Raw genomic sequence first — 60,948 nt, 5'->3', positions numbered from 1 at the left:
TATAATTCGAGGACTTTTCTGTTTGGATGAATGGGCTCTCTATGGGAAGTGTCACGTAGGTATCACATTGCTGGCAAGATGGCTGCAGTCTGAATATAGAGAATTCTGCTTTCCCGATTGGCTGAGCATCCCATAATGGGTGTGCCACAGGGGGACACCTGTTATAGTGGCACATATGGGGGGGGGGGGGGGGGGGGAGCTGTGTGTGTGTGTGTGTGTGTGTGTGAGGGGTAGGGATTGGGTATATTCTATCCCCGAAGGGGTATGCACTACTAGTGTAAGATAATTCTGATTATCTCAAATAATTGCAATAATTGTGACACCAGCAGGTGAATCTGGAGCAGCATGGAGCCCCACCGGGCGATGGCACCTTCCCGTTCCTCCGGCTCCCCATGTTCCGACACGTCCTCAAGCCGGTGGTTCCGCCTGGCCTGTTCCGTCCGGCCCCTGGTAAGGCGCCATTTCCAGACGCCTTGACCAGCCTGCTGTTCCCGCCAGAGGCACTGCCCCCTCCGCCACCTGCGAGAAAACCTCGGCAGCCCACCGTGGAGGTTTGGTGCGGCGACGATAAGACGGTGTCGGTGCGCGTGGACCGGTTCAGGTTGGGATCGTGGGCCTCACCGGCCCTGTTCCGGCTGGGCTCGTGCTCGTGCAGTGAAGTCACCCCTCAGTTCCTTTACTTCCACTACAAACTGTCCGAGTGCCAGGGAACGTTCACGGTAGGTCATTCATTATTGTTTATTTACTGTGCATCATCAATGGTGCTCAAACCTTTACATTTCAAGGACACCTTGTATGTGCATTAGACCACAGTACAAATGAAACCAAATTAGTTACAGACACGCAAGGGTTCATTTGGTTACAACCTATTATTTATTTAGCTGGGGACCCCCTGGAAACCCTTCCAAGGACCCCTGGGAGGTCGCAGGACCCCACTTCCGCCTCTGACGAGACGGAATCCCAGTCTGCCCCCTCTACCTCCTGACCCACTGCCACTCAATGTTTGAAAATGCAATACACTGGTTGGCAATAAACACAGATTTTGTTTAATTAATTATTAGATATTTTTGGGTGATTTTTGCCTTTTATTGATGTATATACATTAGGTTGACAGGAAACGGGGAGAGAATTTGGTGGGGGTGCCTAGGTGCCCATACCGCTTACCAGCCTAGGTGCCCGGACCGCTAGGCCGGCCCGGGCGAATTTATTCATGCATCATCATTCATCTTGCTTCTCTCCCTCTCCCATATTCTGTGTCTCTCTCTCTCAGACCGTTAATGGTCCGTTGGAATATAGAAACTCTCTGGTCTTCACCCCTCCTCCTCAAGGCCGCGTAGTCAGAGCTGTCCCCCTTGACCTGCCAATCTACTGTCACTACAACAGGTAGGCCTACTGTCCTCTACGTCTAAAGGTACAGTATTGTCCCATGCATAGCCCTACTGATCCAAACGTGTACAGGTGTTTCATATATCTATGTGTATGTATGGATGTACCTGTATGCTCCTTTTTCTGTCATGTGTCTCTTGCATTTCAGGTTCTACTACTCGTACAAAGTGGGTTACAGACCTCAGTCCAACCCCAAAGCCTATCTGAAGAGCATCAGGACCAAACGTAGCTTCAGCCTCACTGTCTGCGATGGTAAAACACACGCACACACACACGCACCACATGTACTGTACTGTATGTAGTATGCATGTGCAGAATTTTAACGTCCAGTCTTATATTCAGCTCAGTGGCGTCCGCTGCTTCCAGACCAGAGTTTCACTCTGGGGGAGACAGTGAACTTTGTGGCCCGGACTGGATCTCTCTTAGTCGGCGAGAGGTTGTACGTGGACTCCTGCTTCATCACAGCCTCCAAAAACCCAAAGAACATTCCTAGCCTGCAAGTCATTACTCAATTTGGGTGGGTTGTTACACACACGCATACACGCACACGTGACGGAGGAACAGACCGACAAATGGTTCTCACAAAAATAAAAGCATCATTTGTCATTCATTGGTCATTGAATATTTATGGGGATGTTATTTTTATTTTTTTCTGGGATTGGCACATTTGAACTTGTTTCGTTTTTACATGAATTTGCCATTCTTATGATTCTATGTACTGTGCTCTCTAGCTGCATTGCTGACAGTAAGAGACAGGGCAGTAATTCCCGCTTTTGGCCAGCGGAGTGCAGTGCTGCGGTGTTCTCAGTGGATGCCTTTATGTTCCCTGGATTCACTCAGCAGGTAAGAGTTGATCTATTTCAGCAAAGACACGTTGGAGTTGCCCCTCGTGACTGTATTTCAGTATAAAAGAATGGCAGTGGTGTAAAGTAACTAAGTACATTTATTCAAGTACTGTACTTAAGTACAATTTTGAGGTACTTTTACTTCTACTCCACTACATCTCAGAGGCAAATATTGTACTTTTACTCCACTCTCCACTACATTTATTTGAAAACTTGAGTTACAACCTTAATTTGTAGATTTGGATTATTATTACAAAACATACACTGAGCACTTGTGAATTGCGAATCGGTTTTACACATAATTTTAAGTGTGTGTGTGTGTGTGCAGCTCCTCTACGTCCACTGCTCCATGTCGGTAGGCTCCGCGCCCTCCAACAGCTCAAAGTCGTGTACTTTCAACACGTCTGCCAGCAGGTAAACAATCCGTTTTCCTGTACAGAGAAATTATTATTATAAAACATAAAAACAAGCAGACTCACCTCCCAATCTTCCGCTGTAGTCTGAAAACTCACCTTCAGCCTCCATCTTAGCCTGTAGGACTTACCGTAGCACTTGCCCTAGCCTCGACGACTTTACAAAGGCTCAATTTATTTTATTGTCATTTAGATTTGTCATTTAGATTTTATGTAGACATAGCACTTATAGTGTATACTCATAGTTTAATTGTACAGATATTCTACTGTTAGATGGATGTTAGGTTCTTAGCTTGCTTATGATGAGTTAACAATGGAATCTTGTGTTTTTCGTCACTCAAAATCCCCATACATGGGGCGTTTTTCGTCACTCAAGATCCCCATACATGGGGCGTTTTTCGTCACTCAAAATCCCTGTCTCCCTTTTGACTGAAACCTGTCCATTTAAACTCTAGACGGGCCTGCCCCAAAGCTCTATGCTTACTAGGGGTAGGTGGGTGGTGGGGAGGACATAACAAACCGGGCCTGTATATGTGTATCGGCTAAATTAGTGAAATGTAAATTTACTGTAATCGTAATTGATTAAAGCTGCTGATTGGCCAAATAATCTGATAAGCCGACTCTGATTGGCTTGTGTTTAGGTGGGAAGAGCTGGAGGCCCCTCCCTCTGTGTGTTCCTGCTGCGACTCAGTGTGTAGAGAGAAGAAATCCTGTAAGTCCAAAACACACTCAAACTAGCCCAAAGTACACGCAACCTAACAATTGTATATTGGTGACAACAATGTTTTTTTTAATGTATTTTATATAATGTGTTAAATGTCATCTTTCTGTGTATGCTAAATCTACTGGGAATAATGATTTGGATACAATGACTGTCTGTATCTCTTTCTTTCGGACACTCCCCTCCTCTCCTCTCAGGGCCATCCTCTGTCTCTCCAGCTGTGAGGAGTCTAATCAGCAGTGTGGGTTGGACAGTCAGGGAGGAGACGCCAGACGGACAGCAGATCGGAGACACAATCTGGACGAAGACGCCGTCTCACCAGGCAGACCATCCCTGGACAGCAGAGACGACAGGAGAGCCCTGGACAGCAGACGTGACAGGAGAGGAGGACGTGAGGAGATACGAAGGTCTGAATATTCCCCGGGAGTCGAAGCTCATCCCCAAAGAGGAGGTGATGTCTGGGGAGAGTTCTCAGCTTTATTCTGCTGGGGAGGAGGAGTGGAAGAGGTGGAAGAACATTAGAGGAGGTGCAGAGGAGGAGACGACCACCAGACGGCTTGAAGTCGAGAACGCTGCCAATGTCAAAATGGCCACGATGTCTCAGGACAACCGACGAAGAGACGGACACCCATCACGGATGGAACATCATGCAAGGGCTACTGGTAGGAGTGCTGGTCTGTCCAGTCATACCAGCGATGACACTCCAGTTCGATATGCACCTACTTTTAAGGCTACTGAGTTAGTGTACCGCTTTGACACTAGCAGTGTTACTAGCACACCTGGTTTGATTTCTAGCAGCACATCTAGTGTAATTCCTACCAGTGCACCTAGTTTTGCCACGACTGCTATTGCTGGACCTAGTTCTACTAGCCACAGCACTCCTACAAGTAAAATTAATTCCAGTACCAGTGATGGGACAACAGGTTCTAGTAGCGGGGATAGTAATGGTACCAGGTTTGATAGTGGAGTTGGCATTGGTACTGTTAATGTTGGAAAGACTACCCGTGATACCACTACTGCTAGTGCAGTTCAATATGCACCTGATTATAAGGCCACTGAGTTAGTATACCTCTTTAACACTAGCAGTGTTAGTAGCTCACCTGGTTTGATTTCTACCAGCACATCTAGTGTAATTCCTACCAGTGCACCTAGTTTTGCCAACCGTAATGTCTCTACAGCCATGACTGCTATTGCTGGACCTAGTTCTACTAGCCACAGCACTCCTACAAGTAAAACTAGTTCCCGTACCGGTGATGAGACAAAGGGTTCTAGTAGCGGGGATAGTGATGGTACCAGGTTTTATAGTGGAGTTAGCAATGGTACTGTTGATGTTGGAAAGACTTTGGTTCCTAATGTCACTCACCAGAGTGACCCGGGTACCACTGTCCTAGATTCTGATCAGGGCTCAGAGGACCATATGAGTGAGGCAGTCGGTGGACTGGAGCTGTTGGCTTCTAGTACGGGCTCCAAAGCCATTAAAACTGGTGGGGTAGATGCAGTTGACATCAGAGAATCAGCAGGGACCAGGGAGAGTTCAGGATCTGAGGATTTGGACTGGGCCAGCTTGTTGGAACAGAGTCTATCCGGACCAGACAATGCACCAGGGATACAACTGGGCAGGTCTGGTTCCAGAGCAGGTCCAGATGGTTTTGATTTGTTTGATAGTCTGTGGAAATCGGAATTGTCTACTGATCCAACAGGGACCAGTTCTGATCCCAGTAGATTTGAAGTTGCCAGTTCCGATGGTTCAGTATGGACCAGGTGGCCAGAATCGGATAAGTTCTCTGAACCGGCGAGCAGTGAAGATAAGTTATCTGAACCGGCGAGCAGTGAAGAAGCTGTATCAGAGGTTCTAGTGTCCAGTAAAGGACCAGTTCACTCATCTGCCACTGTCATAGTTACCACCAAGGTTTCTGAGACCCAGCAGTCGGCTCGTGGGGAGCGGGCAGCATTTGAGTCAGAGCAGGAATTGCAGTGGGAGGGGTCTGCGGAGGAGAACCCACTGCTCTGGTTGGACGGGGAGTTGTTATGGAACCAATTGAATATGGAGCCATTGGCGGAGGAAAAGATTGGGATAATTGGAGATGTTAGGTTTTCTGATGAGGAAGTTGTGGCCAAGAGAAGGGAAGAATTAGGTGAGCTAATGGACAGTGTTGAGAGGGGAAAAAATGAGTTGGGCAAGGAAGAGAGCAAAGCGACGGAGAAGGAAGACAGGACAGACAGAGGTTTGTGGTTCAAGGGCATGAGGAGAGGAAGAGCAGAGGTTTTAGAGCAGGAGAGGTTTAGGAGCTCTTCGGAGTCACAGTGGGGAGGCCACAGCAGACCAGAGCAACAGGAGGAGGTGAGACGGTTCCTCCTGGGAAGCAAGGAGCCAGGAGGAATGCCAGAAAACCAAGACCAAGTGATCTCCGGAGTCGTCCTGGAACACACAGACGACCAAACGGACAAATCCTGGAACCTGGAATGAAGAAAGTAAGAACTCTGAAAGCATTCACATGGAAAGTCTGCTGTAGAACTGAAGACTCCTTGCCCCCGGGGAACACCTTGACAGTCAGACCACAAGGAGTTGTTATGGAAGAACCTGGTGAGTACAGATGAAAATGTTCAATTATGTTACTTAATTTGGTTTTGCTACAAACGTGCCAAGCTTTCATTTCTGAATAAACAAAGTATCTGCATCTGTCTAGCCTAGCAACACGGCGTATATGAAAAAGGTCTTGACTCTAAAATATACTTTTGATTCTTCTGGAATCCAGAGAAAAGGATTTTGTTCTAATGAACATCAAAAGACTTGCAACAAGAAAAAAATACAGGGAGTGTTGCATGCTTTGTTAAAGTTACGTTTATTTGCTACATTATACTGAAATTTGAAAGCAGAAAATAAAGTGTGACCATGACCAGACTTCATGCTTGCTGTTGTATTTAGCTCATGTAGTGGGTTGATTTGTAGCTCTGTCAGGGGTCATAGTAAGGGATTATTTTCAGGTGTATGTAATCTAAGATTAACCCCATATATTGATGTATGTGACTGTTGTAATTTGGATAATGTGACTGATCCTGGATCTGTTCTTCTCTAGGACAAGCCTGTGGTATGGACCAATGTTTCCTCGTAGAATTTGGAGATTTAAATGAAACATTTTGAATGTGGCTATTTCAATAAATTATTTTGATATTTAAACTAGTGAAGTGCATCCTGTTTTACTTACGTACATAATTTCAGGCAGTGACCCGCCCCCTCAATATCCAATACCTAGTGCTGGTCAGTTCAAATATGGAGTATTGAGGCATTACATTTTGTTTAACTCTGTTTCATTTCAAATAGCCGCTATTTTCACAATTCCCACCTCCTAATATTTGACAATTTGGCCAATGTGTAATTTCAAGGTATTAAAAAGATCCTACCATACCATGTATACACCTACCAGATACCATCTATACACCTGTACTGTCTATTTTCATTGTAACACAACAAACCACCCGATATCCCAATTAATTGTCATGCGTCTACAGTCTACACTAGCCCCGTTTGGAACCTCACCCTCCGGCCTCGGAGCCAATAGCAGAGGGTAAGGTTCCAAATGGGGCTAATATTGCAACAAAAAATCCTACAGTCCAAAGTTCATATAGAATTCTATTGGAACTTTTTTTAATCCTACAGAATTTTACTAGAGGTCATTCAGGGCTAGCTGCACTCAATGTTGTATGGGCGGATTCATACTCTTATTTTAGAGCCGAATAAAAGTCGGTTCGGCTCTGTAGAGCCTACAATGTGACATCATTTGAGGTTCGGGGGGTGGGGCGGGTACCGTCCTAAAGTCGGCTCTTCGGTGCTACTGAAAATTTCGCTCGAGCCGAAATCATTTCGGCAGTGCCGAAACAGCAGTAATATAGGAGTTGTATGAATCGGCCCTTAGTCTGTGGCAAAAAATTGACAAAAATATCCACCACAAGCCAGCATGGTGCCTGTGTAACCACTTAACAGTTACTGATCATCCTGACAACACACACATGACAAAGAGTTCCGGGGAGAAAAGTAAATTAACTTCCAAGCACAAAACGAACCCCAGCCAGCACAGTCGGGACCTGGACGAGTGACGTCTCAAATGGGGCCAGATCGAGTCAAACCAAGACTAGTCAGATCTGGCCCAGAATAACCTGATTTCAACCAGCATAAATTCTGCCAAACTAAGACGGACGTCTTCAGTGGACGTCCATCTTATATGATTATATGATCATTGTGAAAAGAGGAACTTTTTGAGGGGAATCATTGTTATATCTTGTCATTATTACATATCAATTGCAATACATACAAGGTTTGATACGGAGAGATAAAAATAATTAATACAATTAACCAGACCATGAATAGGAAACTAAATGACTGCACAGGTATCTATTTCAGAGGATAATTTCTCTTGTGCCGTGTGTCGTGAGATATTCAAAGATCCCGTGCTATCGTGTAGCCTTAGCTTTTGCAAAGCCTGTCTGCAGGAATAGTGGACGCACGAGAGAAAAACGAATGTCCACTTTGCAAGACTGTCTTTTTGTGGATAGTCCATTTAAACCCTAGACGGGGCTGCCCCAAAGTTATTAGTGCAGCTGCCTCAACGGGCCCGGAAATTAAGGCCCGGCCCTACCTGGGCCCTCATCAAACCCTGTGCAGTGTACACTCAAAACACTGCCCCCGCTGCCACCCATAAATGTCCATATATGGAGCTGACCTGTTCTTACATTCCATATGTTGATCTGACCTCATAAAACCCTGTACACTCAAGACACGCTCCATATATGGCCACGTACATGTTGATCTGACCCCCCCCCCATGCCAAAGCGCCAGCTGTCTGTCATTTTCTCCAATGTATCGCATTCTGGTGGATTATATTCAGTCAACATTTAAAATATGAAAAAGAAAACTTCAAATATTCTACCGAGACCTCCATCACACAAGCTCTCTCTCTTCCACAATTCAACACTAATAACCATGTATTTCATTATTAAATTATCACATTTTTTTAAATCATCTATTCTATTGATTAGTCTACACCTGTATATTATAAATGATTTGCAGTTGGCCCTATCAAGAACAACGAGACTGAGGACTTTGTTTTGACCTTTTTAACTTGGTAATTGTCCTTTCTGGGTCGCAAGTTAACCTTTATCTAGTTATGAATAATAAGCTCTCAGTGGACTGGCTTGGTTTCCATTTGTCAGTCAACACTAGCATTTACTATATTTACATGAATAGTTCCTCATACAAGAACCCGTAAGCCAGTTCAGTTGCATTCAGATGACCTCAAAGAAAACAAAAACATCTGAATTAGACATTTAATGGCGCAAAGAAAACCACTATTACAAAACAAATCATGTACAAATAAACGCAGAATATAGAGTATCGTTGCTGTCAGGCAGAAAACAGCCATCTCCCTTTTTTACTTTAATTAATCAGTGTGGGTTTTAAAAAGCACATTCAAACCCAAAGCATTGGGGTAAAGTGATGACAAGCACACATTCAGCAATATCTGACAATGTATAAAGTCACCATACCAACTTTGATGAGGCAGTAAGTATCGCATTGTTTTTCCTTAATAGTTTGGACGTAGCTGGTTTCTGCCCGACAGAAGAGATATGAAAGAAAAACCTCTGATAGAGTATCAACAAAGAAATCATCTATCAGTTTTTCAACTTTTTCATGCCAAGGACCTCCAAACATTTGCTGTATTTGGCCGTGGACCCCATCTGAAAACGTTTTGTGCTAAGGACCCCCCAGATGAGAAAACACAATTTAAAAGTTTTCTGAAAAACGTATGTCAGTTTTAATGGGTTAATGTTATATACATAGCACCCGGGGCTATACTTTGCTCCTTTTCCCCCTCTAAACCAAATCTCACCCCCAAAAATAGGGTAGCTATGATTCATGTGACGAGAAAACAGTAGCCTATATATACTTATTGAAAAAAATAAAAACAGTATTTACAAATACCATACAAATAAAAGAGATTAAGAAAAGAAACATTTAACAGCACTTGAAAAATGTTATGTGGATCTCGGGATGCAATGATCCTTCATTGTGGTAACTAGAGCTATCATTTCTTGCACGTGTCATTGTTTTACTCTTATTTTTTTTTGTTTAGATGTGTATGCAGTGAAACTGGGGCAGGTATGTTCCTTTTCGTCATACCTCCTTTTGGTCGTGGGCATATAATGTCTTTTACCTCGTCAGAACAGAATTTTCGGATCTTGCCAAAAAGATAGTGCTGCCTGATCAAACTCACTCCCGGTGGAGTTTGGACAGGAATATCTGCTGAAGGGCGGACATCAGGGTTGTACAGCAGCTGAAAGTCCAATGGCTCTGCGTCACTGTGTTCTTTGGCCACAACCATACCAGGTCTCTGGGCATCAAAGCTGTAACAGAATAGAATCAAGATAGTTCATTTAAGAATTTGTATTACTGTAGTATGTTACGTCTTTTTAATGTAGTGTTTTTGTTGGTATTGTTTTTTTGTGTGCAAGTGTCTGTTGGGGGCATGTGGGAGAGGTATGTTGGAGCGGCAGAGCATATGTATGAGAGTTTAGTTGTCATTGTACGTAAAATTATAACAACAAACATAGTTGACAAAAAACATATCTAGTAAATTGAACACCTTTTGCGCTAAGGACGTGTATACATATTTTCTAATGAATCCACGGGGTGTCTTGAGGTCCTTTTTAATTATATCAAACTATATTACATTTTTTTTGCCCATGCCTTCTTCAGTGATCTACCGCCTCAGCCAGCGGTGGCTCAGGGGTAGAGTGGCTGGATGGTAGCCGCAAGATTGCCAGCTCGAACCCGGGCTCCCCCAGAGCTAGTGTCGAAGTGTCCTTGAGCAAGACACTGAACCCCTAATTGCTCCTGGTATTGCTGGTTGGTGCCTTGCATGGTTCCCGTCGCCATCGGTGTATGAATGTGCATGTGAATGGATGCACAATCTATGTAAAGCGCCTTGGATCTAGGCGCTATATAAATGCACCATTTAGACATGTTTCGCGCATGCGCACTACTGTTCACTTCCTTGTTTGCAGGCCGACAAATGTTGCTCATATCTCTGAATCTACGGAGCTCTCCATGGTTTTGATCATAACGCCCATGTTCTGTCCTCGTTTGGAATATAAACGCTTCTGGAGAGACATCACATCACAGCGCGAGGAATTAACTGAAGATTATGCCTCACAGTTTTGGGGGGGGGGGGAATGGAATTAAGGCAGGGCTTTTCAGAGTAAATTCTGCCCAATCTGCTTGGCACTATGGTGCCTTTTATGAAAAATTCCCCGGCCTAATACGTGTTCTTAATATATGAACTACTGTCACCAAGTGTGATTTTCACTAATGTTTACTAAATAGAATAGTGTACAATGATAATTACCTGAAGTGCCGGTATCTCTCAAAGTGAGGGAAAGGTCTGAAGTATCTAGTACATAGATGCTGGTCCCAGTCATGTGTTTCAACAAGCACGGTTCCATCCTCCAGCCCTACAAGCTGGGGAATGTTCAGTTGCTTATCAGGAGTGCTGTCCCTCACAACCCCAGCAATGTCTGACAAAGTCTGCACTCTGGTCTTCCTTAAGGCCTGCTTGACCAGTCCAAAGAGCAAGTCGGGGCCAGACAAGTCATGGCCTGGAATCCGGAAGTGGAGGTCCAGCTTCAGGTGAAGTCTGTGCATCGTCCGCCAGGCACAGTACCATAGCAAACAATTGTTCCTGTTTTGCGCACTGCTATTAAGGTTCGCACACGTTTCTCCAACTCCATAGTTGTTGAAAAAATTATGCATTAAGTTTATGACCGACTTCCTTGGTAGCATTCCTTCGTCGATTATATAACTCACTTGCCTCGGCATCCCTCCACAGCAGACACCAAAAAGTTGGCACTTGCGTGGAATAAAAAAATACATGGGCCCAGGATGTTGAGGGTCAGAAGGGTAGTGCACCTGAGAGAGAAAGATAGACAGAAAGAAAGAAAAACAATAATCAGATACATTCAAATCAACATCTTCATAGTATTGTGCTTATTATACCAAATCAATGGTATGATAATTAATATTTGTTTTCACCTCTTGTGCAAAATCGAAACTGTAGCTCATGGTGATCTTCCTGCTGGCAGGTCTGGAGGGGCCCAGCGACAGATGTGAATCCTCACAGATCATGCCACATTTAGCATTCATCGCCTGGTACAAGAAGTTCTCTTTTTTGACAAGGTTGGCATGCTCATGCTGCTCCCGTATTATTTTGCATAATTCCAACCCATCCGTCAGGTTGGCACGAAACTTCTGCTTGCTATGGTGGCACTGAATGCACAGATCTGTCTGGGGTCCCTTGCTTACTATCTGAGGGAGGAAATACTCCCACATGCTTTGGAAGTGGATCAGCCCAACAACAGGCTCTCCTGCAAAGACAGAAATGTTATGAATACCTTACAGCATTTAACCACATGAATCCCAGCATCCTGGGCATTCTTATATATATATATATATATATATATATATATATATATATATATATATATATATATATATATATATATATATATATATATATATATATATAATAGGTGGGACCTTAGGACCTGGGAGCTCAGAGCAGGCGGCAACAGCCTTTATATGGCAAGAGAAGCTCTGTGAGAGCAGAGAGAGTCGCGTTTGTTCTCATCTGTCGGGTGTGGTTCAGTCCTGGGTTGGCGTCGCTCACCGGTGGCCAGCACAATGCGGGTTATGTTTAATTTGTTTGTTTCATGAGTTGTTTTATTTGTACTTATTACTGTCACTGCACTCCACAGTTTCTGGTGGTGCTGTGCAGCAGGACTGCTGGGAACCGTATAGCTTACTGTTTATGCACTTTAGCAAGAGTTGGAGGTAGGAGTTAACTTATATGTTGTGTAATAGCAACCAGAGACATAATACATAATAGAGTTTATTGCATTCACCCAGCATGGGTTATGACTAAACCTACATTGTTGTGATGTGTAAATAATATGATTTTGTAGCGCCTCCCGATGTGCGGTTGGCTTGTGCCGGCTACGTCCCTGCCTCTGATCTGCTCTGTCATAGCTATAGCGCCACTAGCTAGCCAGATAGGCGGTACAATGAGGTGTCAATAAACAAGGAAGGAAAAGAAGAATCAAAGCGACCAAATCGGTCAAACAAAGATTCAAAATACTTAACGGCTTCCGCGCCACAGGAGATATTCGCAGCGGTATTTATAGGTACTTATAGTTCACAGATTCAGAAGCCCTCAAAGGAAAAAAAGTCGTCAAAGAGCGCAGACAGGCGTTATCCACGGTGTTTGTTTTATTTATGTCCGCGTACCAGGTGGCAGGGTAGAGCTGGAACAGGACCCCATGGTCTGGGTCTAAAAAATGTCAGAAACTTCAGTACCATTGGGTTCTGCTTGTAGGGCTAGGTCAGCCCATGCTCTATGGGCCTATAGGTAGGAAGATGGGCGTGCCAGTATATTGTATGTATTGTTTGTAATGATGATGGTGCTCAAGGAGTAATTATATTTTTGTATATTGTTGTAGGCTGACACTGGTGACGCACAGGATCGTGGTCAGCAGGCAGCCGCTGCTCTTTTCCTTTAGTTTATTTTATTGATAGTTGCTACTCAAGTGCCTCACCGTATGACCAGTTGATATTAAGAGTCAGATCAGTGTACCTTCACAAGGATGACCGTACTGTTCCCTTCCCCCCCCCCCCTTTTCTAAGTGTGCAGTGTTTTAACAGAGTGTAATTTCATTGGTGTGTGCGCATATTAAGTCGATGATTTTAACCTTTTGCAGTGGTCTATTAGTCTTATCAGTGTGCTGTGTTATCATTCTTATTAAAGTCTTATTGTCCCCGGTCAATGAATGTGTTGGTTGTACACCCAGTATTCTTGCTAAACCTTATGCTGATATTTAAATAAAGTGTTCAATGGTTGTACACACAAAAGCCTCTGGGGGGGGGGGGGGGGGGGGGGTAGGGCCCGGGCTGTCAATCTCGCCTCGGGGCCCGTGGGACCTTCCAACCGCCACTGGTCTCTCCCCTTAAAGAGAGTGGCGTAGTCAAATTGATTTATCCCAAAGTATTATAATTTATCAGTGTCCATCTGGTCACATATATATATATATGTCATGGCCACGCAAGTGCCATCTAGCATACAACATTGTTGCATGGTAGATGATCTACCATGCAACAATGTTGTATGCGAGTGGGGCCTAAGAGTTTTCAGAATTACAGTAGGCTACATTTCAAGCACAGCTCAATACAAAGACTGTTAACTGTGAGTGGACGACCCAATAAAACATTAGGCCTACACTTGTTTACAAGAGGGTCCACCTTGTTCAAATCATAAAGTATGTGGTCAATGCATGGACAACAGCGTTGACCTCCGGAGTCCGAAACACGTACAAATGCAAAATATAAAGGTGCTTACCCTCTTGCCCCAAATGTTAAATAGGCCTGCGGAGTGCTTGTGCAATGTATTAGTCCGTAGTTTAAAATAAAAAGGCAATTTAATCCCGTCTGTGGCGGAACGCCATTTCCCCCTCCTCGTTTACATTGAGCGAATTTCATGTATTCACCGGACACGCCCCCTCACTGCCGCCATTGGCCACAGACGGGATGAAAACACTTCTCGTGTGTGTGTCAAAAACTCAAAATCGATCTACGAACGAGAGTACTATTCATTAATCTATACGAATATATCTGACGTAGAATGAAATGCATGGTTACGTTTCGAATCAAAAGTAAACAACATTGAACTCTTCTACATACCAAGCTTTTTCACTGCATCTTTGTATAAACCCCACACTGTGGCTTTGTTCGTACTCGATGGCAGCTTCCACGTGGATACATCATCAAAGGGTGGACGGGCAGGGTGAAGTCCACGCAGGATAATGGAGTGGTCCTCTGCATAGTTCAGCATGAACCGCACAGCTCTCATCGCATCCTCCTCGGGCACGCGACTGAAACCGTATGACTCAAACTCAAATAAGCCAAGTGCCACTTCGCTGCAGCAGTCCGAGCTACAGCAGTCCATGATTCTACAGCCTTAAAGAATGTGCACAGGGATAAATGGTGGTGGTGGCAGTCTCAGTCTGCACTCTGAATGTTCTTTCTCTGCCTCTGGTCAAAACAGCTCCTTTATTTATGCTTTGAATGTCGAGTCAGGGACAGTAGCCTGGGTAAACCCCTCCCCCTAGGGGGGGGGGGGGGGGGGGTTAAGGCAGGGAGTTGGGGGTTAACTTCTGGCGGGCTCGGCATGAGAAATGAGCTAATCAATCAAACCCCTCCCCAAACCCAGTGGAAAACACTAGCCCTTGGTTATTTACATTATAATCCCACTTCATTATCATCATTGTGGCTGTGGGTCTATTCTCTTCACACCAACATTAAGTGATTTGCATTTTAACAGACTGAGAAAAGAAGACCCCTTTTAACTAGCACTTTAAAGTGGGCCCAGGATTCCAGGAATGTAACATAGGATACTTGTGTTCACTTCACCTACCAACTGTCATTAAGTCATGTGAATCCCTTGACTCATTCAATCAAAACCGCTCTCAAAGGGCACCTACGGACAGCTGCAATTCGAAACTGGCCCCTGTAAAATCTGATTGATTGATTGAAATATTTATTAACAGTTTGCAGAATTACAGTAGCCTACATTTCAAGCACAAACTCAATACAAAGACTGTTAACTTTGAGTGGACGACTCAATTAAGCATTACACTTGTTTACAAGAGGGTCCACCATGTTCAATTCATCAAAACATTTAGAGACGTACAAATAGACACTTCTATATAGTCAAAGAACAGAACAGGAATTCATCATAAGGGAAGCAAAAGGGGAAAAGAAACATACAGTGAAAGTTTTGCGAATTGCAGCCATCCGTAGGTGCCCTTTGAGAGCGGTGTCGAAGGAGTCAAGGGATTCCCATGTCTTAATGACTGTTAGGGCGTTCCATATTTTGGTGGCATAGGAGCGAAAATAATTTAGTCCCTTGTTTGTGCCGAATATTGTACATGGTTTGTTGCACTCCCTCTGGTGTTGTGGGTGTGGACTTCGTTAACATTAAGGAAGTATTTAGACAGGTACATGGGTATCTTTGTGGTGTATCGAATCTTGTAGACCAGACCCATTGCAAGATGCTGTACTCTGTCGTCGACCCTAAGCCATTCCAGCCTGTCAAAGTGGGCAGGGGTGAGGTGGGTTCGGGGGGTGAGGCCAGGTAGTAGCCTGACCAGTTTGTTTTAGGAAGTCTGGAGCCTTGTTTTAACTGCCTTTGAGGTGCTGTGGTACCAAGAGGTGCATGCATAGTCAAAGAAACCTTGTACGAGGGCTCCTGTTAAGGTCTTCAAGGTGTTTTTGATGACCAGTGAGGAGATCCTGTAAAGGAATCTTGTTCTTTGATTGACTTTTTTGATTACGTTGGTGGCCAAGGTAGGATTGCATCCAGCTCACTGATGTGCTATCAAAACCAATAGCTTTTAGCTTGTTAACCAGTACGGAGTGGTTCACAGTGTCAAAAACCTTTTGGAGGTCCAGCATGACCATGCCGCAGTATTTGCCAGCATCCACCTCGTGTTTGATGTGGTCGCTCAAATAGAGGAGGCATGTGTCAGTGGAGTGGGATGTTCTGAAACCAGATTGGAACTCGTATATTAATTTATTAGTGGCAAGATACTTTTCAACCTGTTCATAGACTATTTTTTCCATCACTTTCGAGATGGAGCTTAGAATAGAAATAGCGCGTTGCCGGGTTCTAATTTACTCCCTTTCTTGTGCAGGGGGGTTACTTTGGCCAGTTTAAAATATTGGGGGACCTGTCCCTGTATGATGGAGAGGTTTACTATGTGGGTAATGATTGGAGCTATGGAAATGGCTGAGTCTCTGATAATTTGGAGGGAATATTGTCATGGCCAGTGCCAGTGGCATTGTGGGGTTGGAGGCACTCTGTTTTTTAAGTACCTCGATCCTCAGTTGTTACCATTGCCATTTTAAAATCATCTTTACAAACACCTATAGGTTTTTGTAGAAGGCTTTGATGTGCTCTACACCGAAACGCCCAGAGTGGGAGGGCAGTTTGTTAACCAGCGTTGTTGCAATGTTTGTAAAGAAGATGTTTAAGTAGTTGGCTACATCAAGCTTGTCAGTGATGAGGGTGTCATTCAATTTGATGTATGTTTGTAAACCTGGTTTTTAGTTTCTGACCACAGCCTAGTTGGTTGTTTAGTAGCTTCCAGAGCTCCCAAGGATTGTTTTTGTTTCCCTCTGCTTTATCATTGATAAAGTTTATTTTGGCTGATTTGGTCATGGCAGTTAAACTGTTTCTTAGCTTGTTACGTTGGGTTTTTAGGATGCCCAGTTGGGTTTGGAGATCACTGTCACCATGCTGCAAGTCAGTACGAGTAATGTATTCAGTATGATGGTGAATGTGCATGCACACACCACCACCGTGTTTGTTTCTGTCATTTCTAATGACTGAGTAATTTTCTATTTCAATCTCAATAGAAAATCTCTGGGTCATCAAGTTTAGTTTCAAAGAAACACAGTATGTTTGCCTTACCGTTTTGAAACAATTGTCTGATTTCAGCCATTTTGGGACTGAGGTTGTTCACATTCAAATGAAACAGGTGAAGACCGTTAGAGGCGACAATAGTGTCGGTGTTGAAGTAGGCTGATGTGTGAATGGGGGAGGGCGGTGGAATGTGGGGGGTGCTTGATTGTACTGTAATTCTGCAAAATAATTCAATCAATCTTTTCCTCATATTGTACAATTGATTGATTGATTGATTGATTGGAAAAAAAACTGTAAACAGTTTGTAGAATGGGTACATTTCAAAGAAAATAGGCCTACATGGGTCAATACAAAAACTGCTACGAGGATAAAACTAGAAAAAGCAAGACTTGTTTACACCAGGGTCCTCCATTTTCACATTTAAAGACATACAAATATACACATTATTGAAAATAGGAAGAAAAAAACATCAAATACATGCACAGTTAGAAAAAAAGGAATAGAACAATATAGACAAATAGAAGGGAGGGGGGGATTTTTCACAGGGGCTAAACTAAAAACTAAATATAGCCTACTGACAATTTCACCAGACAATAAATAAAATAGAGACTACTAAGCTAAAATGCTACAGAGCTAGGACTAGTGGACAAGAGATCCAGAAATCTACAAACTCAGAAGTTGTGACACATGTAAATTGGCTATTTTGGCATGCCTTCTGAACGGGCACAGGGGTGCGTCTGTCGCCTCAGAGAGGAAAGATATCCTCTAGCTCCCAATGGTTGTGTATTCGTGGTCGTCTGTCGACTTGGCTGGGTCCTCGCTCAGACTTGCAAATGTACACGAGAAAACATACGTTTACATTGCCAATGCAAAATGTACAATTGAAAGTCAGAATTTCCACTAAATCAATTTCTATGTACCAAGATCACACAATTTACAATGACAATTTAGGCATTTAGCAGACGCTCTTAATCCAGAAAGATTTACAGAACAAAAACATGATAATACATCATATACATAAAAATAGTCATTATGACAGTGATATCTATATAATGAAACTATGCATATATACTATAGTGCTATGTCTACATAAAATGCTATCTGAGTTACATAAGTTGCGCCTTTGCATACGGTCATCGGGGCTAGCTAGGTGCAGGGAGTGAGTCTGTAGTACTGATTGCAATGGGAAGTGCATTCCACATCATGCAGATAGTGCAGGAATACACAATGATTAGTCTTTAGGGTGGTTGTAACCAAGGCCCTAAATCAAGGGCCTGATCTGGTCTGATAATTACTGCCGAGAGATCCCAACCTTAGTTCAGTAGTAAGGGATAGAAATGGGATATCTTGAGGCAGGCTTATAAGTCAATAGTCGAAGTCACAACTGTAGTTCCCTCCTAACCCGCTAGGCAGCCTATATTCATAATGTTGAGATGTCAGAGGTGACGTCACCTAGCTGTGTTACATTTGATATCCTTTTCCTATCACAGAAGCTTCTATTAGTTTATGATAATTTCACGGTATACGAACAAAACCTCCAATCACAATCACAAAGAAAACATTGTATAAACTGAGGGAGAAAAGTATTTAACAATCTTCACTTAAACCCTTAATTTACTTATAGTTGACAGGGGCCAACCAGGGCTCTATTAGCCTGGATCCAGCCCAAAGACCCCGCCCACTCTTTGAGTGGACTGCTTCTCTTCAAGAAAGCTACAGTCTATGGTCCTCTCCCTCCCCCCACCCCCCTCTAGTCTACAACTGCTTGTTTACTGTTGACTGAGAACACAATGTTCCACATTGAAAGCTAATCATCTGGGGACCCACAGGCCGAGAACCTCTGTCCTGTTTGCTGCACAAGCAATCTGCATGGTTTCCAGGGTTAATGAATTTGATCAGGTCATTCCATGAGATGTGTGTGTGCAATGTTATTTCTGTTTTAAATAAAGTATAACCTATTGCACAACTTTAAAAAACTGTTCAATTCTGACAGGAGACTTCAAGTCCACCATAGTATATTTTTCACAAGGCTGAATCTCACTTTCTCCAATTAAAGTTTCATGTAGCATACCTATCTTTCACAGTCACATTTCTGCATTTGAAAATAGAATATTGCAATTCAGAAATGAATCCTCATAGCATAGCATCTGCCAGCTAAATACCCTCTCTACATCTCATGTCTTTGTTCCAAAGGATCAATCAAAAGTAAATATTTCAAAACACACTTTCTCACAGGATTGGTACAATACACACTACAATCACACCACAAGGGGGCTTGTAGTATGTGGTTCTCAATGTGGGGTCCACCGTCCAAGAACCCTCAGGTTTCCTTGAGGGGTCCAAACTCCAAATGGACCCTTACAGGTCTGTAACTCAGAGATTGTACAAATGGTAAATGGTAAGGTAAGGTACATTTTATTTATAAAGCGCCTTTCAAAACAAATGTCACAAGGTGCTGTACAATAAATAAAATGAAATAAAACAACAGCAACACATAGATCAACAATAAAACAAAAACACAATGACAGAGTAATAATATATATATATATATATAACACATACAGTACCATATAGACAATATTACAGACAAAAGTGCTTTTGAAACAAATGGGTTTTTAGCAGCTTTTTGAACGCCTCGACAGATTCTGCCCTCCTTAGGGAAAGGGGTAATTCATTCCATAGGGAAGGGGCTACAACTTCAAAAGCTCTATCGCCTTTTGTTCTCAGTCTCGTGTTGGGAACTTTGAGCAGGTCTTTACCTGAAGACCTCAGTGTTCTCACATTTGATATGGGGAATAAAAGTTCAGTTATGTACATGGGAGACAGCCCATGGAGAGCTTTAAAAGTGATTAATACAAATTTAAAAACAATTCTGCAGTCGATTGGAAGCCAGTGTAACGCAGCAAGCACTGGGGTGATGAGACCTTCTAAAAGTGTTAGTTAAAAGTCTGGCAGCTGTATTCTGCACCAACTGGAGGCGATGTATTGAAGAGCGACTGAGGGTAGTGAATAATGAGTTGCAATAGTCCAGCCGGGAAGAAATAAAAGCATGAATAAGTTGTTCCAGATCTCGAGGGGTTAAAAGCGACTTGATTTTGGAAATGTTTCTTAGCCGAAAGAAACAGGTTTGAACCACTTTTTTAACATGTGGCTCAAAATTCATTTGCTGGTCAAATGGCATTTGCACACTCTCCGAGTGTGCAAAGAGTGTGGTCTTTGAAGTTTTAAAGTTTAAGAATGTACTACAAGCAGTAGGGCTCATCCTGCATTCCACACATTTAGAGATATATTCTGTGCAAGTGGAACATTATCATCCATATAGCAGAACTGTGACAAAAAACATTTCTGGTGGTCTGAGTATGGGGTCAGAACTGTCAAGATGTTTTTTGCAGGGGTGGTTTTGTTTAGGTTTTTCCCTTTTCTCTCTTTTCCAGAGTAAAATTATTTTAAATTGTATTAGGATATTAGGACAGATATCTGTCCAAACACAAATGAATGTCCTCATTCTTTGTTCACAATGTGCACTGTCTCTGACAAAACATACCTCAAAGTGAGCAAGTTCACGAGCAAGAAAAAAGTGATTACAAGGAACATTGTTTCAATCTATTCAGAAATGAATCTCAGACCTGCTGCATTGTAAATTGACATTGTAAATGTAAATGGTGCATTTATATAGCGCCTTTATCCAAGGCGCTTTACATAGATTGTGCATCAATTCACCCACGCATTCATAGTATGAATGCGTGGGTGAATTGATGCATGGTTTCGGCTGCCATCAATGTATGAATTTCATACACCGATGGCAGCCGAAACCATGCAGGGCATCAACCAGCACATCAGGAGCAATTTGGGGTTCAGTGTCTTGCTCAAGCACACTTCGACACTAACTCTGGGGAGCCCGGGTTCGAGCAGGCAACCTTGTGGTTACCATCCAGCCACTCTACCCCTGAGCCATCGCCGCCCCAAGCTACAGCCTGCAAGCTACAGCGAACCGAGTAACGATGTCTTTCACCTCTTGACTTGCTGAACAACAACAGTATGACTCTCTACTAGCGATAGGCCAACTGGTATCAAATGTGTCCTTTTGTGATGATGGTGATGTAGCCTGGGCTAATGTGTTAGGTTTCTGGTCTAGAGGGGCAGGTCGCGGCAAGAGATTTGCGAACGCCCTGATTGGATCTCACCGATCTCGATCTGTCAGTCACCTCCGGCCCCTCCTCTCCCCCCTAGTGCAGCGCTAGCCTACGTCACATAATTTGGAGCGATGCCCACCCGGAAAGGGTCGACTCCCACTTCTAGACCAGAGCGGCCAATGCGTTCCTCCTGGCTTTCATTCTTTGCTCCGACGAAAATTAAAGCCTGGTACAAATGGTGATGCTGACGCAGTCACAGGCACACCGATTTAAATGTAAATCTGCAAAGTAACTACAGTACTTGAGTAAATTTACATTAGTTACCACTGTGTGTCCCTCCATACAAGTCCAGTTCAAACGTCACTCCGAAACCTCTCTTGTGTGCAGCTTATGGTGAAGAACAGACTGGTTGTTCTTCACCACCCAGCCCTGCTTTCCTGTCCCCACTAACCTCCCCCTGCGGTGACTGGTGGCATAGCATGTGAAGGTGCTCTGCAGTCACATGGGCCTCTCCAGTTCCCTCACAACGCCCGATCCACGTCAGTGGAATGACCTCGATGCCATAGTGGGCCCCGGCAATGGCCCCGGCCATGCACGCTATGGTGTCCGTGTCCCCGCCGAGGGCCAGGCTGTATGCCAGTGTCCTCTCCAGGCCTCCGTAGTGCTCTGGAAGGCCGTCTCGGGGCTGCAGACAGCGGAGCACACAGAAGATGGCAGTGGGGACGGAGTGGAGAGCTGCGATATCGTTATCGAGTTCAGAGATGACCTCTTTTATGCTGACCGTATTCCTGTCCATCAGGTGTTTAACTCTGTTTAGGCGCTCACAGAATGGCTTTTCCGCTTCTTTCAGGACTCTGGCATCATTGTGTGCAGACTCACCCTCCTCCACTTCTTCCATCTCTTTGATCAGCCTGCTGATAAATTGCTGGGGAACATCTAGCGCCCCTTGCAGTGAGAGGTGGACAGCCAGCGCCTGCAGTACAGCTCCGTTATAACCCAAAGAACAGGAGTGAGTTAGCATGGCTCCTTGACGGGCGAACCTCTTGACATCAGCAACGTCAGGGAAAGCCAGAGCGAAGGGGGCCGCCCTCATGGCCCCCCCGTTCCCAAAGGAGCCTCTGCCATTGAACTGGTCCCTGGCTGGCTGGTATACGTCACTGAGCTGTGGACAGGACAGCTTCTTCAATACCCGAACCACACCAGGACCATAACCCCTGCCAGGAGAAACACTGTATTCCTTAGCAAACCTGCCAGCCATGTCCTGCTCATCGAACCCGGCTCGCCCCAGCAGGGACTGGACCACACATTGTGTCATGGCTACGTCGTCGCTGTATTCAAGAATAGCATCTCCTTTCGTGGCGTCGTACAGGCTGTTTAGGTGTTGCAGCACCGTCTCCATGGGAACCTCCGCCACTCCCTCAAACTTCCCACCGACACAATCACCCAGAACAGCTCCTACCAGAGTACCCCTGAACCGGGACAGGGAGGACAGTGCTGAGTCACCCGCCATTGCAGACACTGCAGTCGCTGCCATGCACTAACAAAGCGTGAAGGAAAAAACTGTTATACAAGGTTATGCTCCCCTCACTGACACCTATCAGACTCTCTGCCTTTTAAAGGCCAATAGTGCCATGTTGTCACCGCCACGTCACTGCGATGCATGTGACGTCACGTGAGGCTATTTACTCATGCAGCTCATTATGTTTGAGGGGCACTAGCCCCTCCTTTTCTCAGCTTTGTGTTTGTGTGTGTACCCCATAGTGATGATTTGATTGGCTGAGCACGGAATGTGATGTATGATGATGTAAAATAAGAGCGCCCCTCACTTCATGCAAGTGTGATTTCCCCCCCCAAATAAAATTACATTTGATAAGAATGACAATCAGCTGATTCTGATCCAATCAGAAGTTCACAACACCTCGTTATGCATTGTGAGATTGCTTTTAGATTTGCTACTTTAACTATGTTTGAGGGCTATGCCCAGCTGTGTGTTTGTGTGTGCCAAGGAATGTGATGATTTGATTGGCTGAGCACGGAATGTGATGATGGATGATGATGTATGGTGATAAGAGCACCCAGCCCTCACTTCAAAAAGAAAAACAGATATTATCACAATATTATTACTGTGTTAAATGTATCAACTTATTAGGTATATATAATTGTTTTCTACATGTCTGTGTACATTTTCAGCAGGGATGAAACACACACAGTGTGTGTGTGTGTGTGTGTGTGTGTGTGTGTGTGTGTGTGTGTGTGTGTGTGTGTGTGTGTGTGTGTGTGTGTGCAGTCAGTGCAAAACCTTGTGCAGCCCCTAGAGGGAAGCAGAGATAAACTATGTCATAAGTGACACAGGTATTTAAGGCCATAGTAGTTTAAGGACTTGCCAATCCGTGGGTGTATATATATATATATATATATATATATCATATTCATAGGTATATGTCACCCATTCTTGAGATAAGGGACAACACTTTTTTCAAACTAGATTTTTTTTTTTTTAAGATACATTCAAATCAAAGACACAGGTCTCAACTACCAATCTTGAGAAGGAACAGGTTTTTCGCATAACATTTCTTTCTAAAATGGGACATTTATGCACTTAATACCTGATTCATGTCAACTCCGTCAGACACACTAAAATCCCTTTTAATTGAATTTGATAATTTCAACAATAATATAAAGTCCTCAGTTATCTTATAATGGCTTTCAGTAATCAAGTTAAGTAATACAATTATTTTATTATTGTTTTGTTCCAATATCACACTATTATGAAATATCCAATTTCTCAAATCCGTCATTTTAACCTTTATTTTCAATATTATAACATGAAAACCATGTAAAAAAATAAAATAAATCATCATTACGTATCATTTCAGTTGGTGTTTCAATACATAAGCACAAAATATTTAACATCAAATTTTCTATTTCTTTGGAAATTAACAAAAACATCACGGGACGAACGTCTGACGGAGTTGACGAACATCTGACGGAGTTGACAAGTTTAACTGATTTAGGTTCTAGACCACCTAGGATCTTGATTCTGGTGACTAATCCCACATTTTCAAGGATGAGGAATACAGTGGTATTATTTATATTGGCCCTGTGACCATGGCAGCCATTTTCAAAATGGTCACCACCTGCTGTTATTTTACAATAACTCAAGTTCTACACCACCTAGGATCTTGATTCTGGTGACTAATCATACATTTTCAAGGATGTGGGATACATTGGTACTATTTAGATTTGTCCTGTGACCATGGTAGACATTTTTCAAAATGGCCGCCAACTTTCTGTTATTTCCCAATAACTCAAGTTCTACACCACCTAGGATCTTGATTCTGGTGACTAATCCTACATTTTCAAGGAGGAGGAATACAGTTGTACTATTTAGATTTATCCTGTGACAATCGCAGCCATTTTCAAAAATGGTGGACCTGCTATTATTTTACCAATTTAGTCAGGGAATATTATCAGAATAATGTCAAATCTGTGAATACATTTCTTACCAAGAATTTTTTCACCAATGTGTTTGTAAAGGTGTCTACTAACATATCCCACATTGGTTTCTATTAAACCACCCTAGGGGCATTTTTGACAGCTGCTGAAAGTTGGGTACCATACCAAGTGGCTATGGCCAAACTAGGGAGTCTATGGCCAAACTAGGGGTCAAACCCCTTGGGCTAAATTCGGCCATATATCCACTTGCCCAAATGTGCTGACCTCATTTTGTGATGACGGCTATGGCCGTTTTCAGCCCAAGGAGTGTTCTTCGTGCATAGCTAATGCTTGGAATGCATTCAGAATCATGAAAACTCCCTAGTTTGACATGTCACATGCTACTTAAAGGTATATTCAGTGATTTCACTCAAAAAACCTTAGGTTTCGTTTTTGGCTGTGGGACCCAGCCTTTCGTCCAATCAGGATAGAGAGTCAAAAACGAAACCTAAGGTTTTTTGACCCCCAGGGGTTAACTGGGGACAGGGAGGAACTCCTTATATGGCCAGCACACTCTATAGTAGGGAGGATTATCACAACAAAACAAAAAAATAAGTGATATTTGAATTAAGTGAAATCACTGAATATACCTTTAAAGCATAATGAACATTTTGCCTTATATAGGTTGTTGATGGTACCCCAACTTTCAGCAGCTGTCAAAAGTTCCCCTAGGGTGGTTGAATATAAAGCAATGTGGGATATGTTAGTAGACACCCTTCCAAACACATTGGTGAAGAAAATTCTTCATAAGGAATTTATTACCAGATTGTATTAATATCCCCTGACTAACCCGATTGACACCTAAACAACAAGTTTGGACAGCCCCACCAATTAGTGTTTATACGGAAAATAGCAAGTGTCTACCCTAGGCCCAGAGGGAGACACAGAACTTAGATGCGGCTCACATGTTGCACGACTCCTCAACAAGCTGCCACCAGAGATGAGAGCTGAATTCTGCCGCACAATGCTCTGCGGCCCAGGAGCAACCAACACCATGTTGGAGTTCTCTGAGTGGTTGAAGCACGAGTCCTAGCCATATAGCCTGTGCAAAGGCAAACACCTTGAAGACCTGCTTGAGGTGAACAGTGAGCAGTGAGCAAAAGACTGAAGACAGAAGATCTGCCTTCAGGACTATCAGGCAGGATGTGCAGATACTGAAGGCATCAGTGTCGTTCTGTGTCCCCAGCATGTCAACCAAAGCAATGTTACCAAATCAAAGGAGCCTTCACCTCAAGTCACCTGGGGCTGGGTGAGCAATCGTATCCTGTATCTAGCCTCACAACTAAATACAGACACTTGGCCAGACTGCCGTTTGAAAGGGTCAAACCCTTCATCCTGATTGGGGAAGACCACCCCACCTAATCACACCAACCGAACAAGTGAGGTTGGGGCCTCCAGGTGGGCCAGCAGCCATCTGCACAAGACTGGGCTGGACCCTGCAGGAAAGCAATCTCCAGCCAAGACAATGTAAGTTGACTATAACAGAGCCCCAGAACACAGAGCTCATGAGAAGGATGGAGAAACACTGGCAGGAGGCCACCAAGATACAACGCCACACTGCAGTGGCCAGTGAAGTCAAACTGTGCGTCTGTACCTGAAAGGGACAAGTCAAAGGCCAGAAAGCCCACCTCCTTTTAATGTCCTGTCAGTAGCAACTCAACCTGCACCTGAAATAAGCCCTGACCCCTCCCAGAGAAAGTTCATCCTTGAAAATGTAATGATTTAATAACCCTCTGTAGTACAATGTAGCCATTTTGTTTTTGCTTCATTTGTTAGCTAAACCTAACCCTAAACTAAAATAATAAACATTATTTTGGAATTCTTAACAAAGATCATAATAATGTCCTGACGGAATTGACATGTAAAAGCTGTGACCTCATTGATATCAACATTGTTTGTTTAAAATATCAAACAATTGAATGCTTGTCAGACCAGGTGCTCCACTGTTGCAACAAATATAAACAGGACTTGGAAAAGGAGTCTTCAGGCTAAATCTGTCGACAATATTTTCGGATTAATTTAAGACTTTAAAAAAAAAAGTGGTTAGGCCTATCACTTAACATACCTACACCCGCACAGTAGGCTATCATTGGTATGAAGTGTAACTGAATATCGCTGTTTTAGTATCCTCACTTAACCCATTAACCTGAGTTTGATTCTACAAATGTTATGTTAACTTAAATAATAATCACTGTTATGGATCCATACACATTTATTCAGCTCTTTGAATGCATTCATTGCATACACTATTCAGTGATATATTTTCTGCCTATTTGGGCCGAAACCGAATAGGCCGAAAATGCATTTTTAGCCATTTTCTGCAGAATATTTTCTGCAGACGAATATTCGGTACATCACTAATAATTGTATTTTTTATCTGTTGTGTGGAGGGAGAACTTGTAGGGAAGTAGGCAGACCAATATGAGCCAATTCTGATTCCGGTCAGGCTGTGTTCCCACTGACGCAGATGAGGAAGTGATGCACATAATTCAAGGGTCCGTGTCAGGATATCCCAGCATAGGTCGAGCCCTCACAGGCTAAATACAGGCGTTTTTGGGTACAGTGCCTGCTTTTAACTAATTCAGATGGCATATGAAAACAATTATAATGAAATGAATGGCATAATAATACACAACTGTATTACATTAAACTTTGCAAGTGCTTTTATTTTTATGAATTAATTTATTTTTAACATAAATAAGGCTCTTATGTGTGGGACATGTTTTTTCCACTTTTGTCCCTCATCTCACGAATGAGTGATATATATATACTCTAAGGTCAGTGGTTCCTCACAACACTTTGCCGGTTACTGTACGTGTTGTGAGAGGTTTGTTTGAATGCCAACTTGACAAGTGGTATAAAGCCTGTTTGGTGTTTTATTGTTTTTACTTGCTGTTCTACATGGAAAGTGTTTGTTATATCATACCGTTCATTTTTCTATGATACCTTGGGAGTCCTGCATGTTGATTATTATGGCGGGGTAACATGTGACTTAGGGTTGCCACCCGTCCCTTAAAATACAGAATCGTCCCTTATTTGAGAATTAAATGATGCGTCCCTTATTGAACCAATAAGGAACGCAGTTTGTTCCTTATTTTCCTAAATAGCCCCTACACGTCAACACTGAATTTAACAATAATGAACAAAACAAAACACAGGAAATATTAAAGTCAGCACAATTGTTCTAGCGGGAGGCACACACTACCTAAAGTAGCCTAAACCAGTGGTTCCCAAAGTGAGGTCCCCCAGGGGTCCTTGAGGGAGTTCCAGGGGGTCCCCAGCTAAATTATTGTTTGGAACCAAATGGACCCTTATGGGTCTGTAACTCTGAGAGTGTACAAATGGAACCAAATGGACCATCAGAGTTAAATTAACATTGATTTTACAATATGAATTGGGGGTTCCAGAGATAGAAATGCCATTAAATGGGGGTCTGTATACTAATGCATGTCAAACTGGTAGGCTACTTGAAATTAAATGGGTTGAGAATCACTGTGTAAAAATCTTCTCTTATGGGGGTCGCTGGCATATATTTTATAATGGGCTGCTGATGTTCAACTTATTGCTTCAACGTATTGCTTCAACTTATTGCTTCAACGTATTGCTTCAACGTATTGCTTCAACTTATTGCTTCAACGTATTGCTTCAACGTATTGCTTCAATTTATTGCTTCAACGTATTGCTTCAACTTATTGCTTCAACTTATTGCCGGCCTTTCCGCACACGCCTGCACCGCAAGGCCGCGGCAGGCGTAAAGAGTGTCTCTTATTTCAAGATCTCAAAGGTGGCAACCCTACATGTGGTAGCCCATATTTTATTTTTTTCCCTTTAATAAAGTTATTTGTTTTATAAATCATCCGAGTAGCCTATCGAGATATTGTCTGATTTATTGCTATTATTGTTGTTGACAACAATAACAACTTGTTGTTGCTATTATTTATCTTATTATCATTATCCAACTGTGCACACTTCCGACTCTGAATCAATGATGAATGAACCAAAACCACGTGACCAAAACCTAGCCACTTGTCTACAGCGCACTGCGCATGCTCCTGTGTTTGACAGGACCATATAAACAGCCGTGTTTGGTCAGTCAGTCGCACCTCTCTCTCTCTCGCTCTTCGCATTTAATTTTGTTTACGCACGCACTCACCAGACACGGCTACAAAGACCATGCAGCTCCGTTCCGGTCTGTCGAGGGCTCTCCCACGGGTCTCCAGGCTCCTGTCCTGCCGTTACTCTGCCGCTGCCATGCCGCAGCCGAACCCCCAGCCTGAGGTCCACTATAACAAGGTACTAAATACTAATGCATTGAGGACTAGACTGTGTAGTTCAACGACCGACAGTACCCTGTACAGTGTGTTTATGTGACTAACCTGCACAATGTGTTTGTGACCGCGTATGTAAAGTTATACTTCAAATATCAAACCTGTTGTCATTGACGACATAAGTTACACTTTTTAAGGCCATGCATGACCACAACTTTGTCAGTCAATGCATTGACTGTTTTGCACTGCGACCTTTTCCTGTTTAACAGTAGGCCTATACTCAGTCCAGCTCAGTTTACACATTTCACAAAAGAGTACTTTTGGTGCTCTCCAATAAAGATGACAAACACTAAAATGAGAAGCATGTTTGCAACATGTTGAACACTAGAAGATTAATGAAAGACGTTTTAACGTGGGGAATATCTTGGTGTAGCTTTAGAGTCTAATGATCTGTGTCAAGAGGCCTCTGTCTAAAGTTTAGACAGAGGTCTCTTGACACAGATTGTTATGCAACCACTTCAGGTCACTGGGCGCACAGCCACAGCACACACAGATGCGTACACACATACACAGTAAAAATTCCTCCTGGTAGAGCGATATCCGATCAAATGTTTACAAAGTACAGTGGCTGTGTGTCATCTCATTCCTCCCTCTAATCGCTTATCTTCCTTTCTCTTTCTATTCATTGAACCCTTGACTTTCTTTTATCCCTTTCTATTGTCCTCGACTCAACTCTCCTCTCCCAGCTCCATTTGGAACCTCACCCTCTGCTATTGGCTCTGAGAAGAGGTTCCCTCCAACTCCAAGAGCAGTGGAGAACGCAGCATTGCATCCCAAAATAAAGGCATTTCCTGAGAGCTACAGATAGTAGAATTTGCAGTGGAAAGTAAAGACTTTGGAGCGGGTTAGTTAGTAGGCCTGTGGCCAGTCATCCCCTGTCTGCATGCACAATACTGCTTTCGTAAGATTACACAGGGAAAACATGGCACTGGCTGACTTCATAAGCTTTGCAAGTAGTTGTTTTCACCCCACCAACATTTTTACTTTCCACTCCAAATGCTGTCATCTGTAGCTCTCAGATAATACCTTTTACTTTTTGGATACAATACTGCGAAAAGTGTTTTCTCCACTGCTCTTGGAGGGCTCGACCTATGCTGGGATATCCTGACACGGACCCTTGAATTATGTGCATCACTTCCTCATCTGCGTCAGTGGGAACACAGCCTGACCGGAATCAGAATTGGCTCATATTGGTCTGCCTACTTCCCTACAAGTTCTCCCTCCACACAACAGATAAAAAATACAATTATTAGTGATGCACCGAATATTCGGCCGCAGAAAATATATAAATATATAAAAATATATCACCGAATAGTGTATGCAATTAATGCATTCAAAAGGGCTGAATAAATGTTTTATGGACCCATAATAGTGATTATTATTTAAGTTAAGTTTGGCCATAACCATTTATTTTGCCATAAATCAGGTAGCTTTAAGGTACAGCCATGACAGCAATGGTAGGAAAAAAGATGTATAATATTAATCATATTCGGATATTCGGTTTTCGGCCAACTGTTTCCTATATTCGGTTTCGGCCAAGAATTTCCCTTTCGGTGCATCCCTAACAATTATGTTTCACCTCTGTTTTCTGGACTGGTTGGGACAGTGTGCCTTCTGAGTAAAGGGGGTAAAACTAGACATGGATGGCTCCCCACACACTGGCTCCCCGTTTTAGCCACGATCGACGACCATGTCGATCGAAATGCGGAAATCACCGGTCTCTCCTGACACGTGTTGACATGCGAATCTGAATCTCTTGTTAAGTGACTTCAGCGCTCAATATAATCATTGATCATTCATTTAAATCTGCTGTGTGGAGGGAAATCTTGTAGAGTAGACTAATGTGACCCTTTTTGATTTGTCAGGTTGTGTTCCCACATTATAGAGGGTATGCGCATGCTTTAAGTGAGTGGCAAACTGAGTTTAACGTTTAACTTTGTTTAATGCAATCATATTGGACTTTTCTGTTAGCATGTATGGGCTTTCAAGACCAGAAAGTCGTTTTTTGCCTGTTGGCGTTCCTGCATAACTTCCTGTTATGATGATGTCACGTGCATACCCTGTAGTCTATTGTCGATTGATCACCTTTAGCTAAGCCCTGCCCTCTCCCACTTAGACACTCCCACTTGGACACTTTCCAGCCGGGCTCATTCATTCCAATGTAAATATGGCTTTTGCACATTAAATACTGGTTCATTTTTGCAACCAGACCTTCAAAATCTCTTCTAAATCCGTCAACAAGGCCTGCTGCCATATGCACTGGAAAAACATGTGCGTGACATTACTTTTTTTGAAACAATGTTTTATTGTATAGGAAAACTATTTGTCTAACCCATGTTATGCTTCTTAGCTGTGATTGACTGAATTGAACGACTCTCACCCTCTTTTCCCCAGTAAGCTCCCTGGGAAATGTGTGTGTATACTTTGTTGCCAGAGTTGTAATCTCCTCTTTCATGTCAAGAAAAGAGTGGAGAGTCCATTTTGTACTAGTATACAGTAAAGCAGAAATGCTGGTAATATGAATGAGTTTTCTTCATCTCATCTTTTAATATCGTTTCTGTAAAACTGTAAAGCATTTTCAGTTACAGGTACATTTTTACACACACACACACACACACACACTGTTAAACTAACGCTCCAGATTTTACTGTGTATGCTCAATTACAATCTGATTGGACTGATCTGAAATTCAACTGTCAACTTAAATTTGTAGTCATGTATTTATTGGATGGATCGCTGTTAAAGACACAATCTGAATGTGGATCATCATGACAGATGGATGTTTGTACTACTACTTCATGAAGATCTCCACAGCAGTTTCTGTTTCAAATATATTGAGGATTGGAGCTTTAACCTGTATTGTCTGTATAGTGTGTTTAGAAGGATGTCTGGATGGAACACTAAATGTGAATTTGGTCCATTGGCTAATCTGATTTGTCGGTTTTGCTTCAGCTGTTCATCAACAACGAATGGCACGATGCAGTGAGTGGCAGGTCCTTCCCCACCATCAACCCATCAACCGGCGAGGTCATCTGTCAGGTGGCTGAGGGCGACAAGGTACGCACGAGCAAGCGCACACATGCACACAGAGACACCTACAAACTCTCTCACACACTATCAAGCAAAGTTGCTCTGAGAAGTTGAGACTAGAAAATTCACTGCCACGAGTACAGACCAACAGGACCCCCCCCACACCTCCCCGATGCATGATCATCAGCTGACCCTCAACCTTGCTGCCACAGTTTATATGATGATGGTCCACTAAATTGATTAGTCTCAGTGCTACTCAACCCGCGGGGCGCATGCAATTAAAGTTGCTTTAGTGCAATGTATATGTACAATATCTAAGGTGCATATAGTATACAACATACTTGGCCATGATAAAAGTGTGCGTGTGTACACCACTTACTCACTGTCTGTTGGGGTCATATTTTTCCAGGCGGATGTAGACAAGGCGGTGAAAGCGGCACGGGACGCCTTCAGGCTGGGGTCACCGTGGAGACGGATGGACGCCTCACACCGCGGGCTGCTGCTCAGCCGATTGGCAGACGCTATTGAGAGAGACTCCGCCTACCTAGCTGTGAGCCAATCGCAAATTTCCTTCCAGAGATTAGTTTAGAGATGCCTTCCTTGATCCCAAGGAGGACAATGGATTAGAAACAGATCAAAGGTTTCCCTCTGGGTTCTAAGAACAGTGTGTTATCTGCCCTTTCCAATTTAATTTAATGATGTTGTTGTCTCTGTAGCTTAGTTAACCCATTAAGGCCTGGGACTGATGCAGAGCATAAAGTGAGTGGCAAATCAAGTGACAGTGAGTTTAAAGTTGTTTAATGCAATCAGTTGGACTTTTCTGTTTGGCTGTATGCACATGCTGTGCCATTTTAAACGCCTGCATAGCCAAATAAATACAGCACATTGAATACAGATGGATAATCAATAATCATCAATCATAATTATGGTTGTATAACTAGAAATGATCAGGGTAATTTTTTAGGAAGTTCAATACATTTTATTCCGTTAATATTCACCCATCCATCCAAGCTAAAGTCCAAGATGCACTCCATTAAATTATTTCTCATATTCCAAAATGTGACAGTTTGTCAAACCAATAGTTAGCTTTGTCAGATGCACTTTTTAACCCTCACACTGACCTAAAGGTTGTTCAATAGAGTTGATTTATGAAAAAAGCAGACATTTTGAGTTGGCTGGTTTATGCAATATATCCTAGAGACAATTTAAAGTCTCATATCGATACACTCCATATATTCTCCAGCCTTACTGTATTGAATACATTTTTACTTTATTTCAGTTTAGGCAACTTATACAACCATATTGAGGAATTTGATTTACTGGTTTTCTATTTGTCTTACAGTTTTATCTAGAGTTTGCATATTGATCCTATAGAATAGAATACAAAATCAATGATAGCTCAAATATTGTTTAAAATGGCATCCACCCACCCACTACACCCCTGCACATGAGCATACTAGCTGCTGGTACAGGACAGGAGCTGTGGGTGTGTTTCTCTTGTGCAACAACATTGCACAACTCCATCTGCACCTACAGTGACTTAGCATTTCTTGTTTTTATATCTGGTCATTTACATAATATTTCCGTTCTTGTGACCCAAAACTGAGTTAGTTTAATGCAATGAAATGTATTCCCCAAAGTGTACTCTTGTGCTTAATTTATATTGGACTTTTTCATTATGACAATGAGGACACCAGGTTGAAAGTGGCTTAAATTTTGTATTTTTCCTGCCCGACAGGAACTAGAGACACTGGATAATGGGAAGCCATATGCAGTGTCCTACAATGTGGATCTCCCCACTGTGGTCAAATGTCTGAGGTAACGCGTACACACACAAGCATGTCAGGAACATTCACATGATTTTAACCACCACTTGTATACTTTTTTGACGGGGCTCCCCAGGGCTATATACTAGGCTTGCTCCTTTTCCCCCTCTACACCAAATCTCTTCACTGAAAACAAGCTTTGCGAGCTTCTTGTAAATTGGCCATTTCATGAGCATGAGGTTTGTTTGTGAAGGCTAATATTTGACCAACTATTATGTACAGCAGTAAGATGAATTCACTGACCTTCATGTACGTAATAAAGTTAATTGATGCAATAGCTTTGGAAAGGCTGAACACATCACCATGTTTCAGTTTCAAAATCAAACATAATCAGATCACTTGAATAAATGATTATCTAAGGTGCAAGAAAGCTTGCTTACTTTTGCTCGGAGAGCAGTTAATGTCTCGCTCAGAGACACGTGGGCACTGGGCAGGGTCACGAGCCGGGGATTCTGTTTCCCCGAGTAGCCTCTCCCACTCAGCTACAGCTAGTGTGTGTGGAACATGAAATCAATGAATGGCAACTAAGCTATGTATTTTGTCTGTCCGTATCGATCTTAATCCACTGGGGGGGGGGGGGGGTCACTTGGGTCTGAATGTCCCCGCACTATTGAGGAATGATGATTTATGTTATTGTTCCCGAGTGGTGCTGGTGGTCTCTCTAGCAGCGTTCACATTTTGTTTCGTTGTGTATTGGCTGCCGCTGCATGCTTTCCTTTCACCGCAATGACCATTCTGGCTGTATAGACCGATTCACAGAGGGGTGCCCTGGGCGCGGCCATTACTGAGAGGTAATCCATGGAGCAGGTGCTCCGTAGGCCAGGTGTAGCTAATCAGTGCTGCTGCACTCAATGGTACACCTCAGTAATGGCCGCACCCAGGAAACCCTCTTTGAATCGGTCTATAGCCTACCCTACGTGCAGCAACTGCAGTTGCTCTCTAGTCTCAACTCTCTACCTCAATTTTGTCCCTCCACTTTTATGTCCCGACGGCGCCACTGCAGCATTTGGTGCTGCAACTTTTTTATTTATTTCACTGTACTTGTTTTAAAGCGGATGGAGACACAAAATGTGTGCATACCTGAACTTGTGTGTGTGTAGGTACTACGCCGGCTGGGCTGATAAGTGGGAAGGTAAGACGATCCCTATCGACGGCGACTATTTTTGCTACACAAGACATGAACCCATCGGAGTGTGTGGCCAGATCATACCGGTGAGAAAGCACATGTACCTACAGTATTGAATTGATCACAAAAGTGTGTGTGGGGGGTTTGGGGTCTTTATTAATTGTCTGTCACATGTTCACATATTGTCATACTACGTGCAGTTGACTCTAAAACCATTTATTTAGTTTTAGTCAAATCATGTATTATGTCGCCACTTGACTTTATATTTTGGTGCAGGTCTTCTCTCTCCAGCAAATCAGAAATTGTGCCCTACAGCAGTTTAAAAAGTAATTCATCGTCTGACTGAGGCATGGAATGCTGTACTACATCATATCGTGTTCCCTGGGTAGCCATTGATATAACCAGTTTGGCAGAGTTTGCACTTGATTTAATACAGACCTTCTTTGAGTTTAACCACTTGCATGTGAAAATGTAATGTCCAAAAATGGGGACACCCGGACACCATGTTGAAAGTGGTTCCAAGCATTTTACCAACTGACCAATAAGACAAATAAAATGTTGCACATGGAGGTGAGCATTTCCCCAAAGCACCACTAGAGATGGAGACCGAGAAAGTATCTGTTGAAGTGTTAACACTGCCAGAAGCAGCCTCTAATTTACTATTTGTGAAGAGAACTTTTAAATAACGTGTGGATTTATTTCTTTCATATCGACATTTGACACAGTGCTTGAGACTGAACTATTTCTTTCCACTCTGAGAAACGCTATGTGGACACAACCATGGTCTAGACTCTAGAAGACCACTGATGTTCTTACATGATTTTAAAGAGCAGCTTAAAAAGTGAAGCTTTTAGCTTCAACATGAAGATAACTGAGGCAGTGGTCTTGGAGCAGATTGCACAGGGAGTGAGTTGACCGATATACACAACATGACGAGACAGAAATCTAACCCAAACAACACAATAAGAGTCACATACTGTTATGATTAACTCGGTTACTTTGAAATACTGGAAATGGTTCTTATAACTGCCGTTATAAGAACTATTCGCTCCTGGGTTCATATAAGGTTTCAAATTCTGCAACGTTGTGGCATTGGGCGTCCCATTTAGTGGGCTTTTCCCTCACCAATAAACCAGTGGCAGTATTTCTGCAATAACAGATGCACGATACAATTGTGAGAAGCACACATGACATGGCCTCTGCTCTCTCATTGTATGTGGTTCTAAACTTGCTGCTCAAAGCGTGGACGGGCACTAAAGCTTTTGTCCCACCGAGTTGTGTAGTCTGTGTCCTTCCATCACTCAGCTGTTCCTCAAAGGGGCAATGAATTGAATCCCACTGCATAGCTTTGTTGCGATATGTGTTTAATGTGTTATTTTTTGTTTGTGGCCGTGCAGTGGAACTTTCCTCTGCTGATGCAGGCGTGGAAGTTGGGCCCAGCTCTGGCTACAGGGAACACAGTGGTCATGAAAGTAGCTGAACAGACTCCTCTCACTGCTCTGTATGTAGCCAGCCTTATTAAAGAGGTATGTATGTGTATATATATATACACACACTGTTACAAACCCTTGCATACAGTCTCCCCCCTCTCTCCTCCACTCTATTCAGTATTTAAGTCCGTCATTTTGTAGTGCTACGTTATGGCCGGGTCCAAGTGGCACCAGCTCCCGTCTGCTTCTCATTGTAAATAGAATATCTAAACGCTTGAATCTTTTTACAGTGACGTTATTTTTCAGAAAGGAAGCCATTGAGTGTGTCCATGACAAAGAAAATCTATGATGTGGAGACAATGAAGACTATTATTATCATTATTGAAGGTGGCAACAGTCAATTTGCTCAGTACAATATTTCGGGGGCATATTTAGAATGTGTGCAGGCTTGAGTATGTTGAATGTAGTTTGCAATTAATGAGCATTTAGTTGACGCAATGAAATAAAATGGCGATAGTATCCAGTGTGGGGCAGACGGCCTGTCACAGCAAGATTTGGGAAAGCAGCAGCTTTGTTGTTGCGAGGAAAGCTGTAAAATGAGACTTTCGTGGTTGTTTTCGTCTCAGATTTAGTCAGACGGAGCGTCACAGTATAACTCTATGGGGACACAAAAGTAGGACCCGGAAGTATCTGGAGGGGGTGCTCACGTCACGGCTAAAATACTGAATAAATACTGAATAGATGTAAAATACTGAATATAATAGTAGGCCTATGTAGGCCTACTATTATATTGTAATGATTTGTTTGTGCGTGCGTTTTAGGTTGGTTTCCCAGAAGGGGTGGTGAATATTATAGCTGGCATGGGGCCTTCAGCTGGTGCTGCTATCTCTTCTCACATGGATGTTGACAAGGTGGCCTTCACTGGATCAACAGAGGTAACAGTGTAAAAATGTACCAACTTTTTATATATAGATGTATGCGCAAAATTGATGGATTTGACTATGGATGGAGGTGTACAATAGCATTGGTGCTGCATTGGTGTTAACATAATTAAAGGGTTAAAATGAGAAACTACTAGAAATCTTCTGTGCTGCCAAAAGGATTCCCATAGTTAAAAATGTGTTTGTTTTGAGTATTTTGGGATGTGGGAATATCTCTTATTCAGATTCGTGGTGAGACTAAACCAATTGATAAGCATTTTGAGGGTGGGAAAAGAACAATGCGACGCCAATCGGAACCTGTCACCGAAATACAATTATGGTTTTCCTTTTTTCTAAACTGGATCACACACTGGCCAGGAAAGCCTGACACATGTTTATTAATCTTCTATACACATTGTCATTGTGTGTCAGGTGGGTCATCTGATCCAGAAAGCATCAGGCAGCAGCAACCTGAAGAAAGTGACTCTGGAGCTTGGAGGAAAAAGTCCCAACATCATCATGTCTGATGCCGACAGTATGTTGTTGTTAAATGGCACCCGCTCTTCTCTTAGTAAGGAATCTACTGTACAGCTGTTTTTGTGTTAACATTGGCTTGTACACTGTGTGTCTCAGTGGAATATGCTGTGGAACAGGCCCACTTTGCCCTGTTCTTCAACCAGGGCCAGTGCTGCTGTGCTGGCTCCAGAACCTACGTGCAAGCAGACATCTACGATGAGTTTGTGGAGCGTAGCGCAGAGCGTGCTAGGAGGCGTGTGGTGGGAGACCCCTTCGACATAAACACTGAGCAGGGACCCCAGGTAAAACACACACACACACGTACAAATGCCAAATCTAAGGTGCTTACCCTGCTGCCCCACCTGTTCGGTTTATATTCGGTTTGTGTTTGAAATATGTAGGTCCGTAGTTTTCAATAAAAGTGTTTTAGCCATCTTGGATCTGTCCTCGTCTCCCCAAATGAGTGCAACTGGCTGTGCAACCCTGACCGCCAGGGGCGCTGTTGCAATCGAGGAAAGATCTAAGATGGTGGAAAGATTCTGATACAGAATGGATTAGAGCAATTTTATTAAACTAACGGACCTACAGGTTTCCGAATATAAACCAAACGGGTGGGGCACCTTAGATTTTGGATATGTATATGTTCATAGCTATTCTGAGGCAGGCGGTTCCGCTCTCACGTCCATGGGGCGAGTATGCTTTAGACTATCGTAGATTGAAAATGTCGGAATCGATAAACATCTACGAGAGTCTAAATCTTAGGCTAACTCACAAGTAGTTTTATCTCTTTTTCTGTATCTTTCCTGTGTTTAACAGCTATTGTTAACATCAATGAAAAAAAGAGGGTCACACTAAATTTGTTCAATTTAGAATGTTGCATTGTAGATGGGACAGGGGTCCCATCAATAAAGATTGTGTAAAATGGGGGTCTGTGGCTTAATGCTCATCAAACTGGAAATTTAAAAGGTTGAGAATCGCTGTCTAAATTAAATGTCGGATCGAGCTAGTTTTGATTATGCACTGAATGTTTTGAGGCATGACAATGGTGAGCCAGTATGTGATATTATGAACACTGCCTGTTCTGTGCAGGTGGATGAGGAGCAGTTTAAGAAGATCTTGGGCTACATCAGCACTGGGAAGAAGGAGGGAGCCAAGCTGATGTGTGGCGGAGGCGTGGCCGCAGACAGAGGGTACTTCATCCAGCCCACAGTGTTCGCAGACGTCCAGGACAACATGACCATCGCCAGGGAGGAGGTACGTCTATACGTCTGATCCGGGGTAGAATCAGGACGATTTATCATTTCATACCTTACACATACATGTATTAGGCGGGTAAATGTATGAAGAAAAGCACCTTACCCTAAAAAATTTTTTAACAAAAGGTTTCTCAACTGATTTATGTAGTATTAGGTGCCTTAATGACATACTAAAAGTTTACCAAAGTTTGACCACCCGAAAGGTGTTATCTTCAAGATGGCGTCCAAGATGGCCTAAAAACCATTAAAATAGCCTAACTCCTTTATTATTCATCCTAGACAAGTACTTTTTGTGTCTAACCCTATGTTTTGGGGGTCTAGGAGTCCAAATTGCAGAGATACAATTAGATAATTGTGAAATCCAATATTGTGTTTGTGACTGTTAAAACCCTCTGAAATAGTCACCAGTTTCAAGTTAACTAAACTAAATATTTAATAAATATCTAAATATTTATATATTTTGGAATAAGGTTTCAAGATATCCTCAAAACAAAACTAATAGTCACAATTTGCAGTAATTCAGAAGGTTGTGGCAGAGAATATTGTCAGTTGATAGACAATAGCCTACTGATTGCAATATTGAAATATTATATGTTTGGATCTGTGGGTAAAATTAGGCTCAAACTAAATAATTCATCTTTGACTATACACCCACCCAAAACTAATTTATTGCATTATTTACTCTCTCTCTACCGGGTGCAGAGGGGAGTATGATAGGTGGGGTTGGGTAAAGGGGGGTCCGGACTAGGGTTGGGATTTGTTAGGACTTTAACGGTTCCGGTTCCTAATATATATTTCTTCCCTTTTCTCTGACATATATTATGCTTATATTATAACTAACCTAACCAAGTACTTAATAAACACAAATTAAATTATTGTATTTGCACTTTACAATTATGAGTTGGCACTATTATTTAAACTTCACCACCACCAGCTAGCCACCACGACAATATCATTGTTGCAATTTGTACTGTATATTAAATATACAATACACATTGCAATAATGATATTGTTGTGGTGACAAATGTGTCTTTAATGTTCAGATTAATTTAATAATTTTTTATTGTACTGTAGGCTATGATCCTGTGCTTTTTTCTGCAAACTGTTTATGAAGTAATCAATGTATGGAGGTATATATGCACCTAAAGGCTGGGCTCTCAACAGTTGCACGATTAATTTAGAGCCAAATAAAAAGCAATTGAGTTGCTTTTAAGTTGTAAAAATAAGTGCAGACAAATAGATTCTTATTTAATTCATGGCTCTATAGTTAATGTGATTCAGACAGAAAGACGTCGAGTCATAATAAAAAGCTCTGTAGAAGTTAGTGTAGGCATATTGATTTTGAGATGTTTCCTCAATGTGGACGTGCAAGTTGCAACAACCTTTGCATGAAACTATGGCATTGCATTTATTGCACTTTGCGTGCTCAGCCTCAAGAGTCATTTCCCTCTCTGTTAACCACACTCGCAAAGTGCAATAAATGTGATGCCATAGTTTCCTGCAAAGGTTGTTGCAACTTGCACCAGTTGCATGTCCACATTGAGGAAACATCTCAAAATCAATACGCCTACATGAGTCACAAGACTAATCTACTCACTCGTGTAGGTGGGGTGACGTCACCCCAGTAACTTTGCTCTGCATGCATGCATGCACAGACGCAGTGGAGCTAAATGACGACTGATGAGAACCGTTTGGGGAACCGTTAATAAAAAATCACACACGCATGAACTGAGTGGTGCAATTTTCTCTCTCTATCTATCTCTCTCTCTCTCTCTCTCTCTCTAGCACTACCCCTCTCTCTGTTTCTGGCGCCCCCTACAGGTATTAATAAGTCACATACTCGTGCTCACTTATACAAACAGGTACACGGACATTGCTGGTTGTAGGAGTGGTTGCACCATTCAAAAACTATGGAACCGGCTCCAGATCCGCAATATTGGAACTGCGTCTGAAATGGACCCGGTTCTGAATCCCAACCCTAGTCCGGACTAGAGTTTAGTGGGCCTAGAGAGGGGAGTATGGGGAGTGGGGGTCACTGGATTTCTCCCTGGGGACTTGGAGCACAGAAGAGCAAAGTTAAGAAGACCCTCATGGTCTTCTCCTCTCTGAATGTCCGAGGTGGCTCATACATGTCCCATTAAAGCTATGGGGCACTTGAGAGCCCAGGACGAGTGCTCATTAGGCAGTTAAAGAGATTGGGTCTTGTCTGTCCCTGTGGTGGTTGTTACGAAGGAACCGAGTGCCTCTCTGACATCACAACCGGGACGTCAGGGTGACATCACCCCTGACATCCCAACACACATAAATATGAATGCCTACGCAAGTTACAGACAGGATTAAGCTAAGACGAACCCAGATAGCAGCAGCAGCAGACCTCGGATATTGTATCAGGACCTGCCACCGACTGCCGGTTCCACACTTGCGATCAAGGAGAGAGATTTCTGTTCCCCTCTCCTCGGCACTATCCCTGACCAGACCCGGCCATATCTAGGTCTCGGTCACATTGGTAGTTCTAAGACCTCCATGTTGTGCATTCCAATAGCCACGTTCCAATATTCAAGTATACATTCTCCCGCCTTAGCCCTGGCGAGACTGGCGTTGAGCGAGGAGGGGGGAATAGACCTGCATAATTTTGAAGTGACAGCAATTATGACGTGTAACACAGTTGGATTGTTGGACCATTCCGGCGCTCCGAGGATTGTCATGTAGAGGAGGAGAAATGATACGCCACACATTTCAACAAAGACAGTTCTGCAAACCATACATGAAAGATCTTTGCCAGATCTCACTCAAAGTGGCTTAGGGAGCACTCTCCTCGTTCTCAACTCCTCAAATGCAAACAATTTCTAAGTCATGGCATGCTGGGGAACGGAGTGTGGAGGAGGTAGAAACTAAGGAATTGGGGTTTAGCTTAGGCTGGAAGGAGTGTTCCTATATGTCGCCTGGCTCACTAGTCCCACTGGTCCGATGTGGACCATGCTGGCTCTTACTCCCGAGATAGGACCTCTTGAGTTGGCATAGGTAGTGAGGACAGTCTCCTGCACTGATGGTGGTTATAAGACCTCCACATGTTGCAAGACTGTCAGGCAGTCGTGTTCCTAAATGTATGTATGCTGGTCCCAAATGGACCTCCTGCTGGCTCCTAGGCCTGAGCTATAGGTGCTTAGGTATACAGAAGGGTCAGACCCACATAGTGGTGGTTATAAAACCTCCACGTGGTGCATGATTGTTTGTCAGGCAGACAGGAGAGTCGGTGTCTGGTTGTTAGCTGACCATTAATATTACTGGGGCCCCCAGTGACTGATCATTATGGCACAGAATATCCTCTCCCCTCTCCTCTAGAACAGCTACTGTAGTATGAAAATGCAAAAAGTGCAAAAAACACGAAATGAGGGGCGCCCACTGTATTTATATTGGCCACATGGCATCCTACGTTGTCATTTAGTGTGCCCTAAACAAACATTAAAGTCCATAGTCTTGGCTGCCATATGACTTAAAAAGCCATGCATTGGAAGTCAGCAATGCTTGTTTGTTGGATAGCAGCAGGGACACAGCGTGGAGGGAGGTTAGATTGGGATTCTATGGGGAGACCAAGACTGGAGCCCAGGGCTCAAGGTTATTGCCAGCAGTACCAAACACAAAGTAAATGTGAAATTAATTTTACACACACAACTACTACAGTCTTGGGAATAAGAAGATGTCTGTGACAAGCATAACAGAACCCTATCCATGCCACACTCCACCACCTGCCTATATACCAAGATACATGTGTGATAGCTCTGGACTGACTTGCACACCCTCTAGTCTCTAGGCCCATGAGGGGCCATTTCTCTCCAATGTATCCCCACTGAGGAGTCCATATTCCCCATAGACCAGACAAGTGGCCAATTGGTCCTACTGCCCACAGTTTGGGAACCACTATAAATCTCCTGAAAGCTTCAACCGAATGTGAATTTTGTATAGGTGATGAATTCACCAATCCTGGGCAGTACGGCATTATAGAAAAGGGTAATGTCCTATTACACTGTTATAACCTTATAACCAATTGCTTTAATATATCATTGTACTTGTAATTGCTTGACTATAATTTATATATGCTAATTGGATTCCTAGATAACCAAAACATAGGGTTAGACACCAAAATTACTTTTCTAGGATGAATAATGGAGGAGTAATGGTATTTTAAGAACTGGCGGCGGCCATCTTGAAAAAAACACATTTCGGGTGGTCAAACTTTGGTAAACTTTTAGTATGTTATGTAGGACACCTAATACTACACAAATCAGTTGAGAAACCTTGTTACAATTTCTTTTTGTTTAGGGTCAAACTATATTTTTACCCGCCTATATAGACTTTTGTAGATTAATTGGCAATTATTTTAGTAGTACTTGAGAGTGTAAACTAAACTTCTATTAGAGGATCGGAGTGTATTTGAGTAAATAAAGTATAGGCAATTGAACTCTGAGGTGGAGTGGAGTGTATGAAGGCCTCTACTGTCTGCAGATCTTTGGTCCAGTGATGCAGATCCTAAAGTTCAAGACATTGGAGGAGGTTGTGGAGAGAGCCAATGACAGTATATACGGCCTGGCAGCTGCTGTCTTCACCAAAGACCTCGACAAGGCTCACTACATCTCTAATACTCTCCGTGCTGGAACTGTCTGGTAAATTTCACCACCACCACTACTACTTTGTAGACTTGATTGAACAACAAACAACATGGAATTCAAAACCTGCCGTCCTTAGTTTGGACATGTCTTTATATTGTGCAAAGTATGGCTTATGGAAAATCTGTAAAACATTCAATAACTTTTTTAGAGTACTTGTAATTATGTACATGTCTGTCTGTGTGCAGGATTAACTGCTATGACGTATTTGGGGCCCAGGCTCCGTTTGGAGGTTATAAGGCCTCAGGAAACGGCAGAGAGCTGGGGGAGTATGGCTTGACCAACTACACTGAGGTCAAAACGGTAAATATGAACGTCACATTTATTTGGGAACTGTCCAGTTAATTTGTTCAGTTGTGTGCCAACAAAATGCTTCTTAAAATCTGCTTGACTTCTGATTTCCACGTATGTCTACTCTACGTCCTAGAGTATCCATGTCCTCTACGAGCATAGACATGGTAACGCCCCGCCTGCCTCTGATTGGCCTACCGATACTGTCAGACTTTCCTCCAAGGTGGATAGCATAGCTACTGTATATGCTGGATGGTCTGCCGCGAGGTTACTCCGTGGTGGGAAATAAAAATACAAGTACGATATAATACAGGAGAATGACAGCTTGGCACGCACGACAGTAACTTTTATGTTTTGTAGAAGAGGCAAACTAATAGTTTATGCAGTTTATTTTGCATGTGTACAGTGTAAACTTGAAACATTATTGTACTGTAAAAAGGTCTCTTTAACCTTGATCTTTTGAACAGTATGGTGAGACCATTGGGGCAATACGGGCAGTGTCTGTAGCCGGTAGGCCAATCGGAGGCAGGCGGGGCGTTACGATGTCTATGCTCGGACGTAGAATAGCTATATGCCATAGTTCCTGTACTTGATGGACACTTACTATTTGCTTGTTTATAAAGTACTTCTATTATTAGTATTGCCTTCTATTCTTGATTGATTAATGAATTACTTAACGGATTGGAGAATTACATTTATTTTTCTGGAAACTAATTGGATCTTACAAATGTGAGTTTACGTAATCTACCAATAAATAGACCATATGGCAAAAAAAGGATGTCTGCTCATCGTGGCTATCATTGCGCTAGTGTTGCGTTTTCTGTTAGTATAGTGACTTGTGAAATAACGTTAATAGTTTAGTTTTTTCGATCATCAACAAAATTCATAAACCTTATACTGTACATCCAAATTTCTTTCTGGTTGATCGAAATGGCTTAGGCTGAAGCTCACATGTTGTTGGAACTTAAGTTGTGATTGTTTTAAAACCACGGTTTTGAAAGCAAAATAATGTAAGGCAGGGTGAGTATACAATGCAAAGGGATTTTATATCAAACTAAAAGGAAAATAAGCACGAGCTGAGTGGCTATGTGCACATGTATGCACGTGACGTCATTAAAATACAGCCCTACTAGTAAAAAAAAATCCACAGCACACCACTGGTTATTGCTGACATTTCCATATCATGTTTTGTCTTGCAGGTGACCATCAAGGTGCCTCAGAAGAACTCCTAAACAACACCCTTGGAACCATTGAACTGACTCCTTCAAAACCGCTCTCAAAGGGCACCTACGGATGGCTGCAATTCGAAACTGGCCTCTGTAAAATCTGAAACCCCCCCCCCCCCATTTTCCCTCACTGTATATTGTATCTTTTCCCTTTTTTGTATGTCTTTAAATGTTTTGATGAATTGAACAATGTGGACCCTGTTGTAAACAAGTGTAATGCTTAATTGGGTCGTCCACTCACAGTTGACAGTCTTTGTATTGAGTTTGTGCTTAAAATGTACTGTAAATTCTACAAACTGTTAATAAATATTTCAATCAATCAATCAATCAATCAATCCTCAACCCAGGAAGCAGCTGAGAGCAGAAACGGCCAATTCCGTTTGTTTTTAGTCCTTTCTGGTAGGAGGCAAATCATCTGACTCTATTTTGTGTCCCAAACCGGCTTTATCTCAAACAGGAAACCTCGTAACCAGTTTATTGTCATTGCATACGGTACTTTTAGCTATGCAGTTTTACTTGAATACACATTGTGTTGCCTTTGAAATGTGCTATATGGTGTTTTTCTACGTCGGCCTGTGAACTTTGAGATTACTGAATTTTGGGCAATAAAAGCATTTTCAGACATGATGCTTGGACCTCTTCTGTTGTGACGGCAGGTGTCACTTGTGATAATGTAATGAACCGCATTGTGCATTGTGATGCAACAACCAGGTGGCCATGCAAAGTACTGCAGTGCTTATTGAACTATTTGGCTTCAGCACTCCTTTGATTTGTTTCTCCTTAGTTATTTAGTACATTAAAACGAGAGAACCAGAGCTGGATATGATGGGTGAGATAATCTGCCTTTGAATATAACCACAAAGAAATGGGAGAGTTGAAATTGCATTTTGAGCACATTTAACTGGCCATACCATTTTAATTCTTTTTTTTGTTTTGTTTTAATGTTCACATAAGTATTGCCTTGCCTTCTATTCTTGATTGAATTTAACAGATTGGAGAATTGCAGTACATTTCAAGCAGTCTACGTCCACACTAATTATCCTAGCTGGCCTAGCTGTCAGGACAGCTAGGCCTTTTCGGTGAGGCGTCAGAATAAATAATGGACTTGGACTGTTGGTCTCAACTGCTTAAAAATAACTTAAACATATTGCATCTAAATCTCACTGGAAATCAATGAAATTTGCATTAGTCACTCCATACCTATTCCTACATGAACCTAGGCTGACGCTCAGTCTGAATTTTCATTTTGTTTCACTTCATCGTTCATGAATCGCCAGGACCTATTTTTCTTTTTTGAAGGTAGCGATTCAGGGCTGGAGCCAGCTAGGCTAACATGACACCCCCACCCACCCCTTGTATATTTTCCCCCTTTTTACCTCCTTGATTTCCTGTTTTGTGGCTATATAGAAGTGTATATTTGTACGTCTCTAAATGTTATGATAAATTGAAAATGTTGGACCCTCTTGTAAACTAGTGTAATACTTTATGTTGTCTACTCACAGTTGACAGTTTTTGTATTTAGTTAATAAATGACTTGTTAAATACTACAGCCAGGGTGTACTGCAAAAACTGAGGTGTAATGTGTGAAACACTGCCACCTCCTGTCCATAAGTATTACTACAATACAATAACTAGCTGACTATTTTACACATTGGTAACAGTAGCTGCTGTGTACCTGTTTTTAAGGGGTGCTATACAGGTTTAATGTTTTGTTTTAAAAACGCCATTGACAATGAAGGGAAAGTTTACGTCATCTTGTCCCTAACGCAAACATGAAATGCCATTAACAATAAAGAGAATTTGTTTTGTCTGTTTGTTTTACATCACCTAATCAACATGAGTTAGACTTTAATATATTAGTGCCCCTCACTTCATACGGGTGTGATTTTCTTTTTACTTTGACCCTCAATGATTGCGAACGCAGTGAGCCACTTACTATGACAGCAGGGGCTGAGTGTCTGTGTGTGTGTGTGTCACGCTGTGTGGTGTCACGCTGTTACACCACCGGCCCGCCACCAGAGGGCGCAGCTGTGGCACGCACGCACGCACGCACACACACACACACACACACACACACACAGGGCGCAGCTGTAGCACACACACACACAACCACACACACACGAGCTGCGTTCGCTTCACGCGTTTGCGCGTCTTACTTGTAATCTGACTGCACTCACCTATAGTAACAGGTGACTGTTACAAGTCTGTTCTGTCATTGGATGAGCTCTTCAGATGATGTGACACAAATGGAAATGAATGAATTAAGTACCTAATGAATGTATTATGAGTTACATTTAAACACAGGACACAAGTGTGTCTTTTTTAGGTGTGAGTGAGGCCTTATACAGGACCTGTGGCTCACATAGACAGTGTTATGCTGCTGCACCTTCGTCTAGGGTGAAGGTAAACAACACAATGTGAGAGGAGACAGGGTTGACTGCCACCGACATCAAGAACTCCCGGCCAAAAAGCTTGTACTGTGGGAACCAACACACGGGCATCGATCGAGAGGACGTCCCACACCTACCTACGTGGACGTACTAAAGAAAGATACTGGTGCGGAAAGCACAAAGGAGCTGGCCAGATGTATGGAGAACCGAGATGACTGGAGACGCCGATGGAGGGCTCGTCTGAGGACGACGTAGAGAGAGAGAGAGCCACAGCCCCTACCGTATGGCATACTATAGCACGCAGTTTTTCATCATTTTTGAGGATTAAAAAAAAAAAAACATGGGTTATACACTGACACGAAAGATCGTATTCAGGGCGGAGTCACCACCCCCAGGGTAAGTTGTGATTTGCTCTCGTTCACTGCAATGCAATTTGCGGCATTTCCAAAACAATATTGCGCAGAGTAGCGATTATCAAACTTATTTGCAATGCCATACGTTGAAAGATCTGTTGCCCGTGGACAAGGCACGTTACCTCCGCAAGTTAGATATTATCGGCATAGATGTTTGTCCGTATGTGATTAAGGATTGGAAAAAGTTGCATTGGCAGCCATAGAAAATTCTGCCCAGGGTAAAAAAACGGATGTGACGTTTTTGGGCGTTCCTGTCTTGTTTCGTGTCAGTGTATAGCCCATCGTTTTTTGGAATTTTTTAATGTTTTTTTTTATCCTCGTTTTTCATCATTTTTGACCATGGGCTATAGCCCATACCGTACGGCATACTATAGCACGCCGTTTTTCTAAATGGGTATAACATGGGTTATAGCCCATCGTTTTTTTTATTTTTGAAAAAAAAATTAACCTAGTTCTGGGTGCCTGCCATGCAATGGCAGAAACACAGGTTGAAATCCGCAACACATACTTAATCGCAATAATAATCAAGACACGAAACTTTGACGTCTATGGCCGGCCGCACGGTTTACCAAAGCCCCACAATATATACATCGAAACGTGCGGCTCGGCCGGGAATGGTGTGCTTGTGCTTTTCTTTCCGTTTCGGGTTACCGTGCCGACGTAATTCGCAATAAACAAGGCGAAAAATGCCCCATGCAAAGTCAAACTTTTACGTCTATGGCCGGCCGCACGGTTTACCAAAGCCCCACAATATATACATCGAAACGTGCGGCTCGGCCGGGAATGGTGTGCTTGTGCTTTTCTTTCCGTTTCGGGTTACCGTGCCGACGTAATTCGCAATAAACAAGGCGAAAAATGCCCCATGCAAAGTCAATGGGGAAACGCAGGTAAAAACAGAAAACGACACGTTACTTTGGAGCCACATTACTCTGGCATACTGTTACGTAGAAACACGATTTAAACCTCAAACAGCACATGAGGCCATCGACTTTGTTGTGGTTCAGACGGAATTCAAATACGTTGCACGGTTTGCCCGTTATCGCAGTTCAAAGTGTGTGTGGTCTGAGCAAAAATCTCGACTCAGTGTCGCACGGCCAGAGAGAAAGCGGGTCAGAGGGAGAAGCCAATGTGAAAACTGTAGCGAAATTCTCCGAACAAATCGTCCTCACGGCCAAAATATTCACTTTACACGCATGGGTTTCGGTAATTTTGTAGCCACACTCGTCCTCTTTCACCCAATGTCACAACCACAGCCCAGATTCATACGGTACGTGAACTACAGCCCTGAAAGTGACAGGTGTACCATCATAATGTGTCATAGAACTTCATGTTAACTGCTTGAATGAGTCAGCAATTTTTTCATCACAAACACAATTTCTTAACTCGCTCTTATAACCACGTTTTTTATCGTACCAATACCACGATCGCACACGGCGTACCTTAATGTCTCGGGTCACTCACGGCGAAAACAAAAATCGCATTCGACTTTTACTTTTTGCTCTAGAGCAATTTGTTCGGACCGTATGTCTGAACAAATTCTCTCATTGAGTCAGTGTGTTTTTTACTTTCAATAGTGGGTGCATTTGCATAGCGTAGCCCAGCTGAAAATGATACATTGTTAATGATTCAAGGTGAAGTTGACCACCTCTCACACACGCACGCACACGAACGCACACGCACGCACATGCACACATGTGCACGCACGCACACACACACACACACATTGAAAGTCAATGGAGACAATTGGGGTTAACACGTAACTCTGTCATTTCTCAACCGTTTCAGATGCGGGGTGGCTCGCCAGAACCGGGTTGCCCCCCTGAGCGCACACACACACACGCGCACGCGCACGCACACACACAAACCCTGTCTTCCTATTGGCTGGCCTTTACACAGCTCCAACTATTGTTTACAACATGCTACAGCCTCAAACTTTGATACATGGACGTAGACCATCAAGAGGAACAAGCTGTAATGGCTTAATTGCTTAAGCCCCACCCCTCTGTATTCCTATTGGCTGGCCTTTACACAGCTATAACTTTTGTTTGCAACATGCTACAGTCTTGAAACTTGCTCCATGCACTTAGACCAAGTTGACCACCTCTCGCGCACACGCGAACGCATGTGCACGCACACACACACACATTGAAAGTCAATGGAGAAAATCGGGGAAACACGTAACTCTGTCATTTCTCGACCGTTTCAGAAGCAGGGCGGCTCGCCGGAACCGGGCCGCCCCCCTGAACGAAACCAAATGGACCCTTACAGCTCAGACATCTTAGCATTAGCATGTTAGCATGATAGCATTAGCATGTTAGCATGTTAGCATTAGCATGTTAGCATTAGCATGTTAGCATAATCTATCTACAGAGAGAGAGAAAGAGAGAGAGAGAGACATCAGTATGTGATATAGTAACAATGTCATCAATCAAACAGAGTTATTGTCCCGCTTGAGTAAAAGATTAACTAAAATAAAAATAAAGTAAACCGCTACATTTTATAGTTATAGACTATAGGGCATTTCAAATGAATGAAAGAATGAAGGCATCAGGCATCAGGCTTATTGGTAGAGAATATGTCCCGATAGTGATACTGTATCGGATCGGATCGGCCCTGGAACTACATATTTTCAGATGGGGGGCGGTCGGCGGAGGCATATTAAATATAATTTGTGGGGTCCTTGACATGGAATATTGAGCACCACTGGCACTGATACAGAAACTTTTTTTTAAAATTCATTTTAGGCTCTCAAGAGGTATATATATAAAAAAAAAAATCATCCCACGATTTTTGTAACCCATTTTACACCCCTGTGTCAATCATCTAATGTGATCCTGGGCTCTACACACCCTCCGCCAACCTAGTCCCCATATATGGGGGACAAGGGGAGAGCAACGGACTTGAACTCATGCTTCCTTCATGCCTGAGTGTCCAGGTTGCTCCTTTACACCTGACAGGGGGGAGTTTCCCTGGTTGGACGTAGCGCGTGGAAGGAACACGTTATTCCAATCAGTTCCTTTCCCCTCCATCAGGCGCTCCGGCTGGCCAGGGGGAGGCAGTTTAGAGACCAGGATTAGGCCTACTGCATGTTTTTTGTGAGGGTACCTACCCTAGGGGACACGGGGAGAACATGTGAGGGTACCTACCCTATAGGGGACACGGGGAGAACATGTGAGGGTACCTACCCTAGGGGACACGGGAAGAACATGTGAGGGTACCTACCCTATAGGGGACACGGGGAGAACATGTGAGGGTACCTACCCTAGGCCTAGGGGACACGGGGAGAACATGTGAGGGTACCCACCTTAGGGGACACGGGGAGAACATGTGAGGGCACCTACCCTAGGGGACACGGGGAGAACATGCAAACTCCACACAGACGTGTTGGACGTAGCGCGTGGAAGGAACACGTTATTCCAACCAGTTCCTTTCCCCGCTCTCAAGAGGTAATAATTAATTATTGTTAAACATCTGCATTACTGGCCCAGGCGGTGGGTAATCCAGTCGCAGTGTGCCGCGGGTTCGACTCCCGAGCCCGACACGGCCTTTACTGTATGTCTTCCCCCCCCCCCATCTCTCTCCCGTTTCCTGTCAGCCTACTGTCTGTCCCTTCAAAAACCAATAAAAGGCGTAAGCCGCAAAAAAATATCTTAAAAAAAACAAAACAAACAAACATCTGCATTACTTAATTTACACGAAGTTTACCCATTTAGACACATCATCACAGCATGGAATTGTAGACAACGTCTTATCCAATGACAACTCATTCGTGTTGGTGGCCAATATATTGATTGATTGATTGAAGTATTTATTAACAGTTTGCAGAATTATTTCAAGCACAACTCAATACAAACTGTGAGTGGACGACCAAGAAAGCACTAGACTTGTTTACCTTATTGTTCAATTCATCATAACATTTAGAGACATAGGCCTACAAATATACACTTCTAGAGAGAGAGAGAGAGAGAGAGAGAGAGAGAGAGAGAGAGAGAGAGAGAGAGAGAGAGAGAGAGAGAGAGAGAGAGAGAGAGAGAGAGAGAGAGAGAGCAGGTGAAACTACATGTTTAAAGTCGTTTGTCATGGACAGACTGGGAAACCGACGTGTTGCTGCCATCTAGTGTTCACCAGCAGACTGCATGTGTCTGAAGATTATTATGGATCTGCAGCAGTTCTTGACAAACCTTTTCATATTATATCATTTGTGGGTCCTTGTCTGTCTGTCTGTCTGTTGTGTGCGTGCGTGCGTGCGTGCGTGTGTGCGCGCGCATGCGTGCAGCTTGCAAATCCACACAGCTGTGAACCATTCACTCTGACGGATCAAATAGTAATCTCAGCAAGGCAGATGGCTTCTTGGTTAGAGTGGGTGACAATATTATCACACGAAAAGATCAAATTACCTACCTAGGTTCCATCCTGGAGGCCAATCTTTCCGGTGATAAGATGGCCACCAACGTAATCAAAAAAGTCAATCAAAGAACAAGATTCCTTTACAGGATCTCCTCACTGGTCAGCAAAAACACCTTGAAGACCTTAACAGGAGCCCTCGTACAAGGTTTCTTTGACTATGCATCCACCTCTTGGTACCACAGCACCTCAAAGGCCCTTAAAACAAGGCTCCAGACCTCCCAAAACAAACTGGTCAGGCTCCTACTTGGCCTCACCCCCCGAACCCACCTCACCCCTGCCCACTTTGACAGGCTGGGATGGCTTAGGGTCGTCGACAGAGTACAGCATCTTGCAATGGGTCTGGTCCACAAGATTCGATACACCACCAAGATACCCATGTACCTGTCTAAATACTTCCTTAATGTAAACGAAGTCCACACCCACAACACCAGAGGGAGTGCAACAAACCATGTACAACCCAGATTCGGCACGAACAAGGGACTAAATTATTTTCGCTCCTATGCCACCAAAATGTGGAACGCCCTACCAACAGTCATTAAGACATGTGAATCCCTTGACTCCTTCAAAACCGCTCTCAAAGGGCACCTACGGATGGCTGCAATTCGAAACTGGCCTCTGTAAAATCTGAATCCCCCCCACCCCCCCCCCACCCCATTTTCCCTCACTGTATATTGTATCTTTTCCCTTTTTTGCTTCCCATATGATGAATTTAGCTACATAGAAATGTCTATTTGTATGTCTCTAAATGTTTGTATGTCTTTAAATGTTTTGATGAATTGAACAATGTGGACCCTGTTGTAAACAAGTGTAATGCTTAATTGGGTCGTCCACTCACAGTTGACAGTCTTTGTATTGAGTTTGTGCTTAAAATGTACTGTAAATTCTACAAACTGTTAATAAATATTTCAATCAATCAATCAAAATGACCGACGGTCTAGATCCGGATACAGTAGGCGGGGCTTATGATTTAAAATGGAGCCGCACGCGGTGCATAGCAGAGTGTTTGGGGAATAGCTGCAACAAGGTGAGGTTTGTTTGAGAACCGCATGGTTTTTAGCCAACGTTAACGCTGTTATTGTTTAAACATTAGTGTTGCTAGAAGAACTGTTGGTTGTTTATTTGTGACTCTAAAAGGACAACAATATGAGGAATTTGTTGGTACTTTTTGAGACGCAAACAAATAAACAAACAGGTGGAAGTACTGTGGACAATATATTGTACTTTTATATTCTATTATTTGGACACTTTACTAGTTTTGTAGATTTGGATTATTTAAAAATATATATCCTTTTGGCTACATTGCAATTTACCACTGGGCTACAACCACATTTTGACCATTTGGAAGTAGCTGATCTACAATCTCACAGTGCATTGTGATGCAATGCATTGTGATGCAATGCATTGTGAAATTGTAGATCTGCTATATTCAGATTTCTTTCTTTCTTTCAAACATTTGAAATGGGACATTTCTGCGTAATGAGCTACATTTGGTCATTTTTTAAGTGCATTTTGATGCCATACCCTTTTACTTTAGTACATAATGGTAACACAAATTGTAACTGGCTCAGACACATTCATAAGATTAAACTAAATGTCTCTGCTGGATGGAAAACTCAAATGTACAAACGTACACATGCATTCATACAAAAGTAGCAGATCTACAAGCTCATTTCTACCATGCAGAGCAACTTGATTTCAACTTTAAAGGGCCACTTCACCCCTTTTGCAACCAGATCTTATTTGAATGATTTTTGAGACAAACACTTTCCTGGGGTTATGTGTTTTTTATTTATTTTATATTTTAGTATTTCAAAGTGTCCATGGACTCCATGATGTCATGGACACTGGGCTCACTTCCTTCCTGAACTACAATTCCCACAATGCTTTGGTCCACTGCTCCTCCTTGTGGATAGGGGGAGGGCTGTCTTACTGAGACAACATGTAGTCCAGGAAGGAAGTGAGCCCAGTGTCCATGACATCATGTACTCTTTGAAATACTAAAATATCTAAACACATATAAATCCCAGGAAAGTGTTTTTTGTCTCCCAAACATCATTAAAATAAGATCTGGTTGCAAAAGAAAAATGCAAGAATTTCCTAAAGATGTATTTTCTACAATGTATAAAATCTGGATAAAGAGTAATGTTGGCTTATGTTTGTGTCTTACAGGTTGATCATGTGACCTTGGTGTCATGCGGTGACCTTGGATGCAGTCATCAGGAGATGGCTGGTATTGGTAATAGAGTGTCTACTCGGCTGGGCTGAAACGAATAACGGTGTCAACGAACGCTCCCTGAGATTACGAGGCGTACGGTGCTCGGGACGTATTGTGCCATACAACCTACGCGGCTCTATTAATACCGGCCATCTTCAACCGAGCGACGTAAGGCCCCCCACGGTATGTACCTGGATTACATGTGGCTGTAGTAGAAACTAGGGCTGTGTCACCATTACAACATGTTAAGTTGACCATTCATTGTCATACAAAGGATTGCAATTAATAATTGTGTTTGCTGTTGAACATATGAATACGAAGTTTCCTTTTTAGCTTTTAGGCTTCATAAAAGAAATGGTTGCACAAGGCAGATTATAGCCCTAGAATGTGTGTAATAATGGTGACACAGCCCTGTCAGTGACTGTTATGACTTCCAAAATGTCATCCTTTAAGCCGACAACTAATTTTCTTTTCCCCTGCCATTTCAGAAAGTGAAGCTGACTGGAGGTGTGAACTCTATGCTGTTGCCACTGCTGGGTGAACTCTATGCTGTTGCCACTGCTGGCTGCTGTTAGCAGTGACGGTTAGTTAACCGTCTGTTTCCTGCTGCTTGTTTAAGTGGGCTACATGCTACCATACCGTAGGTTGTCTTTCGCGCCATGTATAGTTTCACTTAATTTGTGTGTGTGTATAATGCCAGTCCACATCACCGTTATGTGATGTTTGTGGAGGGCCTGGAGGCATGTGATTTAATTATCGTTTAACATAATTTACTGTCCACATCCACATCACATATGTATGTTCTCTTGTGTCTCCTTTCTCTTCTCTATTCTTTGGATTTAATAAAGTTATTTATTTTTTGTTCTAGTTTTTAATCGCTTTTTGCTTTATTTTATTTAGGTAATTTCTTTCTTCTTGCCCATCTATTGCCCTAGTTCTTCACTAGTGTTTTATGTGTACAAATGTGATGTGGTCATGTGGAGGTATGTGATTCATGTCTTGTGTCATTATGGTAGCATGTAGCCCCTTAACACTGTGTTTACAGCTTACTATGCTGTAGGTCTGTGCAAACCAACAAGAGGAAGCAAATGATGGCCGCTGTGTCATTTGCTTCCTTGGTTGGTGTGTGTTTTGTTTAGTGCTGATATTGAAGGTAAGTGAGCATAGTTTATTATCCTTGACTGTTGGGCAGAAACCTTGTATCTCCATAGTTCAACCTTTAGTAAATTAATTTCCTTACTTGGTCATGCTACAGTGTCACACACAAGTAGCAAATGGCCAATCTCATGAGGCAAAGATAATCCATTATTGAATATTTAACTTGTAGTATTCTGTTTTTCTAATGTATCAGCAAGAGCTTGTGACTAAATGATAACATTGGAACACAGATTATTATATTAATAATATTGGATCACAGTTGTTTTGGTCCATAAAAGTAACCGTTTTGGACGTACAAGGTTTCTACCCAACCTTCATCTTTTCTCTCCTTTGCTTTAATAAAGTTATTTGTTTTTGTGGTCTCAGAGTTTTTAATCGCATTTTGCTTTATTGTATTGTAATTTCTTATTTCTTTCTTGCCTATCTATGACACTAGTTCTTCACTAGTGTATGTGTGACTTGGGTCGTGTCTCGCGTACAGTTTCTCATTTGGATCTGTTTCATGTAATTTACCAGTAAAGCGTCAACACGTCAGTTCACATCAGATATGAACACAGGCCGATATGTGATGTGCATTTATGTGTTTTTTAAAGGTGATATTTCACAGCAATTGCGGATAGCTCGTCATTCACGTCTGTTGGCATTGCGCCATACGAATTGTTTATTGCTGTTCATGTTGTGTACTAATGTTCATAGTATTGCTGACAAATACTGGGGCGCAAAGAATGCTGCTACCTCATATAATTTATGTCAATCGTCCACAAATGGCATAAATTGTACAGTCTTGCCCCATGTTTCCTACATGGGACAACTAGATAGAAAAATACTTGCGCCACGGAAACCTAAAGGCCAACTGCTTGGGCAGAGACCAAGAAAATCTATTTTGTTCATGTTCATAAAGCGCTCCAAGTGCTTAAAGTGAAAAGTGCAGCTGCAAACATCTAGGTCATAAGACTATTGTTGGTGCTATAATATCAGATCTAATTTGTGAGTAAAGCTTCATTACGTAAGCCCACATCACCTGTGAACACAGGCCCGGTATGTGATGTGTGTTTATGTCTTGTCTCATTTCACATTTTGTGAGTAAGGCTTCATCATGTCATCCCACATCACATAATGAACATAGGGTTAGGGTAGGGCTAGGTATGTGATGTTGGTTGATGTGACGTATGTCTTATAATGTGCAAGCTTCATCGCGTCAGTTAACATCACATTATGTGGTGTGTATTGATGTGATTTATTTATGCTGCAATTTGCAGCTAAAACCTCTTCCATGCCGGTCAGTAGGCGAGGCATTGACGATGGGCCTATTACCCAAACGTTTTCTGCTGCACTTTTCACTTTTAGCACTTTGCAGCACTTTATGAGCATGACAAAATAAGATATTCTTAGTTTATGTCTGAGGAGTTTTCCTTAAGGTATTTGTGGAGTGAGTCTTCCGGTTTTCAATTGTTTAAAGACATATTCATGGCTATCATTTATAGTCATGATTCAAATTGAGTGTGTAGGCTATATTTTTAATTATCTTGCCGCAGGAGGCTGGCAAGAGTAGGCTAAACATATTTTGCAAAATTGAAACTAATGACTGATTTTGGACCTGTAAATTATAAAACAAAAACTAAGGCACTGGTGTGGTTCTCCTGGTTTACCAGAACGGGGTTCAACTCCCTGCAGTGCTCTGCTCAATTTGTTGTATTTACATGGTTCATTTTCTGCTCATTGCGTTGCCTTTTCATAGATGATAACCCCCAGGTTCTTTACTGTGTTTGTACTCCCTACAGTTGGGTTACAAGTCTATTTAGGGGCCAAGCCCGAAGGGACTCTTGGTCCCTTATTTTTCTCTCCTCCTTCCACCAAAAATGTCAGTTCTGGCTGAACTGTGCTGTCGGATTTTCGTGAAACTTGGCAATATGATAGCCCTCTACTTTTTTTTTTGTTTTTTTTTTTTTTGCTCCCCAATTCCAATCATTTGAAAATGACTATTGGCCCTGACTTCCGATCACCCCATCTGATCGGGACAATGCCAAACGGTGAGGACGCAAAGCCCACAACCATTGGCCAATGGGTGGCGCTATAGCACTCAACTGAAAATTCAAACTTTAAACGGACATAGCTCATGAACCGCTTGACCGTGAGCAATAAAACGTTGATACCCATGTGTAGGGATGGAGCTCGATACCCGAAGCTTTTTGAGTACCAGTTATCAATAAGCTTTGGGCTTATCAAGCTTGTTATTGAGCATAGCGGTATAGTGGCCCGGTCATGTTTAAATAATCAAGACAAGAGGCGATCAACAAATGCCTACCAGCACTATCCGGGTAAACACTTACGCTTTTCTTTTTAAAGATTCTTTTTTGCTGCTTACACCTTTTATTGGTTTTTTGAAGTGACAGACAGTAGGCTGACAGGAAACGGGAGAGAGATGGGGGATGACATGCAGTAAAGGCCGTGTCGGGCTCGGGAGTTCGAACCCGCGGCACACTGCGACTGGATTACCAGACGGTTACGCCACCGCCTGGGCAACACTTACGCTTTTAAAGTGGCGTAACATATATTAACCTGTTAACAGTTTATTTAATATTTTATTGGTAAAAAGGTCGATTGCCTTCCGTCTGCCCTAGTATAAGATAATGGTTCGCTTCAGAGTTTATTGTCTCCCGTCTTTCCACAAAATAATTGAAATTGCTCGATAAGAAGCCTGATCGTTATCAATAACATAATGATATAATAATAATATCCTACCCTACATACTTAATAATAATATTCGTCCTCAAGACACGAAACTTTGACCTCTATGGCCGGCCGCACGGTTTACCAAAGCCCCACAATATATACATCGAAACGTGCGGCTCGGCCGGGAATGGTGTGCTTGTGCTTTTCTTTCCGTTTCGGGTTACCGTGACGACGTAATTCTCAATAAACGACGCGAAAAATGCCCCATGCAAAGTCAATGGGGAAACGCGGGTAAAAACACAAAACGACTTAACGTAACGTAACGAAGTTACTTTGGAGCCACATTGCTCTGGCATACTGTTACGTAGAAACACGATTTAAACCTCAAACAGCACACGAGGCCATCGACTTTGTTGTGGTTCAGACGGAATTCGAATACGTTGCATGGTTTGCCCGCTATCGCAGTTCAAAGTGTGTGGTCTGAGCAAAAATCTCGACTCACAGTGTCGCACGGCCAGAGAGAGCGGGCCAGAGGGACAAGCCAATGTGAAGACTGTAGCGAAATTCTCCGAACAAATCGTCCTCACGGCCAAAATATTAACTTTACACGCATGGGTTTCGGTAATTTTGTAGCCACTCGTCCTCTTTCACCCAATGTCACAACCACAGCCCAGATACATACGGTACGTGAACTACAGCCCTGAAAGCGACGGGTGTACCATCATAATGTGTCATGAAACTACATGTTAAATGCCTGAATGAGTCAGCATTTTTTTCATCACAAACACAATTTCTTAACTCGCTCGTATAACCACATTTTTTATCGTACCAATACCACGATCGCACACGGCGTACCTTAATGTCTCGGGTCACTCACGGCGAAAACAAAAATCTCATTCGACTTTTACTTTTTGCGATGGAGCAATTTGTTCGGACATGCGTTCTCTCACTGAATCAGTGTGCTTTAAACTTTCAATAGTGGTTGCATTCGCATAGACTCAGCTCAGCTGAAAATGATACTTTGTTAATGATTCAATGTCAAGTTGACCACCTCGCACACACGCACGCACATGCACAAATGTGCACGCACACACACACATTGAAAGTCAATGAAAACAATCGGGGAAACGCGTAACTGTCATTTCTCAACCGTTTCAGAAGCGGGGCGGCTCGCCGGAACCGGGCCACCCCCCTGAACGAAGCCAAATGGACCCTTACAGCTCAGACATCTTAGCATTAGCATGTTAGCATTAGTATGTTATCATATTGGCATGTTAGCATTAGCATGTTAGCATTAGCATGTTAGCGTGATAGCATTAGCATGTTAGCATGTTAGCATTAGCGTGATAGCATTAGCATGTTAGCATTAGCATGTTAGCATTAGCATGTTAGCATTAGCATGTTAGCATGATAGCATTAGCATGTTAGCATTAGCATGTTAGCATTAGCATGTTAGCATGATAGCATTAGCATGTTAGCAGCATGTTAGCATTAGCATGTTAGCAGCATGTTAGCATTTTAGCTTGATATAATGTTAGCGTTAGCATGTTAGCATTAACATGTTAGCATTAGCATGTTAGCATTAAAATGTTAGCATGCTAGCATGTTAGCATGATAGAAATTAGCATGTTAGCATGTTAGCATTAGAATGTTGGTGGCAACGTAATGCGCAATAAACTAAGACAAAATACCCCATTGAAAGTCAATGGGGAGACCTGGCTCACATGTAACCATATGGACCCTTCTGAGAGGCTAAATGTCATCAAATGGTGGTCCGTGGCTCAAATGCTGCACAGACTTGGTGAGCTTCAGGCACCCAGTAAAATTTCTTGAAATTTTGTTTCTAGTTTTTCATCATTTTTGACCATGGGCTATAGCCCATACCGTACGGCATACTATAGCACGCCGTTTTTCATCATTTTTGAGGATTTGGAAAAAAAAACAAAAAACATGGGTTATAGCCCACCGTTTTTTGAATTTTTGAAAAAAAAATTAACATGGTTTTTCATCATTTTTGAACATGGGCTACAGCCCCTACCGTATGGCATACTATAGCATGCCGTTTTTCATCATTTTTGAGGATTTGAAAAAAAATCAAAAATTAAAAAAACATGGGTTATAGCCCATCGTTTTTTGAAATTTTGAAAAAAATAATAACCTAGTTTTTCATCATTTTTGAACATGGGCAATAGCCCCTACCATACGGCATACTATAGCACGCCGTTTTTCATAATTTTTGAGGATTAAAAAAAAAAAAAGAAAAAAAAAAACACATGGGTTATAGCCCATCGTTTTTTGAATTTTTGAAAAAAAAATTAACCTAGTTTTTCATCATTTTTGAACATGGGCTACAGCCCCTACCGTATGGCATACTATAGCACGCCGTTTTTCATCATTTTTGAGGATTTGAAAAAATAAATCAAAAAAAAAAAAAACATGGGTTATAGCCCATCGTTTTTTGAATTTTTGAAAAAAAAATTAACCTAGTTTTTCATCATTTTTGAACATGGGCTACAGCCCCTACCGTATGGCATACTGTAGCACGCCGTTTTTCATCATTTCT

General features: G+C 42.6%; 2 protein-coding genes across 3 annotated transcripts; one reads left to right on the top strand and one right to left on the bottom strand.

Annotated features, from left to right (window-relative positions):
* The first annotated feature begins 358 nt into the window (after window positions 1–358).
* Window positions 359–46,671, top strand: LOC310855405 (aldehyde dehydrogenase, mitochondrial-like). 2 transcript variants are annotated; one of them, XM_083760386.1, is made up of 22 exons: window positions 359–719; window positions 1,271–1,383; window positions 1,535–1,638; window positions 1,729–1,903; window positions 2,118–2,229; window positions 2,560–2,645; window positions 3,286–3,356; window positions 3,563–4,027; window positions 28,673–28,809; window positions 31,797–31,901; window positions 32,284–32,424; window positions 33,613–33,692; window positions 34,801–34,912; window positions 36,224–36,352; window positions 37,078–37,191; window positions 37,609–37,711; window positions 37,810–37,994; window positions 38,782–38,946; window positions 43,452–43,609; window positions 43,801–43,915; window positions 45,103–45,161; window positions 45,465–46,671. In XM_083760386.1, the coding sequence occupies exons 1-21, from the start codon at window positions 393–395 to the stop codon at window positions 45,133–45,135; spliced, it is 3,030 nt and encodes a 1,009-aa protein (XP_083616512.1). In that variant the 5' UTR covers window positions 359–392; the 3' UTR covers window positions 45,136–45,161; window positions 45,465–46,671. The 2 variants fall into 2 exon arrangements, with proteins under 2 accessions (XP_083616512.1, XP_083616513.1); XM_083760387.1 differs by lacking the exons at window positions 359–719; window positions 1,271–1,383; window positions 1,535–1,638; ... (3 more) ...; window positions 3,286–3,356; window positions 3,563–4,027 and adding an exon at window positions 4,077–5,949 and having other exon boundaries at window positions 45,103–46,671.
* On the bottom strand, window positions 17,654–23,650 carry LOC310855988 (ADP-ribosylhydrolase ARH3-like; the record flags this gene model as incomplete). The annotated part of the gene is made up of 3 exons (XM_083761203.1): window positions 21,473–23,650; window positions 21,135–21,265; window positions 17,654–17,714 (listed from the first exon to the last, which is right to left on the bottom strand). Exons 1-3 carry the CDS (start codon window positions 22,553–22,555, stop codon window positions 17,654–17,656), a joined length of 1,275 nt encoding a protein of 424 aa, XP_083617329.1. The 5' UTR covers window positions 22,556–23,650.
* Window positions 46,672–60,948: the final 14,277 nt, after the last annotated feature.

Source organism: Protomyctophum parallelum, assembly GCF_964188405.1.
Source record: "Protomyctophum parallelum genome assembly, chromosome: 3".
NCBI classification, from domain to species: Eukaryota; Metazoa; Chordata; class Actinopteri; order Myctophiformes; family Myctophidae; genus Protomyctophum; species Protomyctophum parallelum.
Note: the sequence above shows the minus strand (reverse complement) of the source record. Positions and strands in the feature narration are given on the sequence as shown.

What these genes read in the sequence shown, in the direction of transcription:
- LOC310855405 (XM_083760386.1), top strand. Translation starts at nt 393, where the DNA reads ATGTTCCGACACGTCCTCAAGCCGGTGGTTCCGCCTGGCCTGTTCCGT. An exon ending in ACTGTGGTCAAATGTCTGAG is followed by an intron (nt 33,693 to 34,800) that starts GTAACGCGTACA and finishes GTGTGTGTGTAG; the next exon opens with GTACTACGCCGGCTGGGCTG. An exon ending in TGTGTGGCCAGATCATACCG is followed by an intron (nt 34,913 to 36,223) that starts GTGAGAAAGCAC and finishes GTGGCCGTGCAG; the next exon opens with TGGAACTTTCCTCTGCTGAT.